Source organism: Chiloscyllium plagiosum, unplaced genomic scaffold (assembly GCF_037043375.1).
Source record: "Chiloscyllium plagiosum isolate Xiang-an unplaced genomic scaffold, Cpla_swu_hap1 HiC_scaffold_6, whole genome shotgun sequence".
In the NCBI taxonomy this organism is placed as follows: Eukaryota; Metazoa; Chordata; class Chondrichthyes; order Orectolobiformes; family Hemiscylliidae; genus Chiloscyllium; species Chiloscyllium plagiosum.
Window position 1 is genome coordinate 130,512,402 of NW_028270144.1, and position 71,656 is coordinate 130,584,057.

Here is a 71,656-nt window from a genome sequence, read left to right on the forward strand (position 1 = left end):
AGTGCCCACTCCCTCAGCACTGACCCTCCGACAGTGCTGCCCTCCCTCAGCACTGACCCTCCGACAGTGCCCACTCCCTCAGCACTGAACCTCTGACAGTGTGGCACTCCCTCAGCACTGACCCTCCGACAGTGCGGCACTCCCTCAGTACTGACCCTCTGACAGTGTGGCATTCCCTCAGTACTGACTCTCTAACAGTGCAGCACTCCCTCCGTACTGACCCTCTGACAGTGCGGCGCTCCCTCAGCACTGACCCTCTGACAGTGCTGCCCTCCCTCAACACTGACCCTCCGACAGTGCGGCACTCCCACAGCACTGACCCTCTGACAGTGCGGCACTCCCTCAGCACTGACCCTCCGACAGTGCGGCACTCCCACAGCACTGACCCTCTGACAGTGCGGCACTCCCACAGCACTGACCCTCCGACAGTGCGGTGCTCCCTCAGCACTGACCCTCCGACAGTGCGGCCCTCCCTCAGCACTGACCATCCGACAGTGCGGCACTCCCACAGCACTGACCCTCCGACAGTGCGGTGCTCCCTCAGCACTGACCCTCTGACAGTGCGGCACTCCCACAGCACTGACCCTCCGACAGTGCGGTGCTCCCTCAGCACTGACCCTCCGACAGTGCGGCCCTCCCTCAGCACTGACCATCCGACAGTGCGGCGCTCCCTCAGCACTGCAGTGAGTTCTGTTTTCTGGGGTGTGCCTTGGTCTGTGTGAGCTGGGGAGAGGGATTCTGTGAATGTTGCTCAGCTAGTGTTGGTGTTTGCTGTGAGAGTGTTATGTTCCCTAACAGTGTAGGAGACGTGGGAACAAACCTCAGACAGACACAGGCACTGGACAATTACAGAGAGTCTGGCTCTTTTATTCCAGCATGGTTACAATTGGCATCTACCCATCTCAGTCCAGGCATTGGTTGCTGCTGTGTTCACGGTTTAATACTGCAAACGCCCCTCCTCCTGGTATCTCGGCCTCTCAGGGTTTATGCTGTTCAGTGACCCTGCTCACTCCGAGTGACTGAGCCTCCCAACGCAGACCCACCCTCTGTGAGCACTGCACTCGGGAATCCCAATGAGAGTAAAGCTCCCTCTACACTGTCCCCATCAAACACTCCCAGGACAGGAACAGCGACAGCATGGGGTTAGATACAGAGTAAGGCTTCTCTACCCTGTCCCCCCATCAAACACTCCCAGGACAGGAACAGCGACAGCATGGGGTTAGATACAGAGTAAGGCTTCTCTACCCTGTCCCCCCATCAAACACTCCCAGGACAGGGACAGCATGGGGTTAGATACAGAGTAAGGCTTCCTCTACACTGACCCCCCATCAAACACTCCCTGGACAGGGACAGTACGGGGTTAGATACAGAGTAAAGCTCCCTCTACACTGTCCCCATCAAACACTCCCAGGACATGGATGGTGCAGAGTTTGATGTAGATTAGAGCTCGCTCTACACTACCTTGTTTACTGAGCGTTTGTAAATTTAATTCCAGATGAGAGAGGATTTGGACCTGAGTTGACAATGTCTCAAACCCATTTCATGAATCACAGATGAGATACCCATTGCCTCCTCCTGGCCCCGACTGGAATAACAGGTCTCAGAAATCAAGGGCTGGTATCTTTCTCATTGTTTAACCCAACACCCTTCACATTAAGTCAACAGGGCAGAAACAGGCCATTCATCCCATCTCCTCTCTGCTGGTGATTCTGCTCCTCACCAGCCTCCTCATCCTCCCCCCATCTCCAAATCCTGAGAGCCCTTTCTCCATCATGTGTCTATACAACTTCCCTGTAAATCATTCCGAGAGCTTCCCTATGGGAATAAGCCCACATTCGGTCCACTCTCTGGGTGGGGAATTTGCTCCTGAATTTTGGTTGGATTTCTTTGTGACAGTCTTACATTGAGGGGCCCTGGTACTGGTCTCTCACCAGCAGAAACATTTCTCCACATCGACCTGATCAAAGCCTTCCATCGTTTTAAAGATCCATTGGGTCGCCCTTAGACTTCTCACTTCCAGGGGCAAGAGGGCAGACTGTTTGATGATTGGGAAAACCTCATGTTGTGCCAGGATCTGTATAAAATCATCACTGAAGACTGATCACAAAACATCTCTTTCCTCTCGATAGAGTCACAGAGTCATAGAGATGTACAGCACAGAAACAGACCCTTCGGTCCAACCTGTCCATGCTGACCAGATATCCCACCCCAATCTAGTCCCACCTGCCAGCACCCGGCCCATATCCCTCCAAACCCTTCCTATTCATATACCCATCCAAATGCCTCTTAAATGTTGTAATTGTACCAGCCTCCACCACTTCCCCTGGCAGCTCATTCCCCACACGTACCACCCTCTGTATGAATATGTTGTCCCTTAGGTCTCTTTTTTATATCTTTCCCCCTCACCCTAACCCTATGCCCTCTAGTTCTGGACTCCCCCACCCCAGGGATAATATAGAGGCCACATCAATACAATAGCAAGTGGGTTCAAATCTGACACAACTCCCATCGTTTTGAACTCCACCCTGTAGAGGAATGCTTTGGTCTTAGCAATCTGGGTCACAAATTGTACAGAGTGGTGTAACCTATATCATCCCCGTTTACTGTACTGGCCCAATCACATGTCCTTCCTCAGTGACTCTGTGGCTCCTTCATCCACCTTCCGTATCCATCTGACCCTTGTGCCTGTCGACAGTGACATCCACCCTCAGATTTCGGTTTTGTAACCAGCTTTTTCTAATATTTGTCCCAAATTGAAATGGCCAGGCCTCAGTCACAAGAACAAAGATATTAAAACATATTACAACCTGACATCAATCCTTTCTAATAAGTCAATAGCGAAAGTAAACTAGCTGTAAAAAATAGAGACTAAACCAGGAAGCAGGCTGGAGAAACTCAGCAGGTCTGGCAGTGATGGTGAAGAGAGACACAGAGTTAACATTTCGAGTCAATGAATGTCCCTCAGAACTTAGAAAAGTTGGACATGGAATGGGTTTGGATCAATGACAAAAGGACAAATGCCGGGGGGGCGGGGATTTGGCGGTGAGGTGCTGTATGCCCGGTCTTTCACCAACTTTCACTGATCTTCAATACCACTTATCCCAGGCATGTTGTTCTGAAATGATTACATCAGTAATTATTCCTGAGTCAATGCGAAATGTGAACTCAGCTTGCCGTCTCCCCCCGGATTCTGTCAGACCTGCTGAGTTTCTTCAGAATGATCTGTTTTTGTTTCAGATTTCCAATATCCACAGTATCCGGCATCCGCAGCATCCAGTATCCCCAGTATCCGCAGTATCTGGTATCCGCAGTATCCGGTATCCGCAGTATCCGATATCCGCAGTATCTGGAATCTGCAGTATCCGGTATCCGCAGTATCCGGTATCCGCAGTATCCGGTATCCGCAGTATCCGATATCCGCAGTATCCGGTATCCGCAGTATCCGATATCCGCAGTATCTGGAATCTGCAGTATCCGGTATCCGCATATCCGGTATCCGCAGTATCCAATATCCGCAGTATCCGGTATCTGCAGTATCCGGTATCCGCAGTATCCGGTATCCGCAGTACTCTGATTGTTAATAAAAACCCGAGTGAGTGAGCGAGAGAGCATCGAAGACAGTTTGCTTTGTTTGTGACAGAGAGAATAGCGATGAGTTGAGCGGTGGTACAGTGAGACTGCGCTGAGGCAGAGAGCATGCAAAACGTCTGACCAATCCAGGAGGAGCATGGACTTCCTGATCCCAAGTCTTTTTGTAAAAAGTGAGGATGTCTCACTCTTTCTCCTGAGCTGCCGTCTCAGAATCTCCTTCGCTCTTGCCTGTGGTTGAGGGCTGCTCGGGTTTCAGAGTGGTCTCTGTGGCAGTGCCATCTCCCGCTGCCTTACTGGGGTAAGGGGGGCATTGGTCAGCTTCATCCCCCACTTCGGCAGGTTTGCTGTTGGCTCCATCCTCCGAGTCCTGGTGGACTGTCACTTTAAAGGATGCCCTCGGGGAGCGGGATTCGTCATCCTGGTCGGTTTCCTGGAATCGGTTCCGGGCGCCCAGGATGTATTTGCCCAGGACGGCAGAGGCATCACCGGATTTGGTGGCGGTGGTTCCAGCAGCCCCCATGCTGTACCGCAGACGTTTAATCTCTGACTGCAAACGACCCACAAACTTCCCCAAATCGGTGATACGGTTCCCGAGGTCTGCGAGAGAAACACAGAGCGGTCAGTTACACACAGCCCGCACCCCGCACTCATTACACTGACACCACAATCATTGCCCCGCAACACAGCCCATAACAGGGGAAACAGGGCTGCCAAACCCTACACAGCAGGATCCCAAATGGCACAGTGGCCACACAATCTCCAATATGGTGATTGGCCTGAGGAGAGACATTGGCGCTTACACAAGAGAGAACGTTCCCTGATTTTCATCCAATCACAGCAGAAAGATATCAGCGCAGCACTCCCTCAGCACTGACCCTCCGACAGTGCAGCACTCCCTCAGCACTGACCCTCCGACAGTGCGGCACTCCCTCAGCACTGACCCTCCGACAGTGCGGCACTCCCTCAGCACTGACCCTCCGACAGTGCGGCACTCCCTCAGCACTGACCCTCCGACAGTGCAGCACTCCCTCAGCACTGACCCTCCGACAGTGCGGCACTCCCTCAGCACTGACCCTCCGACAATGCGGCACTCCCTCAGCACTGACCCTCCGACAGTGCGGCACTCCCTCAGCACTGACTCTCTGACAGTGCAGCACTCCCTCAGTACTGACCCTTCGACAGTGCAGCACTCCCTCAGCACTGACCCTCCGACAGTACGGCACTCCCTCAGCACTGACCCTCTGACAGTGTGGCACTCCCTCAGCACTGACCCTTCAACAGTGCAGCACTCCCTCAGCACTGACCCTCTGACAGTGCAGCACTCCCTCAGCACTGACCCTCTGACAGTGCAGCACTCCCTCAGCACTGACCCTCCGACAGAGCGGCACCCCCTCAGCACTGACCCTCCGACAGTGCAGCACTCCCTCAGCACTGACCCTTCGACAGTGCAGCACTCCCTCCGCACTGACCCTTCGACAGTCCAGCACTCACTCTGCACTGACCCTCCGACAGTACGGCACTCCCTCAGCACTGACCCTCCGACAGTGCAGCACTCCCTCAGCACTGACCCTCTGACAGTGCAGCACTCCCTCAGCACTGACCCTCCGACAGTACGGTGCTCCCTCAGCACTGACCCTCCGACAATGCGCCACTCCCTCAGCACTGACCCTCTGACAGTGCAGCACTCCCTCAGCACTGACCCTCTGACAGTGCAGCACTCCCTCAGCACTGACCCTCCGACAGTGCAGCACTCCCTCAGCACTGACCCTCTGACAGTGCAGCACTCCCTCAGCACTGACCCTCTGACAGTGCAGCACTCCCTCAGCACTGACCCTCTGACAGTGCGGCGCTCCCTCAGCACTGACCCTCCGACAGTGCAGCACTCCCTCAGCACTGACCCTCTGACAGTGCAGCACTCCCTCAGCACTGACCCTCTGACAGTGCAGCACTCCCTCAGCACTGACCCTCTGACAGTGCAGCACTCCCTCAGCACTGACCCTCCGACAGTACGGTGCTCCCTCAGCACTGACCCTCCGACAGTGCAGCACTCCCTCAGCACTGACCCTCTGACAGTGCAGCACTCCCTCAGCACTGACCCTCCGACAGTACGGTGCTACCTCAGCACTGACCCTCCGACAATGCGCCACTCCCTCAGCACTGACCCTCTGACAGTGCAGCACTCCCTCAGCACTGACCCTCCGACAATGCGCCACTCCCTCAGCACTGACCCTCTGACAGTGCAGCACTCCCTCAGCACTGACCCTCTGACAGTGCAGCACTCCCTCAGCACTGACCCTCCGACAGTGCAGCACTCCCTCAGCACTGACCCTCTGACAGTGCAGCACTCCCTCAGCACTGACCCTCTGACAGTGCAGCACTCCCTCAGCACTGACCCTCTGACAGTGCGGCGCTCCCTCAGCACTGACCCTCCGACAGTGCAGCACTCCCTCAGCACTGACCCTCTGACAGTGCAGCACTCCCTCAGCACTGACCCTCTGACAGTGCAGCACTCCCTCAGCACTGACCCTCTGACAGTGCAGCACTCCCTCAGCACTGACCCTCCGACAGTACGGTGCTCCCTCAGCACTGACCCTCCGACAGTGCAGCACTCCCTCAGTACTGACCCTCTGACAGTGCAGCACTCCCTCAGCACTGACCCTCCGACAGTACGGTGCTCCCTCAGCACTGACCCTCCGACAATGCGCCACTCCCTCAGCACTGACCCTCTGACAGTGCAGAACTCCCTCAGCACTAACCCTCCGACAGTGCGGCACTCCCTCAGCACTGACCCTCTGACAGTGCAGCACTCCCTCAGCACTGACCCTCCGACAGTGCAGCGCTCCCACAGTATAAATGAATGAGATAATTTCTTGCTATGCTATTTGAGAGTTGTGGGGATGGATACTGTTGAATATTTTTAAGTCAGAAGGAGAGGGATTCTCGACTGACAGGAAGGTCAAAGGTTATCAGGCATGGGCAGGAAGTGATGAAGTGTTTCATGATGGTGCAGGCCCGAGGGGTCAAAATATATTTTATTTTTACTCACAGGATGAGGGCGTCTCTGCCCAGGCCTACATTTTTTGCCCATCCCTAACTGCCTGGAGGGCAATAAGGGTAAACCAGATTGCTGTGGGACTGGAGTCACATGTAGGCCCGGCTGGGTGAGGATGGTGGACCTCCTTCCCATGAGGACATTCCTGAACCAGATGGAGTTTTTGAGAATTGACAATGGTTTCATGGTCATCATCAGTCTCTTAATTTCAGATTCTTATTGAACGGAAACTTGCCGATCTGGCCTGGAAGGATTTGAATCCGGGTGTCTGGGATGTAAGGCTGGAGTTCTGGACTAGTCAACCAGAGTTAACCCCATCTGCCGGGCCTGCTCCCGGTCTGAATTTGGAATTTAGTGTGAGAAGCAGGTCAAGGGGACTGTTCCATTTCAATGCCAAAGCTAACTCCACCTGAGAGATGGTCATTTCCCTCCCTCAGACTCCTGCACTCACCCTTCCGCTGTTTCTCTGCAAATTCCTGTCGCGATGTTTCGATGTACCGCTGGACCAGGGTCTGAATCACCTGTAATCGATAGGAGGCTCGACTCCCAGACTGACAGCCGTCACCACTCACGGCTGAGTTAGCCTGACACAGAAAAATAATTAATCAGACTGAGAAATCTCTTTTAACACTACTCCAGGGAGAGTCAATGTGTGTGGGACTGTACCCCAGTGACAGTCAATGTGTGTGTGTGTGGGACTCTACCCCAGTGAGGGTCAGTGTGTGTGGGACTGTATAGGGCTGTATAAGCCCTGAAGAAGGGCTTATGCCCGAAACGTCGATTCTCCTGTTCCCTGGATGCTGCCTGACCTGCTGCGCTTTTCCAGCAACACATTTTCAGCTGTGGGACTGTATACCCCAGTGAGGGTCAGTGTGTGTGGGAGCTGTACCCCAGTGACAGTCAATGTGTGCGTGTGTGTGTGTGTGTGGGACTGTACCCCAGTGAGGGTCAGTGTGTGTGGGAGCTGTACCCCAGTGACAGTCAATGTGTGTGTGTGTGTGTGTGTGGGGGGGACTGTACCCCAGTGAGAGTCAGTGTGTATGTGTGTGTGGGAGCTGTACCCCAGTGAGAGTCAGTGTGTGTAGGACTGTACCCCAGTGACAGTCAATGTGTGTGTGTGTGTGTGTGTGTGGGACTGTACGCCAGTGAGAGTCAGCGTGTGTGTGTGGGACTGTATACCCCAGTGAGAGTCAGCGTGTGTGTGTGACTGTACCCCAGTGACTGTGTGTGTGTGTGTGACTGTACCCCAGTGAGGGTCAGTGTGTGTGTGTGGGACTGTACCCCAGTGAGGGTCAGTGTGTGTGTGTGTGGGACTGTACCCCAGTGAGGGTCAGTGTGTGTGTGTGGGACTGTACCCCAGTGAGGGTCAGTGTGTGTTTGTGAGGGACTGTACCCCAGTGAGGGTCAGTGTGTGTGTGTGTGGGGGGGACTGTACCCCAGTGAGGGTCAGTGTGTGTGTGTGTGGGACTGTACCCCAGTGAGGGTCAGTGTGTGTGTGTGTGTGTGTGTGTGGGACTGTACCCCAGTGAGGGTCAGTGTGTGTGTGAGAGACTCTACCCCAGTGAGGGTCAGTGTGTGTGTGAGAGACTCTACCCCAGTGAGGGTTAGTGTGTTTGTGTGGGACTGTACGCCAGTGAGGGTCAGTGTGTGTGTGTGTGTGTGTGTGTGTGAGACTGTAACCCAGTGAGGGTCAGTGTGTGTGTGTGTGTGTGTGTGTGTGGGACTGTACCCCAGTGAGGGTCAGTGTGTTTGTGTGGGACTGTACGCCAATGAGGGTCAGTGTGTGTGTGAGACTGTACCCCAGTGAGGGTCAGTGTGTGTGTGTGTGAGACTGTACCCCAGTGAGGGTCAGTGTGTGTGTGTGTGTGTGTGTGTGTGAGAGACTGTACCCCAGTGAGGGTCGGTGTGTGTGTGTGTGTGAGAGAGAGACTGTACCCCAGTGAGGGTCAGTGTGTGTGTGTGTGTGTGAGAGAGACTGTACCCCAGTGAGGGTCAGTGTGTGTGTGTGTATGTGTGTGTGTGTGAGAGACTGTACCCCAGTGAGGGTCAGTGTGTTTGTGTGTGTGTGTGTGAGAGACTGTACCCCAGTGAGGGTCAGTGTGTGTGTGTGTGTGTGAGAGAGACTGTACCCCAGTGAGGGTCAGTGTGTGTGTGTGTGTGTGTGAGAGAGAGACTGTACCCCAGTGAGGGTCAGTGTGTGTGTGTGTGTGTGAGAGAGACTGTACCCCAGTGAGGGTCAGTGTGTGTGTGTGTGTGTGTGAGAGAGACTGTACCCCAGTGAGGGTCAGTGTATGTGTGTGTGTGAGAGACTACCCCAGTGAGGGTCAGTGTGTGTGTGTGAGAGACTGTACCCCAGTGAGGGTCTGTGTGTGTGTGTGTGTGTGTGAGAGAGACTGTACCCCAGTGAGGGTCAGTGTGTGTGGAATAGGAAGTCCGAGTGGATGGATTGGCTCAGTCACTTACAATTGATGTCGGTAGCGGAGGGTAATCATTTTTCTTCGAGCTCACACAGCACAGTTTCCGGAAAAACCACCTGGAACATAAAGAAAGCCAGGTTCAACGTCACATGGTGAAAGCCCCTGGAAAGGCCAGGAGCAGTGAACATGCCTGTGGGAGTGGAGTCCACACTCCTCAGGGCTGTTCCGATTTATTGGGTACATAGGCTGGGGGAAATAGCGCTGGAACATGTACAGGTTCAGGTTGAATGTCCCTGTCTGACTGTGTTGCTGTGGTCGTGTCAGAGGGAGGGAGAACCACAGATATCACATCTTGGTTTAAAACTGAGCCAGGTTCAGGGCTGACACAAACATCAGGAAACACACGGAGAAATGAAACTCTGGCACTAATGTTACAGTCGCTTCATAAAACAGAGACCGTACAAAGACAGCACAGACTTGTTGAGGGAAAACCACATTTATCAAAAGTTAAAAATCACACAACACCAGGTTATAGTCCAACAGGTTTATTTGGAAGCACTAGCTATCGGAGCGACGCTCCTTCATCAGTATATTCCACAACCACCTGATGAAGGAGCGTCGCTCCGAAAGCTAGTGCTTCCAATTAAACCTGTTGGACTATAACCTGGTGTTGTGTGATTTTTAACTTTGTCCACCCCAGTCCCACACTGGCTCCTATAAATCACATTTATCAAACATGCTTGAGATTTTAATGAGAGTTTGTGAGAAAAGGGGGTGTTGTTGGATCGGACATGGGCTTGCAGGAGGGAATCGATGATGTGCTGACCAACAGACCTGCGGGGAATGTTGGAGGTTCGGAATTACAAGGGACAGGAACGATCTGGACACAGAATTGGCAGAGTGACAGGAGACAGAGAGGGATGGTCATTGATGAGAGCTGGGGGTAGGGGCTGGGGTCAGGGTCTGGGGCTGGGGGATGTTTATATTGATGAGTTACATTGGAGTGAGCAAGGTACAGTTTCAATATTTGCTAATGACACACTTTGGAGGTTTTGTGAATCCCATAATTGTAACCCCCACTCCCCCAGACCCTGACCCCACCCCCACCCCTGACCCCAGCCCCACCCCCACCCCCCAGACCCTGACCCCACCCCCACCCCCGACCGAGCCCCAGCCCCAGCCCTAGACCCTGACCCCACCCCCACCCCCCAGCCCCACCCAGAGACCCTGACCCCACCCCCCAGCCCCCAGCCCCACCCCCAGACCCTGACCCCACCCCCACCTCACAGCCGCAGACCCTGACCCCACCCCCCACCCCCCAGACCCTGGCCCCAGCACCACCCCCAGCCCCTGACCACACACCCACCCCCCAGCCACAGATCCTGACCCCAGGCCCACCCCCAGCCCCAGACCCTGACCCCAGCCCCACCCCACCCCCCAGCCTCAGACTCTGACCCCAACCCCATCCCCACCCCCCAGCCCCAGCCCCTGACCCCAGCCCCAGCCCCAGACCCTGACCCCAGCCCCACACCCACCCCCCCAGCCCCAGATTCTACCCCCAGCCCCAGACCCTGACCCCAGCCGCAACGTCACCCACCAGCCCCACCCCCACCCCCCAGCCCCAGCCCCAGCCCCAGACCCTGACCCCACCCCACCCCACCCCCCAGCCCCAGGCCTTGACTCCAGCCCCACCCCCACCCCCAGCCCCAGACCCTGACCCTAGCCCCACCCCAACCCCTCAGCTCCAGCCCCAAGGATGTACAGTCCCTCCTGTGAAGCAGTTTGAGGGGTCTGATTGTTACAGGCGCTACAGCAATGTAACCCATTCCACTGGACGTGAAGCAGACTCCAGGGGAAGACTTACCTGATCATGTAGAAGAATGATTTGGGAGTTGGGATGATGTTGAATGGAACGGGAAGAGTGAGACCTTCCCGGAAATAACAAAGGTACAGTTTGGATCTGGCAAACTTCCACTCGACATCCGCATCGTCCTGGAAACGGGAGAGACATGGGATGGAGAGAAATTCAATATCAAGCATCTCATTGTCCAGGATCATCCAAATTAATACTCTTTTAGAAACAGGAAAATACCATGAGACATCGAGACCACACCTCCCTCATCACTCTCCCCCCATCAAACACTCCCAGGACAGGGACAGGGACAGCACGGGGTAGGATATAGAGTAAAGCTCCCTCATCACTCTCCCCCCATCAAACACTCCCAGGACAGGGACAGGGACAGCACGGGGTAGGATACAGAGTAAAGCTCCCTCATCACTCTCCCCCCATCAAACACTCCCAGGACAGGGACAGGGACAGCACGGGGTAGGATACAGAGTAAAGCTCCCTCATCACTCTCCCCCCATCAAACACTCCCAGGACAGGGACAGGGACAGCATGGGGTAGGATACAGAGTAAAGCTCCCTCTACACTGTCCCCCCATCAAACACCCCCAGGACAGGGACAGGGACAGCACGGGGTTAGATACAGAGTAATGCTCCCTCATCACTCTCCCCCCATCAAACACTCCCAGGACAGGGACAGGGACAGCACGGGGTAGGATACAGAGTAAAGCTCCCTCATCACTCTCCCCCCATCAAACACTCCCAGGGACAGGGACAGGGACAGCACGGGGTAGGATATAGAGTAAAGCTCCCTCTACACTGTCCCCATCAAACACTCCCAGGACAGGGACAGCACGGGGTTAGATACAGAGTAAAGCTCCCTCATCACTCTCCCCCCATCAAACACTCCTGGGACAAGGACAGCACGTGGTAGGATACAGAGTAAAGCTCCCTCATCACTCTCCCCCCATCAAACACTCCCAGGACAGGGACAGCACGGGGTAGGATACAGAGTAAAGCTCCCTCATCACTCTCCCCCCATCAAACACTCCCAGGACAGGGACAGGGACAGCACGGGGTAGGATACAGAGTAAAGCTCCCTCATCACTCTTCCCCCATCAAACACTCCCAGGACAGGGACAGCACGGGGTAGGATACAGAGTAAAGCTCTCTCTACACTGTCCCCCCATCAAACACTCCCAGGGACAGGGACAGCACGGGGTTAGATACAGAGTAAAGCTCCCTCATCACTCTCCCCCCATCAAACACTCCCAGGACAGGGACAGCACGGGTTAGATACAGAGTAAAGCTCCCTCTACACTGTCCCCATCAAACACTCCCAGGACAGGGACAGCACGGGGTAGGATATAGAGTAAAGCTCCCTCATCACACTCCCCCCATCAAACACTCCCAGGACAGGGACAGGGACAGCACGGGGTAGGATATAGAGTAAAGCTCCCTCATCACTCTCCCCCCATCAAACACTCCCAGGACAGGGACAGCATGGGGTAGGATACAGAGTAAAGCTCCCTCTACACTGTCCCCATCAAACACTCCCAGGACAGCGACAGCATGGGGTTAGATACAGAGTAAAGCTCCCTCTACACTGTCCCCCATCAAACACTCCCAGGACAGGGACAGCACAGGGTTAGATACAGAGTAAAGCTCCCTCATCACTCTCCCCCCATCAAACACTCCCAGGACAGGGACAGCACGGGGTAGGATACAGAGTAAAGCTCCCTCATCACTCTCCCCCCATCAAACACTCCCAGGACAGGGACAGCACGGGGTAGGATACAGAGTAAAGCTCCCTCATCACTCTCCCCCCAATCAAACACTCCCAGGGACAGGGACAGCACGGGGTAGGATACAGAGTAAAGCTCCCTCATCACTCTCCCCCCATCAAACACTCCCAGGACAGGGACAGCACGGGGTAGGATACAGAGTAAAGCTCCCTCATCACTCTCCCCCCATCAAACACTCCCAGGACAGGGACAGCACGGGGTTAGATACAGAGTAAAGCTTCCTCATCACTCTCCCCCCATCAAACACTCCCAGGACAGGGACAGCACGGGGTTAGATACAGAGTAAAGCTCCCTCATCACTCTCCCCCCATCAAACACTCCCAGGACAGGGACAGCACGGGGTTAGATACAGAGTAAAGCTCCCTCTACACTGTCCCCATCAAACACTCCCAGGACAGGGACAGCACGGGGTAGGATATAGAGTAAAGCTCCCTCATCACTCTCCCCCCATCAAACACTCCCAGGACAGGGACAGCACGGGGTTAGATACAGAGTAAAGCTCCCTCTACACTGTCCCCATCAAACACTCCCAGGACAGCGACAGCACGAGGTTGGATACAGAGTAAAGCTCCCTCTACACTGTCCCACATCAAACACTCCCAGGACAGAGACAGCACGGGGTTAGATACAGAGTAAAGCTCCCTCTACACTGTCCCCATCAAACACTCCAAGGACAGAGACAGCACGGGGTTAGATACAGAGTAAAGCTCCCTCTACACTGTCCCCATCAAACACTCCCAGGACAGGGACAGCATGGGGTAGGATACAGAGTAAAGCTCCCTCTACACTGTCCCCATCAAACACTCCCAGGACAGGGACAGCACGGGGTTGGATACAGAGTAAAGCTCCCTCTATACTGTCCCACATCAAACATTCCCAGGACAAGGGCAGTACAGGGTTAGATGCAGGGTAAAGCTTCCTCTACACTGTCCCCCGTCATCAAACATTCTCAGGACAGGGACAGCATGGGGTAGGATACAGAGTAAAGCTCCCTCTACACTGTCCCCCCCCATCAAACACTCCCAGGACAGGGACAGCACGGGGTTAGATACAGAGTAAAGCTCCCTCTACACTGTCCCCATCAAACACTCCCAGGACAGGGACAGCATGGGGTAGGATACAGAGTAAAGCTCCCTCTACACTGTCCCCATCAAACACTCCCAGGACAGGGACAGCATGGGGTAGGATACAGAGTAAAGCTCCCTCTACACTGTCCCCATCAAACACTCCCAGGACAGCGACAGCACGGGGTTGGATACAGAGTAAAGCTCCCTCTACACTGTCCCACATCAAACACTCCCAGGACAGAGACAGCACGGGGTTAGATACAGAGTAAAGCTCCCTCTACACTGTCCCCATCAAACACTCCCAGCATGGGGTCAGATGCAGAGTAAATCTGCACAGACACTGCCTTTGCTGTTTGAGTTCATGCATCTCTGGACATGGGGGTGCGTCTAGGAAAAATAAACAAAGAGTGAAATTCACAGCTAACACTGGAGGAACCTGTGTGGGAGACCTCTCAGCACAGGACAGATAAGTGCATAGATTTTAACATGTAACCTTGCTGTAAGTCTACAGTAGTGAGTGGAGTGGATTCTTTCTTGACTATATGTTTTCTTGAAACCTGTCTCTTGATTAAATTTTAAAAATATAAACCGTAAGTACTAAGTTAGCATGGAGCAATGTTTTATAGAGCAATAAGACAGTGCTGTTTTCTGGGTCAGTAGATTGTGAAGGAGTAAAGATGGCTTTTAGTGCAGTGATATGCTCTTCCTGTTGGATATGGGGATTTAGGGACAGTTTCCATGTTACTGATGATTGTGTCTGCAGGAAGTGTCTTTGGTTGCAAATCCTATCATTTTGCATGGATCGGTTGGAGCGACAGAGGCAGTAAGTAATTTACAAGAACGGGGGGTGTAACTGATGGCAGTTATAGGAAGGGAGAAAAGTTGCAGATACAGTTAGGTAGATGGGTTAACTCCAGAAAAGGTAGGAGAGCTAGTCAGGTAGTGCAGGTCTCTTCTGTGGCTATCCCCATTTCAAACAAGTATGCTGTTTTGGAAAATATAGGGGGTGATGGACTCTCAGGGGAATGTAGCACGAACAGCCAAGTTTCTGGTATCGAGACTGGCTCTAATGCAATAAGGGGTATGTCGGGTTCCAAGTGATTGAGTGTGATAGGAAACTCTCTAGTCAGAGGCACGGACAGACATTTCTGTGGCCAGCAGCAAAAAAGCAGAATGGTGTGTCGCTTCCCTGGTGCCAGGATCAAGGATGTCTCAGAGAGGGTGCAGAATGTTCTCACGGGGGAGAGAGGCCCGCAGGAGGTCATTGTCCACATTGGAACCGACGACATTGGAAGGGAAAAGGTTGAGACTCTGAAGGGGGATTACAGAGTTAGGCAGAAATTTAAAAAAGAGGTCCTCGAGGGTAGTAATATCTGGATTGCTCCCAGTGCTACGAGCTAGTGAGGGCAGGAATAGGAGGATGGAGCAGATGAATGCATGGCTGAGGAGCTGGTGTATGGGAGAAGGATTCACATTTTTGGATCATTGGAATCTCTTTTGGGGTAGAAGTGACCTCTACAAGGAGGACGGATTGCACCTACATTGGAAGGGGACTAATATACTGGCAGGGAGATTTGCTAGAACTGCTCGGGAGGATTTAAACTGGTAAGGTGGGGGGGGGCGTGGTGTGGGAGCCAGGGAGATAGTGAGAAAAGAGATCAATCTGAGACTGGTACAGCTGAGAACAGAAGTGAGTCAGTCAGGGCAGGCAGGGACAAGGTAGGACTAATAAATTAAACTGCATTTATTTCAATGCAAGGGGCCTAACAGGGAAGGCAGATGAACTCAGGGCATGGTCAGGAACATGGGACTGGGATATCATAGCAATTACAGAAACATGGCTCAGGGATGGGCAGGACTGGCAGCTTAATGTTCCAGGATACAAATGCTACAGGAAGGATAGAAAGAGAGGCAAGAGAGGAGGGGGGGGGGGGGGGGGGGGGAGTGGCATTTTTGATAAGGGATAGCATTACAGCTGTGCTGAGGGAGGATATTCCCGGAAATACATTCAGGGAAGTTATTTGGGTGGAACTGAGAAATAAGAAAGGGATTGTATTATAGACCCCCCTAATAGTCAGAGGGAAATTGAGAAACAAATTTGTGAGGAGATCTCAGCTATCTGTAAGAATAATAGGGTGGTTATGGTAGGGGATTTTAACTTTCCAAACATAGATTGGGACTGCAATATGTTAAGGGTTTAGATGGAGAGGAATTTGTTAAGTGTGTACAAGAAAATTTTCTGATTCGGTATGTGGATGTACCTACTAGAGAAGGTGCAAAACTTGACCTACTCTTGGGAAATAAGGCAGGGCAGGTGACTGAGGTGTCAGTGGGGGAGCACTTTGGGACCAGCGTCCATAATTCTATTTGTTTTAAAATAATGATGGAAAAGGATAGACCAGATCTAAAAGTTGAAGTTCTAAATTGGAGAAAGGCTAATTTTGACGGTATTAGGCAAGAACTTTCGAAAGCTGATTGGGGGCAGATGTTCGCAGGTAAAGGGACGGCTGGAAAATGGGAAGCCTTCAGAAATGAGATAACGAGAGTCCAGAGAAAGTATATTCCTGTCAGGGTGAAAGGGAAGGCTGGTAGGTATGGGGAATGCTGGATGACTAAAGAAATTGAGGGTTTGGTTAAGAAAAAGAAGGAAGCATATGTCAGGTATAGACAGGATAGATCGAGTGAATCCTTAGGAAGTAGGAGCATACTTAAGAGGGAAATCAATCTCCAAAGATGGGAGGCACTTCCAGTCTCATGGTTGGGTCGGATAGCGCTTATTAAGATGAATATTCTCCCTCGTTTGCTATACCCTATACGGATGCTCCCCCTGATTTTCAATAAACAAACACTCAGGAGACTGAATGGTTGGTTCAGCTCCTTTATCTGGCACTGTAAACGGCCCCTCATTAAATTAGCCAAACTGCAGTTGCTTCACAGATTGGGGGAAGTAGACCTTCTGGACTTTAAAAATTACCTTCCGGACAATTAAACTCACTTTTGACCTACGTAAGTGATTGGGTTTGTGGGGACCCTCTTTCAATATGGCTAGATATCGAAGCTTCTGAGGCAAGGTGCCCCCTTACCAGTTTGCTGTTTTTGGACAAGGTGAGGACAGTTAGGGAATATTGCCATAACCCAATAGTCATCAATACTGTTAAAGCATGGAGGGCAATTCGGCAGAGGGAAGGTAATATTGGTAAAACATCTTTGTTTACACCTTTAGTGGGTATGCTGAGTTTTCAACCAGGTATGACAGATTCAGGATTTAAACGTTGGGCAGCTAGAGGTATATCTTGCATGGGTGATTTATTTGAGGGAGATGTAATGATGTCCATCGATCAGTTAGTACGGAAGTACGAGTTACCTAATAGAGACCTCTTTCGTTTTTTTTAAGTTAGAGATTTTATTCAAAAAAAGACCACATTTTTGACTGATCCCTACAAATCTGACATAAAAAGAGGGGTACTAAGGGCTAAGAGTACTCTCTGTCAGTACTCTATATCACCAGTTGGGAGGTGCCACCTCAGATGAGTCTGATCGACTCTGCAGAGTGTGGCAGAGAGAGCTGGGTATTGAAGTTTCTTCCGAGGCATGAGAGGATATTTGGGAGAATGTAAGGAAGATATCAATTTGCAGTAGGACCCATGCTTTACAGTTGAAGATTCTCCACAGGGTCCACTTAGCCCCAGACCGTTTGTCAGAATATAAACCAGGGGTATCTTCAGCATGCCCCAAGTGCAAGGTCTGTACGGGTACTCTTACCCATTGTCTTTGGTCTTGTGACAGGCTTCAAACATATTGGAGCGCTGTGGCGGGTGCAATGGAGAGGATTTTAGGTGTAGGGGTGGAGAAGGACCCTATTTCGCTCCTTTTGGGCCTACCCATTGTATTTCCTGCAGACTCGCATAAGGAAAAACTTTTCAATATTCTTACATTCTGTGCAAGGAAGAATATCTTGCTAGGTTGGATATCAGAAAACCCCCCAGGCCTGTCGGGTTGGCGGAAGATTGTTATGGAGCATATTCCCCTGGATTTTCTCACAAATATGGTACACCACAAAACTGAGAATTTTTACAAGACATGGCAACCCTTTTTGAAATACCTGGACACAGATTTATCTGCCACACTAACAAGGGCTTTTATATAGCCGTAACGATTGTGTTTCATGAGTCCAATATCCAGGGAGGAGGAACTCTGAATGTATGAGTGTTTTGTTTGGCTGGACTGAGTTATTACTCTTTATCTGTTTGTTGTTAGGTATTTATTTAGTTAGTTAAATAGCTAGTTTAGATTTTTTTTTTAATTTTATACTTCACTATATATGTTTATACATTCGTACAGGAGGGTGGGTTGGGGATTTTTTTTTATTATTTGGGTTTAGTTTTGTACTATTTTTGTACTGTTTTGAATTGCATTGTTTTGTATTTGTTGTAATATTTAAAAATCTATTTTTTCTTAATAAAAATATATTATGAAAAGAAGAGGAAAATCAAGAGGGCAAAAAGGGTACATGAGATAGCTTTGGCAAATAGAATTAAGGAGAATCCAAAGGGTTTTTACAAATACATTAAGGACAAAAAGGTAACGAGGGAGAGAATAGGGTCCCTCAAAGATCAGCAAGGCGGCCTTTGTGTGGAGCCGCAGAAGATGGGGGAGATACTAAATGAGTATTTTGCATCAGTATTTACTGTGGATAAGGAAAAGCACAGCAGGTCAGATAGCATCCAAGGAGCATAAGCCCTTGCCCGAAACGTCAATTTTCCTGCTCCTCGGATGCTGCCTGACCTGCTGTGCTTTTCCAGCACCACACTCTCAACTCTGATCTCCGGCATCGGCAGTCCTCATTTTCTCCTAACTGTGGAAAAGGATATGGAAGATATAGACTGTAGGGAAATAGATGGTGACATCTTGCAAAATGTCCATATTACAGAGGAGGAAGTGCTGGATGTCTTGAAACACATAAAACTGAATAAATCCCCAGGACCTGACCAGGTGTACCCTAGAGCTCTTTGGGAAGCTAGAGAAGTGATTGCTGGGCCTCTTGCTGAGATATTTGTATCATCGATAGTCACAGGTGAGGTGCCAGAAGACTGGAAGTTGGCTAACGTGGTACCACTGTTTAAGAAGGGTGGTAAGGGCAAGCCAGGGAATTATAGACCAGTGAGCCTGACCTCGGTGGTGGGCAAGTTGTTGGAGGGAATCCTGAGATGCACATGTATTTGGAAAGTCAAGGAATGATTAGGGATAGTCAACATGGCTTTGTGTATGGGAAATCATGTCTCAAGAACTTGATTAAGTGGTGGCACGTGGCTCAGTGATTAGCACTGCTGCCTTACAGCGCCAGGGACCTGGGTTCAATTCCAGCCTCGGGCGACTGTCTGTGTGGAGTTTGCACATTCTCCCCGTGTCTGAGTGGGTTTCCTCCCACATTCCAAAGATGTGCAGGTTAGGTGAATTGGCCATGCTAATTTGCCCATAGTGTTCAGAGATGTGTAGGTTAGGTGCATTAGTCAGGGGTAAATATAGGGTAGGGGAATGGGTCTGGGTGGGTTACTGTTTGGAGGGTCGGTGTTGACTTGTTAGGCCAGAGGGCCTGTTTCCACACTTAGGGATTCTAATTCTAAAGAGTTTTTTGAAGAAGTAACAAAGAGGATTGATGAGGGCAGAGCGGTGGACGTGATCCATATGGACTTTAGTAAGGTGTTCAACAAGGTTCCCCATAGGAGACTGGTTAGCAAGGTTAGATCTCACGGAATACAGGGAAAGCAGGACTTATACACTTAATGGTAAGGTCCTGGTGGGTGTTGCTGAACAAAGAGACCTTAGAGTGCAGGTTCATAGCTCCTTGAAAGTGGAATCGCAGGTAGATAGGATAGTGAAGGCGGCATTTGGTATGCTTTCCTTTATTAGTCAGAGTATTGAGTACAGGAGTTGGGAGGTCATGTTGCAGCTGTATAGGACATTGGTTAGGCCACTGTTGGAATATTGTGTGTAATTCTGGTCTCCTTCCTATTGGAAAGATGTTGTGAAACTTGAAAGGGTTAAGAAAGGATTTACAAGGGTGTTGCCAGGGTTGGATGATCTGAGCTGTAGGGAGAGGCTGAACAGGCTGGGGCTGTTTTCCCTGGAGCGTCGGAGGCTGAGGGGTGACTTTATAGAGGTTTATAAAATCATGAGGGGCACGGATAGGGTAAATAGACAAAGTCTTTTGCCTGGGGTGGGGAGGTATAAACAATGACTGCAGATGCTGGAAACCAGATTCTGGATCAGTGGTGCTGGAAGAGCACAGCAGTTCAGGCAGCATCCAAGGAGCTTTGAAATCGACGTTTCGGGCAAAAGCCCTTCATCAGGAATAAAGGCAGTGAGCCTGAAGCATGGAGAGATAAGCTAGGGGAGGGTGGGGGTGGGGAGAAAGTAGCATAGAGTACAATAGGTGAGTGGGGGAGGGAATGAAGGTGATAGGTCAGGGAGGAGAGGGTGGAGTGGATAGGTGGAAAAGGAGATAGACAGGTAGGACAAGTCCAGACAAGTCATGGGGACAGTGCTGAGCTGGAAGTTTGGAACTAGGGTGAGGTGGGGGAAGGGGAAATGAGGAAACTGTTGAAGTCCACATTGATGCCCTGGGGTTGAAGTGTTAGAACATAGAACATAGAACATAGAAGAATACAGCGCAGTACAGGCCCTTGGGCCCTCGATGTTGCGCCGATCCAAGCCCACCTAAACTACACTAACCCACTATCCTCCATATACCTATCCAATGCCCTCTTAAATGCCCATAAAGAGGGAGAGTCCACCACTGTTACTGGCAGGGCATTCCATGAACTAACGACTCGCTGAGTGAAGAACCTACCCCTAACATCAGTCCTATATCTACCCCCCCTTAATTTAAAGCTATGCCCCCTTGTAATACCCGACTCAATACGCGGGAAAAGGTTCATACTGTCGACCCTATCTAACCCCCTAATCATCTTGTACACCTCAATCAAGTCACCCCTAAACCTTCTTTTCTCTAGTGAAAACAGCCCCAAGTGCCTCAGTCTTTCCTCATACGATTTTCCTTCCATACCAGGCAACATCCTGGTAAACCTCCTCTGCACCCCTTCCAATGCCTCCACATCCTTCCTATAGTATGGCGACCAAAACTGCACACAATATTCCAGATGCGGCCGTACCAGAGTCTTATACAACTGCATCATGACCTCAGGACTCCGGAACTCAATTCCTCTACCAATAAAAGCCAGTACGCCATATGCCTTCCTCACCGCACTATTTACCTGGGTGGCAACTTTCAGAGATCTGTGTACATGGACACCAAGATCCCTCTGCTCATCCACACTACCAAGTATCCGACCATTAGCCCAGTACCCCATCTTTTTGTTATTCTTCCCAAAGTGAATCACCTCGCACTTAGCTACATTGAATTCCATCTGCCACCTTTCTGCCCAGCTCTGCAGCTTCTCTATATCCTGCTGTAACCTGCCACATCCTTCCTCACTGTCAACAACTCCTCCGACTTTCGTATCATCCGCAAACTTGCTCACCCAACCTTCTAACCCCTCTTCCAGGTCATTTATAAAAATGACAAACAGCAATGGTCCCAAAACAGATCCTTGCGGAACACCGCTAGTGACGGCACTCCATGAAGAAACTTTGCCATCAACTACTACCCTCTGTCTTCTTCCATCCAGCCAATTCCTAATCCAAACCTCCAACTCACCCTCAATGCCATATCTCCGTATTTTCTGCAGTAGCCTACCATGGGGAACCTTATCAAACGCCTTACTAAAATCCATATATACCACATCTACCGCTTTCCCCTCATCAACCTCCTTCGTCACCTTTTCAAAGTGTTCCGAGGCAGAAGATGAGGCGTTCTTCCTCCAGGCATCTGGTGGTGAGGGAGCGGCAGTGAAGGAGGCCCAGGACCTCCATGTCCTCGACAAATCCAGAACTAGAGGGCATATGTTTAGGGCGAGAGGGGAAAGATATAAAAGAGACCTAAGGGGTAACTTTTTCACGCAGAGGGTGGTGCGTGTGGGGAATGAGCTGCCAGAGGAAGTGGTGGAGGCTGGTATAATTGCAACCTTTAAGAGGCATTTGGATGGGTATATGACTAGGAAGGGTTTGGAGGGATAGGGGCCGGGTGCTGGCAGGTGGGACTAGATTGGGTTGGGATATCTGGTCGGCATGGACGGGTTGGACCGAAGGGTCTGTTTCCATGCTGTACATCTCTATGACAGCACAGGGTCGGATACAGAGTAAAGCTCCCTCTACACTCTCCCATCAAACACTCCCAGGACAGGGACAGCACGGGGTTAGATACAGGTTCTCTGCGTCCTGCTGTTCTGTCTTGCTGTGGGTGGTCAGTCTCACCTCGATCTTCTGAAAGGAGTTTGTGATCATAGCGACTAACATGTTGAGCAGCACTATGACCATGATGATGGTGAAAATCCCATACAGAATTCGTCCAACAAACTCTGCTACCACAAACTCCGTAAGATCAACTGAAGTTGGCTCCTCCATCCCGAACATGGTCCAGAAGAGGAACTGCAGTGTCCCATTAAAACTGCAACAGGGAAAGAGAAAGAAAGATCTGGTCACAGGAAACAGACTCCGCAGCGAGCCCCAACTCCATCAGACTCGAACCTCACTCAGTGACACCACCAGCCTTGCCCTAAGAACTGAACACTGCTACCTGGGCCTGAAAACCAGACTGGGACTCGCTCCCAACAACTGTCCATTCAAAGCAAGTGTGTGAGTTTGTATGTGTGTGTGTGTCTCTGTGGGTGTCTGTGTGTGTGTGTCTGTGTGTGTGTCTGTCTCTGTGTGTATCTGTGTGTGTGTGTATCTGTGTGTGTGTATCTGTGTGTGTGTCTGTCTGTGTGTGTGTGTCTGTGTGTGTATCTGTGTGGGTGTCTGTCTGTGGGTCTGTGTGTGTGTGTCTGTCTGTGTGTGTATCTGTGTGGGTGTCTGTGTGTGTGTGCGCGTCTATGAGAATGTTTTCATGTGAGGTGGGTGTATAAGAGGTTAAAGTGTTAATGTGCAGAGTTTATTTAATTTAGTTTAATTGTAAAACTGTTTCCATGGTTGTTCTCCCAATCAGGACATTTGAGGCATTTTCTGTAATCCTTTTCAAATCTTTAACGTTTGCGCATGTTCTAAGAATTAGCATTGCCTTGATTTCCTGCAAGCTCGCCCAGGGAGGTGTAACATTGATTATGTTTAAGAGTCAGCGTGGTCTAACATTTCCTGGTCTAACTGCTCTGATTGGGTAAATACCCTGTTAGTATTGAGTGAGCCAGGCACCTTGTACTGGGAGTGGCCCAGACAGGACAGGAGCTGGGGCTGTGGGAGAGGGGAAAGGAGCTGTTCACTTTCTCAGCTGATTAACCTCAATGTCCAGTCCTGAGGCTGGGAGTTACACTCCTCCCTCTCCCCCCCGCTCAACAAACACCACCCCCTCCCCCAGCCCCGCTCAACAAATACCCCACCCTCTGCTCAACAAATACCCCACCCCCTCCCCCAGCCCCTGCTCAACAAACACCCCACCCCCTCCCCCAGCCCCTTCTCAACAAACACCCCACCCCCTCCCCCAGCCCCTTCTCAACAAACACCCCACCCCCTCCCCCAGCCCCTTCTCAACAAACAGCCCACCCCCTCCCCCAGCCCCTTCTCAACAAATACCCCACCCCCACCCCCAGCCCCTACTCAACAAACACCCCACCCCCTCCCCCAGCCCCTGCTCAACAAACACCCCACCCCCTCCCCCAGCCCCTACTCAACAAACACTCTACCCCCTCCCCCAGCCCCTTCTCAACAAACACCCCACCCCCTCCCCCAGCCCCTCCTCAGTTATAAACAATGGTAACTGGAATTGAAACATTAAATCTGTTTCTCTCTCTCTGAGCACTGCCAGACCTGCTGAGTTTCTGTTTTGTTCCTTAGCTACAATCTTCATATCATCAGAAATCAGGTTCAGCTTGTTTGGTGAGACTATCCTGTACATTGTTTTTATAAAACCTTATGTTCTGTTGAGAATGTGACTTGGAAGATGTTCTGGGATTTACATATTAATGAACCGAAACCTGCAATTCATTCTAAAAGATGAAAGACTGAACAGTAATCTTGGCTTGTTCAATATATCCTATCGGTTGTATGACACAATGATCTTCTGCTATAAATTCTGTGTCCTATGATCCTCCCCCAATAGCTTGTGGCGCTCTGAAACCTAGTGATTCCAACTAGACCTGTTGGACTATAACCTGGTGATGTGTGATTTTTAACTCTTCGAGGAGAAAGTGAGGTCTGCAGATGCTGGAGATCAAAGTTGAAACTTTATTGCTGGAACAGCACAGCAGGTCAGGCAGCATCCAGGAAACAGGAGATTCGACGTTTCGGGCACAGGGGCCTGTGCCCGAAACGTCGAATCTCCTGTTCCCTGGATGCTGCCTGACCTGCTGTGCTGTTCCAGCAATAAAGTTTCAACACTGATTTTTAACTCTGTCCACCCCAGTCCAACACCGGCTTCTCCACATCCTCTGTACTGAATCCATCCTGACTGAAACACACACCAATTACAGAGTACATCAAATTACACAGTACAGGACAAAACCCAAGGATGGTACTTCCATGACAAGCTCCTCCTTCTCCCCCCTATATCTCACCCCTGACCATATCCTGGGACTTCTTTCCCCATCTTTTATTTACCCAGCTACCTTTTGTGTTATTGACACAATTTGCTGCACACTCCCCATGAGAGTGAGTCCCACATATCCCCCCCCCCCCTCCCTGTGGGAGTGAGTCCCCATTCCCCCCCCACTCCCTGTGGGACTGAGTCCCACATATTCCCCTCCCGCTCCATGTGGGAGTGAGTCCCCATTCCCCCCCCACTCCCTGTGGGAGTGAGTCCCACATTCCCCCCCCCCTCTCCCTGTGAGAGTGAGTCCCCATTCCCCCCTCAATCCCTGTGGGAGTGAATCCCACATGCTGGCTCCTCCCCCGCCCACCAGTGTAGGAATTTCTCCTGAATTCCTGATCGGATTTATCGGGGACTGAGTCCTGGGCTCTGCTACAGATTGAATCATCCGCATCTACTCCTGTTTCAGAAATGTCCCAGAAACATGGCTCGGAAGAGTCAGGTGGTCGTTTTTAACAGGCACAGACTCGATGGGCCAAAGGGTCTCTTCCAGTGGTGACGCTATCTGTGACTGTGACGATCAGATTTCAGTTATGAAGACACAGCAGCTCTCCATCTAGATCTCATGGTAATGGTGTGTCTAAGCTCACTCCAGGTAGGAACGGTAGACCTGTGCCTGTACTCTCACAGCGATTGGTCGGAATTTACAGAAACGTAATAGTTTATCAATTCCATCCCAATCCCAATGCGCCCCCAGTGTTGGATTTGGTGTTTTAAAACATCTCTGATAAAAGTTTGAATGATTTGTATATTGACCTCTTCCTCAGATCTCTGTCTCATTTTGACAATTGTAAGGATGACATGACCGTTCACCATATTGGCCACTACCGTGGGCCTATATCTGGGTTGGCTAAATTATCGACCACTCCCCCTCCTCCAGTACCAAAAATCACAACTTAGCTACAAATAGGGTCAAACGAGTTCCAGGGAGTTTCCTAGATTTCCAGAGAAGGTTCCAGTAAGATTCTATAGAAGGTTCTAGAGACAGTTCTAGCGAGATGAGTATGAGAATTTTGGAGAAGGTGCTAGAGAGAGGTCAAGGAAAGGTTCCAGAAAAACTTCTAGAGAGTGGTCTTGAGAGAAATCCAGAGGAGAATCTAGAGAGAATGTTCCAGAGCAGATTGTAGTGAGGGCTATAGAGAGGGGTCTAGAGAAGGTTCCAGAGACAGTTGCCGTACTTTCCAAGTCGTTCCAGATCGATGTAATGGACGTAGATGTTGTTGATTCCACAGAGGAAGGCAGTCAGGATGATCATCAGTAAAAACATAAACCTGCAAAGAGAAAGATTTCATCATTCCCATTCAGAGAGAGAGGTAAACCACGTCCCACAGTCAGGGAACCAATATCCACACTCACTTCGGAGACAATATAGGCAGGTCGGGATAGAGAGATACAGGGAGACGGGGTGGGGATTGAGGGACACGAGGGGGAGAGAGGGTGGGGATTGAGAGACACAAGGGAGAGAGAGGGTGGGGATTGAGGGACATAAGGGGGAGAGAGAGGGTGGGGATCGAGGGACACGAGGGGGAGAGAGGGTGGGGATCGAGGGACGCGAGGGGGAGAGAGGGTGGGGATCGAGAGACACAAGGGGGAGAGAGGGTGGGGATTGAGGGACATAAGGGGGAGAGAGAGGGTGGGGATCGAGGGACACGAGGGGGAGAGAGGGTGGGGATCGAGGGACGCGAGGGGGAGAGAGGGTGGGGATCGAGGGCTGCGGGGAGAGAGAGAGGGTGGGGATTAAGGGACACGGGGAGAGAGAGGGTGGGGATTGAGGGACGGGGGAGAGAGAAGGTGGGGATCGAGGGACACAAGGAGGAGAGAAGGTGGGGATTGAGGGACACAAGGGGGAGAGAGGGTAGGGATCGAGGGACGCAGGGAGAGAGGGTGGGGATTGAGGGAGACAAGGGGGAGAGAGGGTGGGGATCGAGGGACACAAGGGGGAGAGAGGGTGGGGATTGAGGGACACAAGGGGGAGAGAAGGTGGGGATTGAGGGACGGGGGAGAGAGAGAGGGTGGGGATTAAGGGACACGGGGAGAGAGAGGGTGGGGATTGAGGGACGGGGGAGAGAGAAGGTGGGGATCGAGGGACACAAGGGGGAGAGAGGGTGGGGATTGAGGGACACGGGGAGAGAGAGGGTGGGGATTGAGGGACACGGGGAGAGAGAGGGTGGGGATTGAGGGACGGGGGAGAGAGAAGGTGGGGATTGAGGGACACAAGGGGGAGAGAGGGTGGGGATTGAGGGACATAAGGGGGAGAGAGAGGGTGGGGATTGAGGGACACGAGGGGGAGAGAGGGTGGGGATCGAGGGACAGGAGGGGGAGAGAGGGTGGGGATTGAGGGACATAAGGGGGAGAGAGAGAGGGTGGGGATCGAGGGACACGAGGGGGAGAGAGGGTGGGGATCGAGGGACGGGAGGGGGAGAGAGGGTGGGGATCGAGGGATGCGGGGAGAGAGGGTGGGGATTGAGGGACACAAGGAGGAGAGGGTGGGAATCGAGGGACGCGAGGGGGAGAGAGGGTGGGGATCGAGAGACACAAGGGGGAGAGAGGGTGGGGATTGAGGGACACAAGGGGGAGAGAGGGTGGGGATTGAGGGACACAAGGGGGAGAGAGGGTAGGGATCGAGGGACGCGGGGAGAGAGGGTGGGGATCAAGGGACACAAGGGGGAGAGAGGGTGGGGATTGAGGGACACGGGGAGAGAGAGGGTGGGGATTGAGGGACACGGGGAGAGAGAGGGTGGGGATTGAGGGACGGGGAGAGAGAAGGTGGGGATTGAGGGACACAAGGGGGAGAGAGGGTGGGGATTGAGGGACAGGGGGAGAGAGAGAGAGGGTGGGGATTGAGGGACACGGGGAGAGAGAGGGTGGGGATTGAGGGATGGGGAGAGAGAAGGTGGGGATCGAGGGACATGAGAGCGAGAGGGTGGGGATTGAGGGTCACATGGAGAGAGACAGTGGGGATTAAGGGACACAAGGGGAGAGAGAGGTTGGGGATCGAAGGACACGTGGAGAGAGAGGGTGGGGATCGAGAGACGTGAGGAGAGAGAGGTTGGGGATTGAGGGATACAAGGCAGGCTGTGTAGATGGGATTTGAAGGATATGAGGAGGAGGCAGGTCAGTTGTCGATAGTGGTTTGCATGTCCTATCCCCCCAGTTTTACCCTTACTCTCTCTGTTGGGGACAGAGTGTGAGCCTGTGTCAGTAAATCCCACACTGAGATCAGCAAAGTGAGCGGGTGACGAGGCTAAGAGATTTTCTACATCCCATCTCCTTTGACTCTGCGCTCTGTCAGTTAGTGGTTACTGCCCCAATACAGGAACAAGCCTCAATCCTGGAACGTTCCAAACCTCATCATGTCGTCAATCATCCTGCCGATGGAAATCTGGAGTGTTCCGAGGGTCTCGTGAGCTGGTAAGATGGATGTCAGTCTGGCTAAGCTCAGCATACTGGTGATTGCAAACAGTACCTCAGCTATCATCTGGGGGTCCTCCTGTCTCCATTCATGACGGTCTGCAACAAGGCCATCGGTTAGACACCACCCAGACACCACAGACAAGCAAACCTTTGCACACTCTATAACTGAATTGAATTAAATTGAATTTATTGTCACGTGTACCGAGGCGCAGTGAAAAGCTTTGTCTTGTGAGCAATACAGACAGATTACAGAGTTAAGTCGCATAGATAATAAATAATAGGTAAACAGCGGCAAAGTAATTTTAAAAACAATGCTATTAAGTTTAAAGAGTGTAGAACGATTGCAGGAAATAGGAAACTTAGATCTGCACGCAGGAGCCCACAAGGAGTCGACCATATCCGACACTGGGAGGTCATGTTGCGGCAGTACAGGACATTGGTCAGGCCACTGTTGGAATATTGTGTGCAATTCTGGTCTCCTTCCTATCGGAAAGATGTTGTGAAACTTGAAAGGGTTCAGAAAAGATTTACAAGGATGTTGCCAGGGTTGGAGGATCTGAGCTACAGGGAGAAGCTGAACAGGCTGGGGCTGTTTTCCCTGGAGCGTCAGAGGCTGAGGAGTGACCTTATAGAGGTTTACAAAATTATGAGGGGCATGGATAGGGTAAAAAGAAAGTCTTTTCCCTGGGGTCGGGGAGTCCAGAACTAGAGGGCATGGATTTAGGGTGAGAGGGGAAAGATATAAAAGAGACCTAAGGGGCAACTTTTTCACGCAGAGGGTGGTACGTGTATGGAATGAGCTGCCAGAGGAAGTGGTGGAGGCTGGTACAATTGCAACATTTAAGAGGCATTTGGATGGGTATATGTATAGGAAGGGTTTGGAGGGATATGGGCCGGGTGCTGGCAGGTGGGACTAGATTGGGTTGCGATATCTGGTCGGCATGGACGGGTTGGACCGAAGGGTCTGTTTCCGTGCTGTACATCTCTGTGACTCTATGACTAAGTTGCTGGAAAATCTCAGCAGGCTTGGCAGCATCTGTGAAAAGAAATCAACTCAGTTCTGAGGCCGGGTAACCGGACCCGAAACGTTAACTCTGATTTCTCTCCACAGATGCTGCCAGACCTGCTGAGCTTTTCCAGCAACTTCTGGTTTTGTTTCTGATTTCCAGCATCCGCAGTTATTTTGGTTTTTATTTAGGTTCTTGATCAGTTGGGAAATCATGGATTACGGGGAACATGGATGTGAGGAATGTGGGATCAGCCAGGACCCTATCAAATGGTGGAGTAGACTCAAGGGACTGAATGGCCTGTTCCTATCTCTATGGTCTTAGAAATGTTCAGCAGGGACAGAGTGTGCAGGAGGTGATATTCATCTCCCCCACAGAATAGGATTGGTGCAGCTTGGGTTCTCTATTCCTGAGATCTAGCTATCAGAATGTGAGAGGAAAGAAATCTGGGGATGCTGGAAATCTGAAAAAGTGCACCGACACTGGAGGACCTTGGGAGAGCGAGAAACTGTCAGCATTTCACTGACACCAGAACAACTCTCGTCACAACAACTCAGTCTCAATCCAATGATAGGGCTCAAACTATCAGATCGTGAGGCAAACAACTGTCAGGAAGTTAGGAGGAAGAAAATCTGCCGGCTCGTGTTATGATGTTGTTGGGATGTGGTGGGGGAGTTGCCCCCTGTGTTTGCGATGTTGTTACCAGACCGAGCTGGGCCGTTGAGGAGGGTCAGTAACAATGAGGGATGGTGTGTGACACTCACCAGCATCTGTAAAGTAGAAACAGTAGTAAGACGCACTGTCCGCCAAACAGTAGAGCTGCCCGCTGAGGTAAACCACAATGCGGAGGGCGAAGGATGCCAGGTACATGCTGAGAATAACGATATCCAGGAAGTTCCACCAGTCCAGCAGGTAGCTGCGTAAGCCCTCAATCCACACCTCCTTACACTCATACCAAAAAAATCCTGTCAACAGGGGAACACACTGGTTAGTGATTGTCCCTTCGCAAAGCTCTCAGACACCCGCCCTCGGCCTCTGTCCCTTCACAAAGCTCTCAGACACCCACCCTCGGCCTCTGTCCCTTCACAAAGCTCTCAGACACCCGCCCTCGGGCTCTGTCCCTTCACAAAGCTCTCAGACACCCGCCCTCGGCCTCTGTCCCTTTACAAAGCTCTCAGACACCCGCCCTCGGCCTCTGTCCCTTCACAAAGCTCTCAGACACCCGCCCTCGGCCTCTGTCCCTTCACAAAGCTCTCAGACACCCGCCCTCGGCCTCTGTCCCTTCACAAAGCTCTCAGACACCCGCCCTCGGCCTCTGTCCCTTCACAAAGCTCTCAGACACCCGCCCTCGGCCTCTGTCCCTTCACAAAGCTCTCAGACACCCGCCCTCGGCCTCTGTCCCTTCACAAAGCTCTCAGACACCCGCCCTCGGCCTCTGTCCCTTCACAAAGCTCTCAGACACCCGCCCTTGGCCTCTGTCCCTTCACAAAGCTCTCAGACACCCGCCCTCGGCCTCTGTCCCTTCACAAAGCTCTCAGACACCCGCCCTCGGCCTCTGTCCCTTCACAAAGCTCTCAGACACCCGCCCTCGGCCTCTGTCCCTTTACAAAGCTCTCAGACACCCGCCCTCGGGCTCTGTCCCTTTACAAAGCTCTCAGACACCCGCCCTCGGCCTCTGTCCCTTCACAAAGCTCTCAGACACCCGCCCTCGGCCTCTGTCCCTTTACAAAGCTCTCAGACACCCGCCCTCGGGCTCTGTCCCTTCACAAAGCTCTCAGACACCCGCCCTCGGCCTCTGTCCCTTCACAAAGCTCTCAGACACCCGCCCTCGGCCTCTGTCCCTTCACAAAGCTCTCAGACACCCGCCCTCGGGCTCTGTCCCTTCACAAAGCTCTCAGACACCCGCCCTCGGCCTCTGTCCCTTCACAAAGCTCTCAGACACCCGCCCTCGGGCTCTGTCCCTTCACAAAGCTCTCAGACACCCGCCCTCGGCCTCTGTCCCTTCACAAAGCTCTCAGACACCCGCCCTCGGACTCTGTCCCTTTACAAAGCTCTCAGACACCCGCCCTCGGCCTCTGTCCCTTCACAAAGCTCTCAGACACCCGCATTCGGCCTCTGTCCCTTCACAAAGCTCTCAGACACCCGCCCTCGGCCTCTGTCCCTTTACAAAGCTCTCAGACACCCGCCCTCGGGCTCTGTCCCTTTACAAAGCTCTCAGACACCCGCCCTCGGGCTCTGTCCCTTCACAAAGCTCTCAGACACCCACCCTCGGCCTCTGTCCCTTCACAAAGCTCTCAGACACCCACCCTCAGGCTCTGTCCCTTCACAAAGCTCTCAGACACCCGCCCTCGGGCTCTGTCCCTTTACAAAGCTCTCAGACACCCGCCCTCGGGCTCTGTCCCTTCACAAAGCTCTCAGACACCCACCCTCGGCCTCTGTCCCTTCACAAAGCTCTCAGACACCCACCCTCGGGCTCTGTCCCTTCACAAAGCTCTCAGACACCCGCCCTCGGCCTGTTGAATTCACATCTCCAGAAAGTGGGATGTGAATGATTCTCTGGGAGGGCCCAGGAGAAACTGGGCTTGTCCTCCATAGACCAGGGGAAGGTGAAGAGGAGATTCAAAAGGGACATTTAAAATGACTTGGGGTTTGGATCGGGGAAACAGGAGGGAGTATTCCCTGTGGGCAGAGGGTCAGCCACCAGTGGGGTTACAGATCACAGAGAATCAACGAAAGGGGATCCTGGGAGCTGGAACCCAGAGCTTTCAAAGGGGACATGGCTTGGTCCGATTGCAACTTTGACATGAGAATCAGACAGATACTTGAGGGAGTGGGAAGGAGCAAGGGAGCACCAGTTACTGAAGAGCTCTTCCACAGAGCCAGAACACCGTGTGGGCGGCACGGTGGCACAGTGGTTAGTACTGCTGCCTCACAGCGCCAGAGACCCGGGTTCAATTCCCACCTCAGGCGACTGACTGTGTGGAGTTTGCACGTTCTCCCTGTTTCTGCGTGGGTTTCCTCCGGGTGCTCCGGTTTCCTCCCACAGTCCAAAGATGTGCAGATCAGGTGAATTGGCCATGCTAAATTGCCCGTAGTGTTAGGTATGGATGGGTTGCGCTTCGGCGGGGCAGTGTGGACTTGTTGGGCCGAAGGGCCTGTTTCCACACTGTAAGTAATCTAATCTAATCTAATCTAATGTAAGTAATCTAATCTAAACAAAGATGACAGGCTGAATAATCTCCTCATACCGAGAAAGACCATCTGGTTATTATCACATTGTCGGCTGTGTGCTGGGATCTTGCTGTGCACAGCCTGACACTTTTCCTGCACTGAAGACAGGTCAAAAGGTACTTCATTGCCAGTGCAGGGCGCTGGGATTGTGAAAGGTGCTACAGGAATGCAAGTCTGTCCTTTTCCCTGTCTCCTAGATTTCCCCAATCAATACAATATCGGACAGACAGACGGACAGACAGAGAGTGCTGGCTTTCCCCACCAATAGCACGTCAGTCTAGGAGTGAAGATGCCTCGCTGCAGCTACAAAGAAACATCAAACATTGGGACAGCAGAAGAAGGCCACTCGGCCCTTCAAACCTGCTCTGCTATTCAATATCATCATGGCTGACCCTCGAACTCTGTCCCCTAATCTCCCAAAGTATGTATTTAATTCATAGAATCCCGACAGTGTGGAAGCAGGCCGTTCGGCCCATACTGACCCTCCGAATAGCATCCCAGCATTTCCCACGGCCAATCTACCTAACATAGAGAGAGCTCAACCTTGGGAGAAACCCACGCAGACACGGGGAGAATGTGCTAACTCCACACAGACAGTCGCCCGAGGCTGGGATCGAACCTGGGACCCTGGCGCTGTGAGGCAGCAGTGCTAACCACTGCAGCCACTACCTTCTCCTGGTTCCCCCATTACAATTTCCCCATTCCTGACTGTTCCTACGCTGTTGTACCGTGCTTTGGTGAGACCGCACTGTGTGAAGATCTGCTCGTTCTCTCCAAGGATGGAGAGACTTGCCGCAGAGCGAGGTTCACCAGACGGGTTGTTGGGACGGTGGGTGTGGGACTGAGGAGCCTGGCACTCTCTGCTCTTGGGGTTTTGAAGAATGAGGAATGATCTCATTGAAAGCTACAAAACCCTGAAAGGGCCAGCCCGTGTGGGGTTAGCGAAGACATGGGGCGTCCACACCAGGGGACACACTCTCAAATGAAAAGTCAGCCAGTTAGGGCCGAGATGGGGAGAAACATTTTCACTCAGAATCTTAAGAATTCTCTCCACAGAATGAGCGCGAACTCAGTCAGTGAGTCTGTCCAAGGCAGAAACTGAGAGATTTCTCGATATTAAGGATGTCAAGAGGGGTGTGTGGATAGGACGGGGACATGAGGTTGAGGTAGATGAACAGCCATGAGCTAGGATGGCAGATGGTGATGGACTGAATGGCCTGCATCTGCTCAATGTTGACAATCTGTTTTGTTCTGATTTGAGGCTTCTCAGCCCCCCCCACCCGCCTGGACACGACAGTCGCCTGCGAGAGAGCAACCACATTGTAACTCACCCACCACCCAAACCATATGGAGGGAGTTAACGTAGATTGGCTGGTTCCTGGACGACGACACATCCCGGAATTGCTGAGCGATGATTGACTCCACCAGGAGCAGGACCAGGAACCAGATGTAGGACGATGAGTGAAGGAGGAACTTGATAACAGGGGTACGCACAATCTGTCCGAGCTGCAACACAAGCAGTGGAGGGAAAGGTCAATCGAAAGGCCGAGGGAGGAGGGCAGGAAAGGAGCAGTCCCACAGGAAGCTTCATCAGTCTCTCAGCAATGACAAGCAAAGAGATCCAGACCTATTCCTAACTTCACATCATCAATCCATGTGCCTCTGTAAAGATGTAGAAGCACCGCACTGTCAGAGAGTCAGTGCTGAGGGAGTGCCGCACTGTCGGAGGGTCAGTGCTGAGGGAGTGGGCACTGTCGGAGGGTCAGTGCTGAGGGAGTGGGCACTGTCGGAGGGTCAGTGCTGAGGGAGTGCCACACTGTCAGAGGGTCAGTGCTGAGGGAGTGGGCACCGTCGGAGGGTCAGTGCTGAGGGAGTGCCGCACTGTCGGAGGGTCAGTGCTGAGGGAGTGGGCACTGTCGGAGGGTCAGTGCTGAGGGAGTGGGCACTGTCGGAGGGTCAGTGCTGAGGGAGTGGGCACTGTCGGAGGGTCAGTGCTGAGGGAGTGGGCACTGTCGGAGGGTCAGTGCTGAGGGAGTGCCACACTGTCAGAGGGTCAGTGCTGAGGGAGTGGGCACCGTCGGAGGGTCAGTGCTGAGGGAGTGCCGCACTGTCAGAGGGTCAGTGCTGAGGGAGTGGGCACTGTCAGAGGGTCAGTGCTGAGGGAGTGGGCACTGTCGGAGGGTCAGTGCTGAGGGAGTGGGCACTGTCGGAGGGTCAGTGCTGAGGGAGTGGGCACTGTCGGAGGGTCAGTGCTGAGGGAGTGCCGCACTGTCAGAGGGTCAGTGCTGAGGGAGTGGGCACTGTCGGAGGGTCAGTGCTGAGGGAGTGCCGCACTGTCGGAGGGTCAGTGCTGAGGGAGTGGGCACTGTCGGAGGGTCAGTGCTGAGGGAGTGCCACACTGTCAGAGGGTCAGTGCTGAGGGAGTGGGCACTGTCGGAGGGTCAGTGCTGAGGGAGTGCCGCACTGTCGGAGGGTCAGTGCTGAGGGAGCGCCGCACTGTCGGAGGGTCAGTGGTGAGGGAGTGCCGCACTGTCGGAGGGTCAGTGCAGAGGGAGTGCCGCACTGTCGGATGGTCAGTGCTGAGGGAGTGCCGCACTGTCGGAGGGTCAGTGCTGAGGGAGTGCCGCACTGTCGGATGGTCAGTGCTGACGGAGTGCTGCACTGTCGGAAGGTCAGTGCTGAGGGGATGCCGCACTGTCGGAGGGTCAGTGCTGAGGGAGCAACGCACTGTCGGAGGGTCAGTGCTGAGGGAGTGCCGCACTGTCGGAGGGTCAGTACTGAGGGAGTGCCACACTGTCAGAGGGTCAGTGCTGAGGGAGTGCCGCACTGTCGGAGGGTCAGTGCTGAGGGAGTGCCACACTGTCGGCGGGTCAGTGCTGAGGGAGTGCTGCACTGTCGGCGGGTCAGTGATGAGGGAGTGCCACACTGTCGGAGGGTCAGTGCTGAGGGAGTGTTGCGCTGTCGGAGGGTCAGTGCTGAGGGAGTGGGCACTGTCGGAGGGTCAGTGCTGAGGGAGTGCCGCACTGTCGGAGGGTCAGTGCTGAGGGAGTGGGCACTGTCGGAGGGTCAGTGCTGAGGGAGTGTCGCACTGTCAGAGGGTCAGTGCTGAGGGAGTGCCGCACTGTCGGAGGGTCAGTGCTGATTGAGCAATACATTTCTCATTTCCCCACAATGTCTAACATTCCCTGGCCCCCAGTGTTGATCCCCGGGTGTCTGCGAACCGTTACCTTAGATTTTGGGGCAATCCAGTAGAACATCGATAACAAGGGCATGGTGAGGAACATTCCAAATGAGACAAACACTAATGAGATGGTCTTGCTGCCTCTCCACCAGGTCAGCTTCCCACACCAGATCGAGGTGAGCACCTGCTGACAGATTGGGTGAGCCACAAACTGGAAGAGAAGCACAATACAGAGTGAGAGGGTGAGGAGCGGGCTGTCACAAAGACAGTGTTCAGGAGCAGCCAGCCATTGTCTGTCCTGGGAAACTGTCCATCCCTTGTCCACCCAATAGGACCTTCTGGGAGGGGTCAATCCTGAAGCTGCAGGGGTGATGGTTTGGTTCAGTGATTGGTCATCAGAATGGTCAGGGAAGGACAGCGAGTCTCAATGGGAACTAGATATTGGTGTCTCAGAGAAATGTTTTACAATGTCACAGTGAAATTGTGAAACTTCAGTAACAGACATAATGCATTCTGAGTGACGGGGGAAATGGAATGATCTGATCTGTTACCATGGCACAACGTGATTACGATTGGGAAATAACGTTCCAGGTGGTTGGCTTTATAAAGAGGTAACCAAATCGGGAAATCTGGATGCTGGTAGGGAATGGTATATAGAGCATTGACAGAAAAAAACAGGTCGATGTTGGTGAGAATTAGGTTGTGTGGGGCTGAGAAAGAGCACGGGCTATCGGTGAGAGTTGGGTTTATAGATCCCAAACAGTGGTTGTATTGTTGGGGAACTTTAAGCAAATGAAACATGGATAAAAGGGTTATTATTGGAGACTTTAATCTTCATAGGTTTAGGGTGAGAGGGGAAAGATTTCAAAAGGACCTGAGGGGTAACTTTTTCACACAGAGGGTGGTGCGTGTATGGAATGAGCTGCCAGAGGAAGTGGTGGAGGCTGGTACAATTGCAACATTTAAGAGGCATCTGGATGGGTATATGAATAGCAAGGGTTTGGAGGGATATGGGCCGGGTGCTGGCAAATGGGGATATCTGGTGGGTGTGGACAAGTTGGATTGAAGGGTTTGTTTCTGTGAAGTAAGGCTTCATGTCTCTATATATTATGGAGGAAATGTTCACAAACTTTAGACAACGTAGTTTTCTCAATTAAACTAGTAAACAAAACATTCTAGAATTTGACAGAACAAAATAGTGACCAGGTTATTTTGGATCTTGTATTTTGCAATGAAAAGGGTTGATTCACGTTATAATAAAGCAGTCACTAGGAAAGAGTTACCATAATATAATTGAATTCTCTGTTGAGTTTGACAGTGATTCAATTCAGTCCAAAACAAGGGGTTGAATGTACACAAAGTTAGCTCTGTATACACATGGAAAGTGAGTTGCCAACAATAAATTGAAAACCCATGAAAAAAGGCAGGATGATAGATCAGCAATCGCTCATTTAAAGAATTAATACATTAATTAATACATTAATACATTAATTGCAACAAATACACATTCCTTTTCGGCAGTAAACTCCATCACGGTGACCCAGGGGTGGGTTTTAAAGTCAGTCTTTAATCGGAGGAAGAAGGTGTTAGTGTTATTATAAGGTAAAAACAGGGTAAAAACAATGACTGCAGATGCTGGAAACCAGATTCTGGATTAGTGGTGCTGGAAGAGCACAGCAGTTCAGGCAGCATCCAAGGAGCAGCAAAATCGACGTTTTGGGCAAAAACCCTTCATCAGGAATCAGGAATAAAGTGTTACTATAAGGTATAATGGGAAGGAGGTGTGGGAAGATTATAGAATGCAGCAAACAAGGAAGAAGAAATGGATAAAAGAGAGAGAGTGAATACAAGAGAAGGTGATTGAGAGGCACAAGAACGGAACGTTTTATTTGCTTGTAAATAGGAAGCGATTAATGAGAGTAAATGTAAGCCTTTGAGGAGGCAGAGACAGGTGACATTTTACTAAGGAAGGAAATGGTGCACAACGATAATCATTCCTCACAGTTGACAGTGGGGAACTAAGGCTGGATGAATGTGCATGAAAAGAAAATGGTATAAATCAGAAACAAAAACAGAAATTACTGGAAAATCTCAGCAGGTCTGGCAGCATTTATGGAGAGAAATCAATGTCTGGTCGAGTGACCCTGCCTCAGAACTGGAGAATGGTCACTGGACTCGGAACGTTAACTCTGACTTCTCTCCACAGATACTCCCAGACCTGCTGAGCTTTTCCAACAACTTCTGTATTTGTTTCTGATTTCCAACATCTGCAGATCTTTTGCTATTTATTTGGTATAAATGAGGAACTGGTGTTGGAGAAATTAATGGGATGAAGTAACAACATATCCCCTGGCCCTGACAATCTGCTGCCTTGGCTTTTAAAAGGGTTGGATACAGCGATAGAGAGAATGAGGGAGACCTGCCAGTAGTGACCAATCTGGTTTGGGTCCTAAAGGACATTGCTGCTAGACTGGGTCTGCGGCAGGTGGGGAGGGAACCAACAAGAGGGAGAAAGATACCTGACCCCATCCTTACCAATCGTACTCCTGCACAGTCTGTGACCCCATGGCCTGGCATATCCCCCATTCAACCATTACCATCAAGCCAGGGGATCAACCCGGGTTCAATGTTGGGAGAGCCCAACTCATCAGTGCATTTGATCAAACATTTACAATAATCTTCAGTCAGAAATGCCAAGTGGATGATCCATCTCAGCCTCCTCCAGTGGTCCCCAGCATCACAGACACCAGCATCCTCCAGTGGTCCCCAGCATCACAGACACCAGCCCCCTCCAGTGGTCCCCAGCATCACAGACACCAGCCCCCTCCAGTGACCCCCAGCATCACAGACACCAGTCCCCTCCAATGGTCCCCAGCATCACAGACACCAGCCTCCTCCAGTGGTCCCCAGCATCACAGACACCAGCCCCCTCCAGTGGTCCCCAGCATCACAGACACCAGCCCCCTCCAGTGGTCCCCAGCATCACAGACACCAGCCCCCTCCAGTGACCCCCAGCATCACAGACACCAGTCCCCTCCAGTGGTCCCCAGCATCACAGACACCAGCCTCCTCCAGTGGTCCCCAGCATCACAGACACCAGCCTCCTCCAGTGGTCCCCAGCATCACAGACACCAGCCTCCTCCAGTGGTCCCCAGCATCACAGACACCAGCCTCCTCCAGTGGTCCCCAGCATCACAGACACCAGCCCCCTCCAGTGGTCCCCAGCATCACAGACACCAGCCCCCTCCAGTGGTCCCCAGCATCACAGACACCAGCCTCCTCCAGTGGTCCCCAGCATCACAGACATCAGCCCCCTCCAGTGGTCCCCAGCATCACAGACACCAGCCTCCTCCAGTGGTCCCCAGCATCACAGACACCAGCCTCCTCCAGTGGTCCCCAGCATCACAGACACCAGCCTCCTCCAGTGGTCCCCAGCATCACAGACACCAGCCTCCTCCAGTGGTCCCCAGCATCACAGACACCAGCCTCCTCCAGTGGTCCCCAGCATCACAGACACCAGCCCCCTCCAGTGACCCCCAGCATCACAGACACCAGCCTCCTCCAGTGGTCCCCAGCATCACAGACACCAGCCTCCTCCAGTGGTCCCCAGCATCACAGACACCAGCCCCCTCCAGTGGTCCCCAGCATCACAGACACCAGCCTCCTCCAGTGGTCCCCAGCATCACAGACACCAGCCTCCTCCAGTGGTCCCCAGCATCACAGACACCAGCCCCCTCCAGTGACCCCCAGCATCACAGACACCAGCCTCCTCCAGTGGTCCCCAGCATCACAGACACCAGCCTCCTCCAGTGGTCCCCAGCATCACAGACACCAGCCTCCTCCAGTGGTCCCCAGCATCACAGACACCAGCCCCCTCCAGTGACCCCCAGCATCACAGGCACCAGCCTCCTCCAGTGGTCCCCAGCATCACAGACACCAGCCTCCTCCAGTGGTCCCCAGGATCACAGACACCAGCCCCCTCCAGTGGTCCCCAGCATCACAGACACCAGCCCCCTCCAGTGGTCCCCAGCATCACAGACACCAGCCTCCTCCAGTGGTCCCCAGCATCACAGACACCAGCCTCCTCCAGTGGTCCCCAGCATCACAGACACCAGCATCCTCCAGTGGTCCCCAGCATCACAGACACCAGCCCCCTCCAGTGGTCCCCAGCATCACAGACACCAGCCCCCTCCAGTGGTCCCCAGCATCACAGACACCAGCCTCCTCCAGTGGTCCCCAGCATCACAGACACCAGCCCCCTCCAGTGGTCCCCAGCATCACAGACACCAGCCCCCTCCAGTGGTCCCCAGCATCACAGACACCAGCCCCCTCCAGTGGTCCCCAGCATCACAGACACCAGCCTCCTCCAGTGGTCCCCAGCATCACAGACACCAGCCCCCTCCAGTGGTCCCCAGCATCACAGACACCAGCCCCCTCCAGTGGTCCCCAGCATCACAGACACCAGCCCCCTCCAGTGGTCCCCAGCATCACAGACACCAGTCTTTGGTAAATTCAATTCACTCCACGTGATATCAAGAAATGGTTGGAGACACTGGATACTGCAAAGGCTATGGGCCCTGATAACATTCCTGCAATAGGACTGAAGACCTGTGTTCCAGAGCTAGCCACTTGCAACTGTAGTGCTGGAAAAGCACAGCAGGTCAGGCAACATCTGAGGAGCAGGAGAATCGATGTTTCAGGCATAAGCCATTCATCAGCCCAGCTTGAACGCTACCTGACCTGCTGTGCTTTTCCAGCATCACACTCTCGACTCTGATCTCCAACATCTGCAGCCCTCACTTTCTCCAGGAACTTGCCTAGCCAAGCTGTCCCAGTACAGGTACAACACTGGCATCCACCCGACAATGTGGAAAATTATCCAGGTATGTCCTGTATATAAATAGCGGGACAAATCCAACCCATTACCACCCCATCAGTCTCCTCACGATCATGAGTAAAGTGATGGAAGGTGCCACCAACAGGGCTATCCAGCAGCACCTGCTCAGCAATAACCTGCTTAGTGACGCCCAGTTTGGATTCCCCCAGGACCACTCAGCTCCTGACCTCATTACAGCCTTGGGTCAAACATGGACAAAAGAGCTGAATTCCAGAGGGGAGGGGAGGGGAGAGGGACAGCCCTTGACATCAAGGCTACATTCAACCGGGGCATTGAGTCATAGAAGAAGGGCCTGTGCCCGAAACGTCGAATCTCCTGTTCCCTGGATGCTGCCTGACCTGCTGTGCTGTTCCAGCAATAAAGTTTCAACTTTGATCTCCAGCATCTGCAGACCTCACTTTCTCCTCCATTGAGTCATAGAGATGTGCAGCACAGAAACAGACCCTTCGGTCCAACCCGTCCATGCCGACTAGATTTCCCAACCCAATCTAGTCCCACCTGCCAGCACCCGGCCCATATCCCTCCAAACCCTTCCTATTCATATACCCATCCAAATGCCTTTTAAATGTTGTAATTGTACCAGCCTCCACCACTTCCTCTGGCAGCTCATTCCCCACACGTACCACCCTCTGCGGGAAAACATTGCCCCTTAGGTCTCTTTTATATCTTTCCCCTCTCACCCTAAACCTATGCCCCTAGTTCTGGACTCCCCAACCCCAGGGAAAAGACTTTGTCAGAGGAAGTGGTGGAGGCTGGTACAATTGCAACATTTAAAAGGCATCCGGATGGGTTTATGAATAGGAAGGGTTTGGAGGGATATGGGCCGGGTGCTGGCAAATGGTTAGGGATATCTGGTCAGCATGGACGGGTTGGGCCGAAGGGTCTGTTTCTGTGCTGTGCTTCTCTGTGAATCTTTGATTCTATCAACTTACCCACCAACAAAGTGAGATTAATCAGCCTATAATTGGTTGGCATTCCCTTTGCACCCTTTTGAAACAACAGAACCACATTTACATTCCTCCCGTATTTTCCCTGTGTCTACCATCCTATCTCTGCTACACATAATCTTATAGACCTCCATCAGGTCCCCCCTCAATCCTCTTTACTCCAGGAATAACAACTGCAGCTTATCCAATCCTTCCTAACAGCTCCGACCACATCTTCTGTACCATCTCTCATTCAATCACATCCCTCCTATAATGTACTGACCAGAACTGACACAGTACCTGGGTTGTGGCCTGAGCAGTGTTTTAGACAGTTCCAGCATAAACACCTTTCATCATGAGACAGCCCTTCTGAAATATTGCAGGTGTTAGATCTAATAAACCTCAGAACTCAGCCAAGGCATTTATTCATGGAACTTTAGAATCCCGACAGTGTGGAAACAGGCCATTCTGCCCATTGAGTCCACACCAAACCCTCTGAAGAGCATCCCACACCGACTCACCCCCTATCCCTGTAGCCCTGCATTTCCCAAGGGTAGCCCACCTGGCCTGCACATCCCTGGACACTCTGGGCAATTTCCCACAGCCAGTCTGCCCTGACCTGCACAGGTTTGGACTGTGGGAGGAAACCCATGCAGACACGGGGAGAATGTGCACACTCCACGCAGACACGGGGAGTATGTGCACACTCCACGCAGACACGGGGAGAATGTGCACACTCCACACAGACACGGGGAGTATGTGCACACTCCACACAGACACGGGGAGTATGTGCACACTCCCACGCAGACACGGGGAGTATGTGCACACTCCACGCAGACACGGGGAGAATGTGCACACTCCACGCAGACACGGGGAGAATGTGCACACTCCACACAGACACGGGGAGAATGTGCACACTCCACGCAGACACGGGGAGTATGTGCACACTCCCACGCAGACACGGGGAGTATGTGCACACTCCACGCAGACACGGGGAGAATGTGCACACTCCACACAGACACGGGGAGTATGTGCACACTCCCACGCAGACACGGGGAGTATGTGCACACTCCACGCAGACACGGGGAGAATGTGCACACTCCACGCAGACACGGGGAGAATGTGCACACTCCACACAGACACGGGGAGTATGTGCACACTCCACACAGACACGGGGAGTATGTGCACACTCCACGCAGACACGGGGAGTATGTGCACACTCCCACGCAGACACGGGGAGAATGTGCACACTCCACGCAGACACGGGGAGTATGTGCACACTCCACGCAGACAAGGGGAGAATGTGCACACTCCACACAGACGCGGGGAGAATGTGCACACTCCACACAGACAAGGGGAGAATGTGCACACTCCACGCAGACACGGGGAGTATGTGCACACTCCACGCAGACACGGGGAGAATGTGCACACTCCACGCAGACAGTCGCCCGATGGTGCCTAGCGCCGTGAGGTGACCGTGCTGAGCACTGAGCTGCCCCAATCCTTCCATCAGCCAAGTGACTGACTCTGTGCACAGTAGTCCAGGTGCAGGGACCTGGGCATCCGTATACATGAATTAAAGGACATTAAGCTGCAAGTACAGCACCTCCTCAGGAAGCTAGCGTGAGTTTGAAAGGATGTGGAGTGCGGTGGGTTTCTTTGTAATTGCACAGGGTATTGGTGGGACCATAACTGGGAACTTTGTGGGAGGAGAGACTTGCTCGAGATGGGCTGAAATGAGGCTGGTTCCAAGGGATTATCTAATGACGAGAAACTGAGATGAGGAAATGATCCCATGGTACAAATAAAATAGTGAAGGGGCTGGACAGGATGGATACTGAGAGGCTGTCCTTCCTGATGGGATATTTGGAACATTGGGAATAGTTTCAGGATAAGGGGCTGAGCAGTTTGGATTGGGATGGGGGTGAAATGTTGTGAGTCTTTGGAAATCTCCACCAGAGGGCAGCAGAGGCTCAGCCGGCGAGCACTGTCAAAGCTGATGCTGAGAGGTGTACCTGGGGGGGGGGGGGAGGGGTTACCCAGGGGGTTTACCCAGGGGGTTTACCCAGGGGGTGTACCCAGCGGTGTACCCGGGTGGGTTTACCCAGGGGTTTCCCAGGGGGTTTACCCAGGGGTGAACACAGCGGTGTACCCGGGGTGGGGGTGGGGTGTTACCCAGGAGGTGTACCCGGGGGTGTACCCGGGGGGGTTTACCCAGGGGGTTTACCCAGGGGGTGTACCTGGGGGTGTACCCGGGGGGGGGGGGGGGGGGTTACCCAGGGGTTTACCCAGGGGGTGTACCTGGGGGGGGTTTACCCATGGGGTGTATCCAGGGGTATTCCCAGGGGGGTTTACCCAGGGGGTGTACCCGGTGGGTTTACCCAGGGGGTGTACCCGGGAGGGGTTTACCCAGGGGATGTACCCAGAGGGGTTTACCCAGGTGGTGTACCCGGTGGGTTTACCCAAGGGGTGTACCCGGGGGTGGTTACCCAGGGGATGTACCCGGGGGTTTACCCAATGGGTGTACCCAGGGGTTTACCCGGGGGAGGGGTTACCCAAGGGGTGTACCCGGGGGTGTACCTGGGGGGTGTACCTGGGGTGTACCCGGGGCGGTTTACCCAGTGGGTTTACCTGGGGGTGTACCCGGGGGTTACCCGGGGGGTTACCCAGGGGGTGTACCCGGGGGGGTTTACCCAGGCGGTTACCCAGGGGGTGTACCCAGGTGTGTACCCAGTGGGGGTTACCCAGGGTGTGTACCCGGGGGTTTACCCAGGGGGTGTATCCAGGGGCGTACCCGGGGGTTTGCCCAGGGGGTGTATCTGGGGGGGGTGTACCCGGGGGGTTTAACCAAGGGGTGTACCCAGGGGGTGTACCCGGGGGGTGTACCCAGGGGTGTACCCAGGGGTTTACTCAGGGGGTTTACCCGGGGAATTCATGGAGACGGGGAAAACAGGGAAGGGTGTATCTGAGCCACAGTAACACTCACTCTCTTCTGGTTATAGTTGACAGCAAGGCGCAGCCTGCCCAGGTTGGGAATCCCTTCTTCGAAGGCCTGGTTATCTGCATCTTCTGTCGTCTCCTCACCACAGTCATTGAGCACAGCGTTTACTTCACTCTGATTCCGGCACATTCCGAGCAATTCCACAGCCATGTCCTCACAGAGTTCCTCCAGGCTCAGGTATTCCGGCTGGAAAAGAGGGAGATTATTTGAGATTGTTTGTTCATGAGAAGTGGCTGTCTCTTTGTAAGACCAGCAATTGTTCCTCCTCCTGATCTGTGTCTGGGGCTGAGGCCTGTCTATGTTCGAGAGTAATTAATCACTCACCCACATTGCTGTGGGTCTGGAGTCACACGTAGGCCAGACCAGGTAAGGATGGCAGATTTCCTTCCCTAAAGGGAACCTGATAGGGATTTCCTGACAATCAGTAACAGCTTCATGGTCAGTGTTAAAATCATAATTCCAGATTTTCATTGAATTCAAATTCTCCCATTGACCATAAACATGACCTGGGTCTCTGGTCCAGGACTTTACCTCCACTGAGAGACACTGAAACACCAAGGATTCAATGATGAGGTGGAGATGACAACGGAATGATAATAATGAGGGGGACATTCAGAGATTTCAATGATTGAAAAATATTACGAGTTCCATCTCAACTGAGAGAATCTGTCACTCACTGCAGCCACATCTAAACTGGTGACAAATCCCCATTCCCTGTCCCGCTCCGTGATCCTGGGAAATAGTCTCCTCAAATGAGAATCTAACCTTGGTTTTTAAACCCCGAGGTGGTCTCAGCCCATTCCTCTCCTGAATCACCCAAATTATAGGGCCCTCCCCGAATTTTGCTCCCATCACCGACCCTGTTTTGTATCAACCACCATAAACCACCGCCTTCCACAGTCCCACACTCAGATGTCTCATCATCTCTTCCTTTAAGATGTTCCTCAGACTGACTTCTTGATCCACACATTTGTTCACCTGACCCAATATCTCAGGAAGTGAATTATGGTCGAATTATGGTTCATAATAAATTCCAGTGAGGGTACCGCACTGTTAAAGGATCAGTGCTGAGGGAGTGCCGCACTGTCGGAGGGTCAGTGCTGAGGGGCTGGGCTCTGTCGGAGAGTCAATGCTGAGGGAGTGCCGCACTGTCGGAGGGTCAGTGCTGAGGGAGTGCCGCACTGTCGGAGGGTCAGTGCTGAGGGAGTGCCGCACTGTCGGAGGGTCAGTGCTGAGGGAGTGCCGCACTGTCGGAGGGGCAGTGCTGAGGGAGGGCCGCACTGTCGGAGGGTCAGTGCTGAGGGAGTGCTGCACTGTCGAAGGGTCAGTGCTGAGGGAGTGACGCACTGTCGAAGGGTCAGTGCTGAGGGAGTGCCACACTGTCGAAGGGTCAGTGCTGAGGGAGTGACGCACTGTCGAAGGGTCAGTGCTGAGGGAGTGACGCACTGTCGGAGGGTCAGTGCTGAGGAAGTGCCGCACTGTCGGAGGGGCAGTGCTGAGGGAGTGCCGCACTGTCGGAGGGTCAGTGCTGAGGGAGAGTTGCACTGTTGGAGGGGCAGTGCTGAGGGAGTGACGCACTGTCGGAGGGTCAGTGCTGAGGGAGTGCTGCACTGTCGAAGGGTCAGTGCTGAGGGAGTGACGCACTGTCGAAGGGTCAGTGCTGAGGGAGTGCCACACTGTCGAAGGGTCAGTGCTGAGGGAGTGACGCACTGTCGAAGGGTCAGTGCTGAGGGAGTGACGCACTGTCGGAGGGTCAGTGCTGAGGGAGTGCTGCACTGTCGAAGGGTCAGTGCTGAGGGAGTGACGCACTGTCGGAGGGTCAGTGCTGAGGGAGTGCCGCACTGTCGGAGGGTCAGTGCTGAGGGAGTGCCACACTGTCGAAGGGTCAGTGCTGAGGGAGTGACGCACTGTCGAAGGGTCAATGCTGAGGGAGTGACGCACTGTCGGAGGGTCAGTGCTGAGGAAGTGCTGCACTGTCGAAGGGTCAGTGCTGAGGGAGTGACGCACTGTCGGAGGGTCAGTGCTGAGGAAGTGCTGCACTGTCGAAGGGTCAGTGCTGAGGGAGTGATGCACTGTCGGAGGGTCAGTGCTGCGGGAGTGCCGCACTGTCGTAGGGTCAGTGCTGAGGGAGCAACGCACTGTCGGAGGGTCAGTGCTGAGGGAGTGCCGCACTGTCGGAGGGTCAGTGCTGAGGGAGTGCCGCACTGTCGGAGGGTCAGTGCTGAGGGAGTGCCGCACTGTCGGAGGGTCAGTGCTGAGGGAGTGCCGCACTGTCGGAGGGTCAGTGCTGAGGGAGTGCCGCACTGTCGGAGGGTCAGTGCTGAGGGAGCAACGCACTGTCGGAGGGTCAGTGCTGAGGGAGTGCCGCACTATCGGGGGGTCAGTGTTGAGGGAGTGCTGCACCGTCGGAGGATCAGTGCTGAGGGAGTGTTGCACTGTTGGAGGGTCAGTGCTGAGGGAGTGCCGCACTGTCGGAGGGTCAGTGCTGAGGGAGTGCCACACTGTCGAAGGGTCAGTGCTGAGGGAGTGCCGCACTGTCGAAGGGTCAGTGCTGAGGGAGTGCCACACTGTCGAAGGGTCAGTGCTGAGGGAGTGCCGCATTGTCGGAGGGTCAGTGCTGAGGGAGTGCCGCACTGTCGGAGGGTCAGTGCTGAGGGAGTGTCGCACTGTCGGAGGGTCAGTGCTGAGGGAGTGTTGCACTGTCGGAGGGTCAGTGCTGAGGGAGTGTCGCACTGTCAGAGGGTCAGTGGTGAGGGAGTGTTGCACTGTCGGAGGATCAGTGCTGAGGGAGTGTCGCACTGTCGGAGGGTCAGTGCTGAGGGAGCGCCGCACTGTCGGAGAGTCAGTGCTGAGGGAGTGGCACACTGTCGGAGGGTCAGTGCTGAGGGAGTGCCACACTGTCAAAGGGTCAGTGCTGAGGGAGTGCCGCACTGTCGGAGGGTCAGTGCTGAGGGAGTGTCGCACTGTCGGAGGGTCAGTGCTGAGGGAGTGCCACACTGTCGGAGGGTCAGTGCTGAGGGAGCGCCGCACTGTCGGAGGGTCAGTTCTGAAGGAGCGCCGCACTGTCGGAGGGTCAGTGCTGAGGGAGTGCCGCACTGTCAGAGGGTCAGTGCTGAGGGAGTGCCGCACTGTCGGAGGGTCAGTGCTGAGGGAGCGCCGCACTGTCGGAGGGTCAGTGCTGAGGGAGCGCCGCACTGTCAGAGTTATAGTTGGTCCCCAAAGTCCTACAGTTGCTGAAGGCAGCAATACCGACCCACCCCTCCCCCACCTCAATTTGAGTCACCCAGAAACATGTCACTGTCTGGTCCACCCTGTCAAGCTCAGTTGGATTGAACGTGGAGTCACCAACCTTAAACTCAGGCTCCTTCTTAGACAGCTGCTTGAGTTCCCTGCTCAGCTTGAAGGCACTCAACATGGCGTCTTCGTTGGCAATGGACAGGTATGGCCGGCTGGCTAGCCCTTTGTAGGTGTTAATGCGAGACAACGAGAACTTGAGCATATCATACTGCCGGGCGTTGAGACACTCTGGGCAGGAGCAGGAGATCTTGTGGGGGTTAGGAATGACATGGCCTTTCTTCATCAGCAGATCCACAATCTCAAACAAGTTCTTCTGGCAAGCCAGGGTCAACGGTGTGACTCCTGGCGCAAATCGCGAGCTGTCAATGGAGTGGTCGAACAAGGCCAGGGAGAAGGACATGATGTCCACCTTGTTGTGACTGACTCCTTTCTGCTGGTCCAGCCGCTCCAGCAGGAGTTTGACCACGTTGATGAGATTCATGTCCACAGCCACTAGCAGGGCCTCATGGATTTGCCGGAAGTCGAACTTGACCAGTCGCAGGAGGTTGACGATAATTTCCTCGTTGCCCATGCGGATGGCCAGATTGAGAGCCTCTCTCCAGGATCGGTCTTCCGAGTCATCGAGCTGCCTCAGGAGCCCATCGCTCGTCTGCAGCAACTTGTACAGTTTGGCCAAGTTCCCATCATAGATGGCTCCAATCAGACTGGATGGGAATTTCATCTTCTTCCCCGCAATCTCCTTCCAGTTGTCCTCCTGAAAACAGAGCATGGGGCAGGAGGGGGTCAGAGGACACAACTTCAAGAGAGTCAAACACTACCCCACCCAACAACTTCCACCCCCACCCCTATCAGCTATCATCACCGAAGGGTCAAAGACTCTTTCCCTCTCTCACTGGCTTGGATTTCCTCTGTGTTTGTGGGCAGTGTAGAGTGAATGGTTTCCTGGAGCAGGTTTAACTGTGATGGCTTAATCTCTGGGAGCTTAAGGAGGAGAAATTGGGATTTGACTGTTGTGTTGATGAACACAGAAGGACAGGATTAGGATCAGGAGCAGAACCTTTATCAACCCCCAGGGACATAGGGGGGGTGGGGGGGTGGGGTGCAGGGGAGAGCTCGTAAATATAACTATTGAGTAAAATGAGCATCAGCAAATGTCAAGCTGTTCAGTTAGCAAGTGCAGAACCCCCATCATCCCCTTGTCAGGCACCTCCCAGTGTACTAACCCTGATCTACTACCTGTGTGCTAACACACAACAGTTCCCATTATACATCAAACTCATACTTATTATTTGTTCATTGACCGAGGACATCATGGACTGAATCAACATTTATTGCCCGTCCCTAGTTGCCCCTTGAGAAGGTGGGGGTGAGCTGCCTTCTTGAACCGCTGCAGTCCATGTGCTGTGGGTTGACCCACAATGCCCTTCGGGAGGGAATTCCAGGATTTTGACCCAGTGACAGTGAGGGAACGGCGATATATTTCCAAGTCGTGATGGGGAGTGGTTTGGAGGGGAACCTGCAGTGGGTGGTGTTCCCATGTACCTGCTGCCCCTGTCCTTCTCGATGGAAGTGGTCATGTTTGGAAGGAACTGCCTGAGGATCTTTGGTGAATTTCTGCAGTGCATCTTGTAGATGGTACACATTGCTGCTACTGAGCGATGGTGCTGGAGGGTGTGGATGCTTGTGGATGTGGTGCCATTCAAACGGCTGCTTTGTCCTGGATGGTGTTGAGCTTCTTGAGTGTAGTTGGAGCTGCCCCCACCCAGGGGCAAGTGGGGAGTATTCCATCACATTCCTGACTTGTGCCTTGTAGATGGTGGACAGGCTTTGGGGAGTCAGGAGGTGAGTTACACATTGCAGGATACCCAGCCTCTGACCTGCTCTTGTAGCTGCTGTAGGCAAAAGTGAGGACTGCAGATGCTGGAAACCAGAGTCTAGATCAGAGTGTGGTGCTGGAAAAGCACAGCAGGTCAGGCAGTATCCGAGGAGCAGGAAAATCGATGTTTTGGGCAAAAGCCTTCCTGATGAAGGGCTCCTGCCGAAATGTTGATTTTCCTGCTCCTCGGATGCTGCCTGACCTGCTGTGTTTTTCCAGCACCACTCTGATCTAGACTCTTGTTGCTCCTGCGTTCACTGGTGAGTCCAGTTGAGTTTCTGGTTAATGATAACCCCCCAGAGGTTGATAGTGGAGGATTTAGTGATGGGAACACCACTGAATGTCAAGGGGTATGGATTAGATTGTCTCTTAGTGGTAATGCTCATTGCCTGGCATTTGTGTGGTGTGAATGTAATTTGCCACTTGTCAGCCCAAGCCTGGATATTGTCCAGATCTTTTTGCATTTGAACATTAACCTGCTTCAGTACCTGAGGGGTGATGAATGGTGCTGAACATTGTGTGTAATCATCGGTGACCATCCCCACTCCTGACCTTCTGATGGAGGGAAGGTCATTGATGAAGCAGCTGAAGATGGTTGGGCCCAGGACACTATCCTGAGGAACTCCTGCAGAGATGCCCTGGAGCTGAGATGACTGACCTCCAACAACCACAGCCATCTTCCTATGTGTCAGCTATGACCCCAACCAGCGGGGAGTTTGCCCCCGATACCCACTGATTCCTGTTTAGCCAGGGCTCCTTGATGCCACACTCTGTCAAATACAGCCCTGATGTCAAGGGCAACTAGGGACAGACAATAAAATACTGGCCAGACAGCAACGCCCAATCCTAAGAGTGAATAAAAAAGAGGAGAACAATTCCAAAATCTGTCCAATCTCCTTTTATGACAAACTCTCCAGCCCAGGCAGCACCCTCTGCCCCCTCCTGAGGTAAATCTCCCTCTGCCCCCTCCCGAGATAAATCTCCCTCTGCCCCCTCCCGAGTGCTACCACATCTCTTCTATAATGTGGATTCCAGAACTGCACACAATATTCTCACTGTAACCTGACTGATGTTTTACACTGTTCCAACATCACCTCCTGGCTCTTCAACTCTGTGTCTCGGCTACTAAAACCAACGAGACCAAATACCTTCTCAACCCTTGTATCAACCTGTCCTGATACCTCCAGGGACCAGGGTACATACACACCACAGTCGCTCTGATCCTCTGTGCTTCCCAGGGTCCTCCCATTCATCGTGTATACCCCCGCCTTGTTTATCCTGTCCAAGGGCATCTCCTCACATTTATCACATGTATAAAAAATTAGTGGGAAGGAAAAGTTCCACCTGATGTTGCCCGGTCCCAAAAAGATCAGGAATCTGGGATTCTTCTCTACTCTTCATCCGGGCACCCCTTAGAGTTCACCCCCTTGACCAAGCTTTGCAGGGGTCTGTGTTGGGACCAGAGCGATTCACATTATACATTAACAGTCTGGACGGAGGAACTGAGGGCACTGTTGCTCAGTTTACAGATGACACAAGGGTAGGTGGAGGGACAGATAGTGGTGAGGAAGTGGGGAGGCTACTGAAGGACTGGGACAGGCTGGGAGAGTGGGAAAGGAAGTGGCAGATGGAATACAATGTGGGAAAGTGTGAGGTTATGCCCTTTGGTAGGAAGAATAGAGGCGCAGACTATTTTCTAAACACTGAAAGGCTTCAGAAATCCAAAGCACAAAGGGACTTGGGAGTCCCAGTTCAGGATTCTCTGAAGGTGAACATGCAGGTTTAGGTGGCAGTTCGGAGGGCAGATGCAATGTAAGCATTCATTTCAAGAGGGCTGGAATACAAGAGCAGAGCTGTACTGCTGAGGCTGTATAAGGCTCTGGTCAGACCACATTCAGAATCTTGTGAACAGTTTTGGGCCCCGTATCTAAGGAAGGATGTGCTGGTCTTGGAGGGGGGGCCAGAGGAAGTTTACAGGAATGATCCCAGGGATGAAGGGATTGTCATTGAAGACTCTGTATGTAATGAAGTTTAGTAGGATAAGGGGGGGATCTAGCCAAAACTTCCAGAATACTGCGAGGCCTGGATAGAGAGGACGTGGAGAAGATGTTTCCACCAGGAGGAGCAGAAAATGTGTTGCTGGAAAAGCGCAGCAGGTCAGGCAGCATCCAGGGAACAGGAGAATCGACGTTTCGGGCATTAGCCCTTCTTCAGGAATGTGGAAAGTTTGTCCAGTAGGCTAAGATAAAAGGTAGGGAGGAGGGACTTGGAGGAGGGGCGTCGGAAATGTGATAGGTGGAAAGAGGTCAAGGTGAGGGTGATAGGTCAGACTGGGGTGGGGGCGGAGAGGTCGGGAAGAAGATTGCAGGTTAGGAAGGCGGTACTGAATTCGATGGATTAGACTGAGACAGGGTGGGGGGAGGGGAAATGAGGAAACTGGTGAAATCCGAGTTCATCCCTTGTGGTTGGAGGGTTCCTAGGCGGAAGATGAGGCGCTCTTCCTCCAACCGTCGTTTCGCTGTGGTCTGGCGATGGAGGAGTCCAAAGACCTGCATATCCTTGGTGGAGTGGGAGGGGGAATTGAAATGTTGAGCTACAGGGTGGTTGGGTTGGTTGGTCCGGGTGTCCCAGAGGTGTTCTCTGAAATGCTCCGCAAGTAGCCGGCCTGTCTCCCCAATATAGAGGAGGCCACATCGGGTGCAGAGGATGCAATAGATGATGTGTGTGGAGGTGCAGGTGAATCTGTGGCGGATATGGAAGTTTCCTTTGGGGCCTTGGAGGGAGGTGAGGGGGGAGGTGTGGGCGCAAGTCTTGCACCTCCTGCGGTTGCAAGGGAAGGTGCCGGGAGTGGAGGTTGGGTTGGTGGGGGGTGTGGACCTGACGAGGGAGTCACGGAAGGAGTGGTCTTTACGGAATGCTGATAGGGGAGGGGAGGGAAATATATCCTTGGTGCTGGGGTCTGTTTGGAGGTGGCGGAAATGACGGCGGATGATGCGCTGTACATGGAGGTTAGTGGGGTGGTAGGTGAGAACCAGTGGGGTTCTGTCCTGGTGGCGGTTGGAGGGGCGGGGCTCAAGGACGGAGGAGCAGGAAGTGGAAGAGATGCGGTGGAGGGCATCGTCGACCACGTCGGGGGGGAAATTGCGGTCCTTGAAGAAGGAGGCCATCTGGGTTGTACGGTTTTGGAACTGGTCCTCCTGGGAGCAGATGCGGCGGAGACGAAGGAATTGGGAGAATGGGATGGTGTTTTTACAGGGGGCAGGATGGGATAGATCCCGTCCGGTCCTGGGGATTTGTCCACCTTAGTAACCTCTAGCCTACCCAACACATCTTCCCTACTTGTGCCAATGTGATCCAGACTAATCAAACTGTTATCTCTAATCTCAACACTCATCATGTCCCTCTCCTCAGTGAACACTGATGCAGAGTGATCATTCAGAATCTCACCCATTCTCTCAGGTTCGACACACGGCCTTCCTTCATCATCCTTTAGTGGACCAATCCTTTCTCTAATTACCCGCTTGCTTCTTATATAAGAATAAAATGCTTTGGGATTCTCCTTAATTCTGCTTGCTAAAGCTATTTCATGACCCCTTTTAGCCCGCTTGATCCTTGTTTAAGACTTGTCCTACTCTTCCGCTATTCCTCTAGATATTGGGTTCCTGATTAGTTGGGATCAGGGGTTACATGTCAGCCATGATTGAATGGTGGAGCAGACTTGATGGGCTGAATGGCCTAATTTCTGCTTCAGTATCGAATGGTCTTATGCAGCTCCGTGTCATATTCTGTTTGATAATTGCTCCCATGAGGCGCTTTATGAATGCAGCTTGCTGTTGTTTTTCAGCCTTCCCACAGGGTCTAGCAGGGACTGGGAGAGTTTAGAACCCTTGATATTCAGCAGGCAGTGGGAACCAGCACTTCCTGCTCTGTACAGAGCCCAGTCCCTCTCCCTGTGGACACTGTCAGTGTGAGAGCCAGGGATTTGGGAGGGAGGGGGCAGTTTATTTAGAGATAAGTCGCTGAATGAAAGCTGGGTACAATAAGAGGCAGTCTGTAATCAGGGAGTGGCCACAGGAAGCTTGAGATGCCCTTCTCTCTGAAATCTGAATCATAGAATCCCTACCGTGTGGAAACAGGCCCTTCGGCCCAACAAGTCCATACCGACCCTTCGGAGAATAACCCACCCAGACCCATTCCCCATTACTTCACATTTACCCCTGACTAATGCACCTCGCCTACACATCCCTGAACACTATGGGCAATTTAGCATGGTCAATTCACCTATTCACCTAACCTGGACAGGTATGGACTATGGGAAGGACCCACACAGACACAGGGAGAATGTGCAAACTCCACACAGTCAGTCGCCCGAGGCTGGGATTGAACCTGGGTCCCTGATGCTGTGAGGCAGCAGTGCTAACCACTGAGCCATTGGACCACCCTAAATGGAAGAGCAGGGAATGTAGTTATCCAGAGGATGTAGTCGGTGTGAATTTGGATAGAAATTTGTCTCTGTGTTGATAACCAATTTACTGACCCACTGAGTGGAAAGGCTTAGGTGTTTACTGACAGTGCCAGGAGTTAGCAGAGGGACAGGGGGTGACCGCATTGTACCCCAGTGCAGCAGCTATATTACCAGGAGAGTCCTGTATCCCCCACTCTGTGTTAGATATCACATTAACTCAAAATAAAACATGGTTCCCCTCACATTTCTCGCACTGTACTTTCAGGCCATTCAGCATCCCGTCAGTTCCCTGCTGGCCTTTTGAAAGAGCTATCTGGGATTCCCACTGCTCTGTTCCATAACCCCAAAAACTTCTCAACCTCTTTTCCCAGTTCCCTTTTGGAAAGTTCCTGATGAATCTGCTCCCAGGTGCCCTTCAGGTAGCGTGTTCCAGAACACAACATCTCGCTGTGGGATAACCAGTCAGCTCACCCCCACACAACCACCTAATCCAACCCAACCCCTGACTCCCCTCAATCTGTCTTCCTCTGGTGCCTGCCCCTCCTGCCCCTGGGAACACTAACTCCTGAATTACTCCATTGTGACCCCTTCCACATCTGCATTAAACTCCCTTTGCTCTGTTCTGAGGAGAGTAATCTCAGCGTCTCTAAACTCTGCTTTAAGAAGCTGATCAATGACATTGATAATTATTAAATAATTAAATAACAATTAATTTTAGCCAAAGCTGCCCGGTCTGAATTGCTCTTACTCACCGTTAAATGCTCCATGGTTGAAGCTGTTTTGTTCTGGTGTCTCTTCCAGTCAGTTTAATCCTGTCCGATACTGCACCTCTGGGTGACACTGACTACCCCGTCACACACACAGACACACACACAGACACAGACACACACAGACACAGACGGTGTCGCCTGTGTGGTCCCTGGTCAGAAAACCAGGGGCTGAGTGTCCATGCTGATGTGTTAGTTGTCTCTGTCTCCCTCACCCACCGCTCTGATGCCTGTGTTACATCGTCAGCATCATCTATGGGAGTTGTTCCCTGCCTGGCTGCTGCTGCTGGAACCTGTTGTCACGTTAACTACCCAGAGACTTCCCTCTTGCTCTGTAATTGGTGCTTGTACCTGCCCAATTCCCCACAGGGCACATTAATCCAGCCTTGGAAAATTCCAGAAGGATTCAGTAACGAGAAGTGATCCACTCATTAAAATCAGCACAAGAGTGTTCACAATTAAATCCAAAAGTGTTTTTCTGAGGCCTGTTTCTGACAGATCCTCTCAATCACTCACCAACTCCCAACTGTCCCCTCCTTTCTCTGTCTCCTGCTCTCTGTCCCTCTTCCTGTCTTCTTTACCTGTCTCTCTCTCTCTCTCTGGTGTACACCCCTAGCTGTATGATTATCTGAGCTCATTGCTCACTCTACACCTTTGTCATCCAAGATCAAGATCTTTCTGTTTTTCTCTCTTGTTTTCCTCTCTTTCTCTCAGTATGTCTCACGTTTTCTTCCTTCCTCCCTCTCTCTCTCTCTCTCTCTGCCTTTCTCTCTCTCTCTCTCTTTGGTACCTTGCTCTGTGATTGCTTTTCACTCTCCTAGTCTGACCTCAGTGGCAGGGAGTGATGGGTCCAGCCACTAATCACTGTCCAAATGAAGCCAATTTGGCAGAGGGAGATAGAGAGAATGGGAGAATTACTGAGCGAGTGAGAGAGAGAGAGAGAGAGGATATTCATTCCCAGAAAGAATGGGGGAAAAGAGAGCACCACAACTCCTGAGAGTTTATTCTCTCTTTCTCTTGCCCTCTCTCTGTCTGTATTGGTGGCTGTGGCTCTTTACAATTTCCCCCTTGTGTCTCTGACCCCTCAGTATTTGTTCTGATGATGAATGCTCCTTCTGCAGCCAGTTACCCGACGTGTCAACCTGACAAATGACGTGATGCTTGGACCTTTCCAACCCCCAGGGGCTCAACTCTCCCTTGGAGATTGGAACATATAAACATGTTTTTTAATCAAATATTATTTACAGCAGCTATGTTGTGACTTTCAGAAGTGGAATAACAGGGTGTGATACATTCCGTTAGATGTGAGCTGGGGCAGGGGGACTGGGGGGGACTGCAGTGAGGTGCCCAGGATAGATGTTAGGACTAAGGTGTTAAATAAATGGACATTGAGGTGGTTCCTGCAGAGTCTCATTCCCATCTCTCTCTCCCAATCTGCCTCATGCTGAGGATTTTTAAAATTCAATCATAGGATGTGGGAGTTGCTGGATGGGTCAGTATTTATTACCCGCCTCTAGTTGCCCCTTGAGAAGTGGGGATGAGCTGCCTTCTTGACCCACTGTGGTCCATGTGCTGTGGGTTGACCCACAATGCCCTGAGGGAGGGAATTCCAACAATATTGAAGGAGCAGCGATATATTTCCAAGTCAGGATGGTGTGTGGCTTGGAGGGGAACTTGCGGGGGGTGGTGTTCCCATGTACCTGCTCCCCCTGTCCTTCTAGATGGAAATGGCCATGGGTTTGGAAGATACTGCCTGAGAATCTTGAGCATTGGTGGTGGAGGGAGTGGGTGTTTGTGGATGTGGTGCTAATTAAGTGGGTTACTTTGTCCTGGATGGTATTGAGCTTCTTGAGTGTTGTTGGAGCTGCTCCCACCCAGGGCAAGAGGGGAGTATTCCATCCCACTCCTGACCTGTGCTTTGTAGGTGGTGAACAGGCTTTGGGGAGTCAGGAGGGGAGTTACTCACTGCAGGATTCCTCGCCTCTGACCTGCTCTGATGGTCATGGTATCAATGCAGCTAGTTCTGGTCAACAGGATGTTGATGGGCAGGGGGGGGGGGGGGGGATTCAGAGATGGTGATGATGCCATTTACTGTTAAAGGGCAGTGGTTAGATTCTCTCTTATTGGTGTTGGTCATTGCCTGGCAATTGTGTGGGGTGAATGTTACTAATCACCTGTCAGCCCAAACCTGGATATTGTCCAGATCTTGTTACATTTGGACATGGACTGCTTCAGTATCTGAGGAGTCAGCAATGGTCCAACCATCAGTTAGCAGCTGTACTCCTGACCCTCTGATGGAGGGAAGGTCATTGATGAAGCAGCTGAAGATGGTTGGGCCCAGGACACTACCCTGAGGAACTCCTGCAGAAATGTCCTGGAGCTGAGGTGACTGACCTCCAACAACCACAACCATCTCCTTAATGTGTCAGGTATGACTCTAACCAGCGGAGAGTTTGCCCCCTGATACCTATTGATTCCAGTGTTGCCAGGGCTCCTTGATGCCACACTCAGTTGAATGTAGCCTTGATGTCAAGGGCTGTCCCTCTCCCCTCCCCTCCCCTCTAGAATTCAGTTCTTTTGTCCATGTTTGACCCAAGGCTGGAATGAGGTCAGGAGCTGAGTGGTCCTGGGGGAATCCAAACTGGGCGTCACTGAGCAGGTTATTGCTGAGCAGGTGCTGCTGGATAGCCCTGTTGGTGGCACCTTCCATCACTTTACTCATGATCGTGAGGAGACTGATGGGGTGGTAATGGGTTGGATTTGTCCTGCTATTTATATACAGGACATACCTGGATAATTTTCCACATTTCAGGTAGATGCCAGTGTTGTACCTGTACTGGGACAGCTTGGCTAGGGGAGCGGCAGGTTCTGGAGCACAAGTCTTCAGTCCTATTGCTGGAATAGGGCCCGTAAGCTTTGCAGTATCCAGTGACTCAGCTGTTTCTTGATATCACGTGGAGTGAATTGAATTGGCTGGAGACTGGTGTCTGTGATGCTGGGGACCACTGGAGGGGACTGGTGTCTGTGATGCTGGGGACCACTGGAGGGGGCTGGTGTCTGTGATGCTGGGGACCACTGGAGGGGGCTGGTGTCTGTGATGCTGGGGACCACTGGAGGAGGCTGGTGCCTGTGATGCTGGGGACCACTGGAGGAGGCTGGTGTCTGTGATGCTGGGGACCACTGGAGGAGGCTGGTGTCTGTGATGCTGGGGACCACTGGAGGAGGCTGGTGTCTGTGATGCTGGGGACCACTGGAGGGGGCTGGTGTCTGTGATGCTGGGGACCACTGGAGGGGGCTGGTGTCTGTGATGCTGGGGACCACTGGAGGAGGCTGGTGTCTGTGATGCTGGGGACCACTGGAGGAGGCTGGTGTCTGTGATGCTGGGGGTCACTGGAGGGGGCTGGTGCCTGTGATGCTGGGGACCACTGGAGGGGGCTGGTGTCTGTGATGCTGGGGACCACTGGAGGAGGCTGGTGTCTGTGATGCTGGGGGTCACTGGAGGGGGCTGGTGCCTGTGATGCTGGGGACCACTGGAGGGGGCTGGTGTCTGTGATGCTGGGGACCACTGGAGGGGGCTGGTGTCTGTGATGCTGGGGACCACTGGAGGGGGCTGGTGTCTGTGATGCTGGGGACCACTGGAGGAGGCTGGTGTCTGTGATGCTGGGGGTCACTGGAGGGGGCTGGTGTCTGTGATGCTGGGGACCACTGGAGGGGGCTGGTGTCTGTGATGCTGGGGACCACTGGAGGAGGCTGGTGTCTGTGATGCTGGGGACCATTGGAGGAGGCTGGTGTCTGTGATGCTGGGGACCACTGGAGGAGGCTGGTGTCTGTGATGCTGGGGACCACTGGGGGAGGCTGGTGTCTGTGATGCTGGGGACCACTGGAGGAGGCTGGTGTCTGTGATGCTGGGGACCACTGGAGGGGGCTGGTGTCTGTGATGCTGGGGACCACTGGAGGAGGCTGGTGTCTGTGATGCTGGGGACCACTGGAGGAGGCTGGTGTCTGTGATGCTGGGGACCACTGGAGGAGGCTGGTGTCTGTGATGCTGGGGACCACTGGAGGGGGCTGGTGTCTGTGATGCTGGGGACCACTGGAGGAGGCTGGTGTCTGTGATGCTGGGGACCACTGGAGGGGGCTGGTGTCTGTGATGCTGGGGACCACTGGAGGGGACTGGTGTCTGTGATGCTGGGGACCACTGGAGGAGGCTGGTGTCTGTGATGCTGGGGACCACTGGAGGAGGCTGGTGTCTGTGATGCTGGGGACCACTGGAGGGGGCTGGTGTCTGTGATGCTGGGGACCACTGGAGGAGGCTGGTGTCTGTGATGCTGGGGACCACTGGAGGGGGCTGGTGTCTGTGATGCTGGGGACCACTGGAGGAGGCTGGTGCCTGTGATGCTGGGGACCACTGGAGGAGGTTGGTGTCTGTGATGCTGGGGACCACTGGAGGAGGCTGGTGTCTGTGATGCTGGGGACCACTGGAGGGGGCTGGTGTCTGTGATGCTGGGGACCACTGGAGGGGACTGGTGTCTGTGATGCTGGGGACCACTGGAGGAGGCTGGTGTCTGTGATGCTGGGGACCACTGGAGGAGGCTGGTGTCTGTGATGCTGGGGACCACTGGAGGAGGCTGGTGTCTGTGATGCTGGGGACCACTGGAGGAGGCTGGTGTCTGTGATGCTGGGGACCACTGGAGGAGGCTGGTGTCTGTGATGCTGGGGACCACTGGAGGGGGCTGGTGCCTGTGATGCTGGGGACCACTGGAGGAGGCTGGTGTCTGTGATGCTGGGGACCACTGGAGGAGGCTGGTGTCTGTGATGCTGGGGACCACTGGAGGAGGCTGGTGTCTGTGATGCTGGGGACCACTGGAGGAGGTTGGTGTCTGTGATGCTGGGGACCACTGGAGGGGGCTGGTGTCTGTGATGCTGGGGACCACTGGAGGAGGTTGGTGTCTGTGATGCTGGGGACCACTGGAGGAGGCTGGTGCCTGTGATGCTGGGGACCACTGGAGGAGGTTGGTGTCTGTGATGCTGGGGACCACTGGAGGAGGCTGGTGCCTGTGATGCTGGGGACCACTGGAGGGGGCTGAGATGGATCATCCTTCAGTGAGGTGTTTAATCGTCCACCACCATTCATGGCTGGGGGGGGCGGGGGGACAGTGTCTCTGTGGGGGAGGGGCACAGTGCCTCAGTGGGGGAGGGGCACAGTGTCTCAGTAAGGGAGGGGATGGGCACAGTGCCTCAGTGGGGGAGGGGCACAGTGTCTCAGTGGGGGAGGGGATGGGCACAGTGTCTCAGTGGGGGAGGGGCACAGTGTCTCAGTAAGGGAGGGGATGGGCACAGTGCCTCAGTGGGGGAGGGGCACAGTGTCTCAGTGGGGGAGGGGATGGGCACAGTGTCTCAGTGGGGGAGGGGCACAGTGTCTCAGTAAGGGAGGGGATGGGCACAGTGCCTCAGTGGGGGAGGGGCACAGTGTCTCAGTGGGGGAGGGGCACAGTGTCTCAGTGGGGGAGGGGAGGGGTACTGTGTCTCAGTGGGGGAGGTACACAGTGTCTCTGTGGGGGGGGGGCATTGTATCTCAGTGGGGGAGGGGCACTGTGTCTCAGTGGGGGAGGGGCGCCATGTCTCAGTAGTGGAGGGGAGGGGCACAGTGTCTCAGTGGGGGAGGGGCACTGTGTCTCAGTGGGGGAGGGGCGCCATGTCTCAGTAGTGGAGGGGAGGGGCACAGTGTCTCAGTGGGGGAGGGGCACTGTGTCTCAGTGGGGGAGGGGCACAGTGTCTCAGTGGGGGAGGGTCTCAGTGTCTCCGTGGGGAAGGGGCACTGTGCCTCAGTGGGGAGGGGCACAGTGTATCAGTGGGGGAGGGTCTCAGTGTCTCCGTGGGGAAGGGGCACTGTGCCTCAGTGGGGAGGGGCACAGTGTATCAGTGGGGGCGGGGAGGGGCACTGTGTCTCAGTGGGGGAGGGGTACTGTGTCTCAGTGGGGGAGGGGCACTGTGTCTCAGGGGTTAGCCCCGCTGCCTCACTGCGCCAGGAACCCAGGTTTGATTCCAGTGAAGTAGCTCAGTGTGTTCAGGGATGTGCAGGCTCGGTGGGTTAACCCGGGGAAATGCAGGGTTACAGGGATGGGAGGGGTCTTTGTGGGATGCTGTATGGAGGGTCAGTGTACACCTGATGGGCCAAATGGCCTAGTTTCACATTGTAGGGATTCTGTGTGTTTGGGACAGTTTCCTGGAATAATCTGTTATGGATCTAACCAGGGATCAACCTATTTTAGATCCAGTCTTGTGTCATGAGGCAGGTTTATTAAATTTACACCAGAGTTAAGATCCCCAAGTAAACAGTGCTCAGTTTGAGGGGGAGAAACTTGGGATGGAAACAGCTGTGCTGAAATTAAATAAGAATCATTGTGGTAGGATGAAGGCTGGGCTGGCTGGAGTGGACTGGGAGGAGTTTAACCACAGATAATTGAGGAATAATGGCAGATGGTTTCAAAATTAGATCATGACTCAGAACAAAGATATATCCTAGTGAGGAACAGGATTGTTGAAAGGGGATAGTCAACCACGGTTCACCAGGGAGGCTAAGGATAGCATCAAGTTGGTAGAAAATGCATACAGTGTGGCAAAAGTTTCATTGAAGTCATGGGACTGGAAAAGGTTTAAAAACCAACAACGGATGACCAAACAATTATCAAGAGGGAGAAGATAAACTCTGAAGGTAAACTTGAGATGCACAGTAACAGCTTTATTTAAATAAAAAGGGAGAGAGCAGCCAAAGTGAACATAAGCCTTTTCCAAAACGAGACTGTGGAGATAATGATGAGGAAACCAGGAAATGGCAGAGAAGGTGAATAAATACTTTACATCAGTCTGCACTGCAGAAGACATTAACTACATTCACAAACTGCTAAATAAGCAAGGGGCAAAGAGAGGAGAGAAAATAAATACAATAACTATCATGATTGATGAAGTAACCATGGAGACGGTGGATGTATTGGTAATAATCTTCCACAATTCCTTAGGTTCTGGAGAGCCCCAGAGTATTGGAAACCTGCCCGGTGTAACACCTACAGTTACAATGAGAAGGAGACCAAAAGAAAACACAGAGAACTACAGGCTGGTTAGTATAACATCTGTCATTGGGAAAATGTTAGAATCTATCATAAAGTATGTCATAGCATTCAGAAACACGTAGAAATACATAATGTGATCAAGCAGGGTCAGTGTGATTTCATGAAGTGGACATCATGACTGAGAGAACATAGAACATGGAACAATCAAGTGTAGAACAGGCCATTCGGCCCTCGATGTTGTGCCGACCTGTGAATTAATCTATGCCCATCCCCCTCCACTATCCCACCACCATCCATTTTAAATTTTACTCGAATCCTTTGAGGAGGTAACAAGCAGGATACAGAAAGAGGAAGCAGTGGATGTAATAGATTTGGATTTTCAGAAGGTGGTTGATAAGGCACCATATGTAAGACCATTTAATAAGAGCCATGTTTGAGGTTAATTAGCATAAATAATTAACTAACAAATAGAAGTTAGAAGGATGGGATAGGGGGCCATTTTCAGGATGGCAACTTGTAATGACTGAGGTGCCACAGGGGTCAGTGCCGGGGCCACAGTTATTTACAATATATTAATGACTTGGATGAGGAATCTCTGAGTTTGTGGATGACACACAAACAGGTGGGAGGGTAAGGGGTGAGGATGACACACAGAGCCTGCAGAGGGATACAGACAGGGCGAAAGGAGTCGACAAAATGTTGGTTAGTGAAATATCATGTGGGAGAGCGTGAGGTCATGCACTTTGACAGGAAGAATAGAGGAGCTGAATATGATTTAAAAGCTTGCAGATAGCTATGGAACAGAGGGATTTGGGAATCTTTTTCCTTAAAACTCAAAAAGCTAGCATCTGAGTTCAGTGAGTAAAATGGAATATAAAGGGAATGTTGGTCATCATTTCAAAGGAGATGGAGTGTAAAAGTTGGGAGGTTTTGGGAAAGCTCTACAAGGCATTAGTTAGACCACAGCTGGAATACTGTAAATAGTTTTGGTCCCTTTATTGAAGGGTAGATGTACTAGCCTGAGAGAGAGACCAGAGAATGTTCACTTGGCTGATGCCAGGTATAGAGGGTCTGATTTATGAGGAGAGGGTGAGTAGATTGCTCCTGTACATGTTGGTGTTTAAAAGAATGAGAGATGACATGAATTAAACATCAAATTTCTTAGGGAGTCTGACAGAGTGAATGCAGAAAGGTTGTGTTTCTCTTGTGGGAGAGACTGAGGCCTAGGGCCAAAGTCCCAGAATAAGAGGACACATATTTAACATAGAGATGAGGAGGGACTCCCTCTCTCATATAGCAGTGAGTCTGTGGAATTCTTTATCACAGAGGGCTGTCAGGGCTAGGTCATTCAGTCTATTCGAGACTGAGAGAGACAGATTTAATCAGGAAGGGAATCAAAGATTATGGGGAAAATGTGGTCATTAGCTGGAACCTGTGTTGTACAAATGTTATTTGCCACATATCAGCACAAACCCACATTCTGTCCAGGTCTTGCCGAATATGGAACACTGTCAGAGACTACCTCTTTTTATTTGAACTTTGGACTGAAAACGGGGATAGCGGACACCTCTTAAAAACGGAGAAAGTGAAAAGAACTTGCAGCTTTTGAAAAAGAACAAGTGAAGCTTAACTGATTCTGATGGGACAACAGATTGATTGTGGTTGTTGGAGGTCAGGCATCTCAGCTCCAGGACATCTCTACAGGAGTCCCTCAGGGTAGTGTCCTGGGCCCAACCATCTTCAGCTGCTTCATCAATGACCTTCCCTCCATCCTAAGGTCAGGAGTGGGGATGTTCACTAATTAATACATAATGTTCAGCACCATTCACAACTCCTCAGATACTGAGGTAGTCCATGTTGTCACGACTGACAGATACAGTGCTCTGGAAATCAAACCTCTGTATTCCCAGAGTCTTTAATGAAACAACCAAAAATCTCAACTTGTCTCTGACAGACTGTTACTGAGGAGAAAAGCAAACTACTGTATAACAGGCACTTTCATTAACCATAACAAATAAATATTTATTGTAAAACTGTTAACTATAACAACAACAGTAAAAATTAGGATTTGTAATGTATGAAACTAAAACAGAACCCCATTTAAACCTCATGCAGATGCACATTCGCACACACAAAGAAAATAAAATACAAAACACAAATGTGAGGTGAGGAGAAAATATTGGTCAGAGGAATAGAGTTCAAAACAACAAACACTAGAGATGAGAACAGGCCAGGTAGCAATCATGGACAGACAGCAAGCTAATGTTTTGAGTCAAACTGTTATCTTACTCTCTCCCCGTGTATGCTGCCTGACTTACTGTGATCTCCAACACTCGTCGTTTTCAGTACAGATTCCAGCCTCTGCAGTAACTTGTACAGATGTAGAGTTCAGTGTCACCAGTCCAAATCACAAATCCAGCTGGGTTTGTTTCTTAACCTGGAATTGTTTGATGCTGTGTTATACGCTCAGCAATGATCAGTCTGTAATTCATTGGTTAGGGATCAGTGGTGCTGGAAGAGCACAGCAATTCAGGCAGCATCCGAGGACAGGCAAAATCGACGTTTCGGGCAAAAGCCCTTCATCAGGATGAAGGGCTTTTGCCCGAAACGTTGATTTTGCCTGTCCTCGGATGCTGCCTGAATTGCTGTGCTCTTCCAGCACCACTGATCCAGAATCTGGTTTCCAGCATCTGCAGTCATTGTTTTTACCTCATTCATTGGTTAGACCAAGCCTTTCTTGTTGCTTTCGGATTTTAGAATCATTTCTACCGGCATCTCTGAAGGTAGCTCTTCTGTTCTGTCAGCAGAAAATTAGAGACAGCAACTCGACAGGGAAGGGGGAGCAGAGACACACACACACAGACGGAGATTGATGGAGCCAATTTCTTTCGACCTCCCTGTTTCTGCTTGTTTCACAGCCCTCACAGAGTCTGTGTTAAACTGCAGCCTGACCAATCACAGGGTTTTTACTACACCGACTCAATCTTCCCAAACGGATGGAATCTCTCCAGCATCTGCATCATGTGGACATAGAACATAGAACATAGAACATAGAACATAGAAGAATACAGCGCAGTACAGGCCCTTCGGCCCTCGATGTTGCGCCGATCCAAGCCCACCTAACCTATACTAACCCACTATCCTCCATATGCCTATCCAATGCCCGCTTAAATACCCACAAAGAGGGAGAGTCCACCACTGCTACTGGCAGGGCATTCCATGAACTCACGACTCGCTGAGTAAAGAACCTACCCCTAACATCTGTCCTATACCTACCCCCCCTTAATTTAAAGCTATGCCCCCTTGTAATAGCTGACTCCATACGTGGAAAATGATTCTCACTGTCGACCCTATCTAAACCCCTAATCATCTTGTACACCTCTATCAAGTCACCCCTAAACCTTCTTTTCTCCAATGAAAACAACCCCAAGTGCCTCAGCCTTTCCTCATACGATCTTTCTACCATACCAGGCAACATCCTGGTAAACCACGGTGAGAAAGTTAGAAAAATTAGGCGAGATGTCTAGTCAGGGCTTTCTTGATGACAAGAGGGAAAAGTCCCAATTCCTAACGCACAGCAAGACCAGATATTCTCCAGCGAGTGGTGAGAGATCTACTTGCATGGATTATTGCTCGCTATCGCCCTCATTATTACCTCAACTCTCCTCATCAATGTGTAGGTTCCCATTCTCCCATCCACTGGATAGAAATGAGACATTGAGAATTCCCAACAGGAAAGGCACAGTGGCCACCTGGCAAAACCAGCTCACCTCTCGCTCCTCTGCACCTCCATCTTGGTCACACTGTGCCAATGTCTCAGGATACTGAGTCAGCAACTGGCTGCACCACACATCCATAGACATTGGCATCAGACATGTACCAGTCTCATTACATCATCATGGCATGTCTCCAATTAACTTACAATAAGCTGCTACCCTTCAGCAGCCAACGCTGCCGCGAGATACTTTGTGTATGGGCCAGGCACCCAGCTCATGGATTAGACCAGGCTGTGTCTCAGAGCTCCTCGTTTACTCTCTTAGAGCTGACTCCCTTCCTGTCTGCTGCCATGCTCTCAGCACCTTAGATTCAGAAGTAGTTTTCTGATCAGGAAAAGGATCATCTCAGCAAAGTCACCATTGACCTGCCTGCCCAGTCTCTCCCTATGCCTATAACAGACATGTTTTAGAGTCTGACTGTATCAGTGTGTACAGGGGGAGACTGTATCAGTGTGTACAGGGGGAGACTGTATCAGTGTGTACAGGGGGAGACTGTATCAGTGTGTACAGGGGGAGACTGTATCAGTGTGTACAGGGGGAGACTGTATCAGTGTGTAAGAGGGGGAGACTGTTTCAGGGTGTACAGGGGGAGACTGTATCAGTGTGTAAGAGGGGGAGACTGTATCAGTGTGTACAGTGGGAGACTGTATCAGTGTGTAAGAGGGGGAGACTGTATCAGTGTGTACAGGGGGAGACTGTATCAGTGTGTACAGGGGGAGACTGTATCAGTGTGTACAGGGGAAGACTGTATCAGTGTGTACAGGGGGAGACTGTATCAGTGTGTACAGGGGGAGACTGTATCAGTGTGTAAGAGGGGGAGACTGTTTCAGGGTGTACAGGGGGAGACTGTATCAGTGTGTAAGAGGGGGAGACTGTATCAGTGTGTACAGTGGGAGACTGTATCAGTGTGTAAGAGGGGGAGACTGTATCAGTGTGTACAGGGGGAGACTGTATCAGTTGTAAGAGGGGGAGACTGTATCAGTGTGTACAGGGGGAGACTGTATCAGTGTGTACGGGGGAGACTGTATCAGTGTGTACAGGGGGAGACGGAATCAGCGTGTACGGGGGAGACTATATCAGTGTGTAAGAGGGGGAGGCTGAATCAGTGTGTACAGGGGGAGACTGTACCAGTGTGTACAGGGGGAGACTGTATCAGGGTGTACAGGGGGAGACTATATCAGTGTGCAACAGGGGGAGACTGTATCAGGCTGTAAGAGGGGAAGACTGTATCAGTCTGTACAGGGGGAGACTGTATCAGTGTGTAAGAGGGGGAGACTGTATCAGGGTGTACAGGGGGAGACTGTATCAGTGTGTACAGGGAGAGACTGTATCAGTGTGTACAGGGGGAGACTGTATCAGTGTGTACAGGGGGAGACTGTATCAGTGTGTAAGAGGGGGAGACTGTATCAGGGTGTACAGGGGGAGACTGTATCAGTGTGTACAGGGAGAGACTGTATCAGTGTGTAAGAGGGGGAGACTGTATCAGGGTGTACAGGGGGAGACTGTATCAGTGTGTACAGGGGGAGACTGTATCAGTGTGTACAGGGAGAGACTGTATCAGTGTGTACGGGGGAGACTGTATCAGTGTGTACAGGGGGAGACGGAATCAGCGTGTACGGGGGAGACTATATCAGTGTGTAAGAGGGGGAGGCTGAATCAGTGTGTACAGGGGGAGACTGTACCAGTGTGTACAGGGGGAGACTGTATCAGGGTGTACAGGGGGAGACTATATCAGTGTGCAACAGGGGGAGACTGTATCAGGCTGTAAGAGGGGAAGACTGTATCAGTCTGTACAGGGGGAGACTGTATCAGTGTGTAAGAGGGGGAGACTGTATCAGGGTGTACAGGGGGAGACTGTATCAGTGTGTACAGGGAGAGACTGTATCAGTGTGTACAGGGGGAGACTGTATCAGTGTGTACAGGGGGAGACTGTATCAGTGTGTAAGAGGGGGAGACTGTATCAGGGTGTACAGGGGGAGACTGTATCAGTGTGTACAGGGAGAGACTGTATCAGTGTGTAAGAGGGGGAGACTGTATCAGGGTGTACAGGGGGAGACTGTATCAGTGTGTACAGGGGGAGACTGTATCAGTGTGTACAGGGAGAGACTGTATCAGTGTGTACGGGGGAGACTGTATCAGTGTGTACAGGGGGAGACGGAATCAGCGTGTACGGGGGAGACTATATCAGTGTGTAAGAGGGGGAGGCTGAATCAGTGTGTACAGGGGGAGACTGTACCAGTGTGTACAGGGGGAGACTGTATCAGGGTGTACAGGGGGAGACTATATCAGTGTGCAACAGGGGGAGACTGTATCAGGGTGTAAGAGGGGGAGACTGTATCAGTCTGTACAGGGGGAGACTGTATCAGTGTGTAAGAGGGGGAGACTGTATCAGGGTGTACAGGGGGAGACTGTATCAGTGTGTACAGGGAGAGACTGTATCAGTGTGTACAGGGGGAGACTGTATCAGTGTGTAAGAGGGGGAGACTGTATCAGTGTGTAAGAGGGGGAGACTGTATCAGTGTGTACAGGGGGAGACTGTATCAGTGTGTAAGAGGGGGAGACTGTATCAGGGTGTACAGGGGGAGACTGTATCAGTGTGTACAGGGAGAGACTGTATCAGTGTGTAAGAAGGGGAGACTGTATCAGGGTGTACAGGGGGAGACTGTATCAGTGTGTACAGGGGGAGACTGTATCAGTGTGTACAGGGAGAGACTGTATCAGTGTGTACAGGGAGAGACTGTATCAGGGTGTAAGAGGGAGAGACTGTATCAGTGTGTACAGGGAGAGACTGTATCAGTGTGTACAGGGGGAGACTGTATCAGTGTGTACAGGGAGAGACTGTATCAGTGTGTACAAGGGGGCGACTGTATCAGGGTGTACAGGGGGAGACTGTATCAGTGTGTACAGGGGGAGACTGTATCAGTGTGTAAGAGGGGGAGACTGTATCAGTGTGTAAGAGGGGGAGACTGTATCAGTGTGTACAGAGGGAGACTGTATCAGTGTGTAAGAGGGGGAGACTGTATCAGTGTGTAAGAGGGGGAGACTGTATCAGTGTGTACAGGGGGAGACTGTATCAGTGTGTAAGAGGGGGAGACTGTATCAGTGTGTAAGAGGGGGGACTGTATCAGTGTGTACAGGGGGAGACTGTATCAGTGTGTACAGGGGGAGACTGCATCAGTGTGTAAGAGGGGGAGACTGTATCAGTGTGTACAGGGGGAGACTGTATCAGTGTGTACAGGGGGAGACTGCATCAGTGTGTACAGGGGGAGATTGTATCAGCGTGTAAGAGGGGGAGACTGTATCAGTGTGTAAGAGGGGGAGACTGTATCAGGGTGTTCAGGGGGAGACTGTATCAGTGTGTAAGAGGGGGAGACTGTATCAGGGTGTTCAGGGGGAGACTGTATCAGTGTGTAAGAGGGGGAGACTGTATCAGGGTGTTCAGGAGGAGACTGTATCAGTGTGTAAGAGGGGTAGTCTGTATCAGTGTGTAAGAGGGGAAGACTGTATCAGGGTGTTCAGGGGGAGACTGTATCAGTGTGTACAGGGGGAGACTGTATCAGTGTGTACAGGGAGAGACTGTATCAGTGTGTAAGAGGGGGAGACTGTATCAGTGTGTACAGGGAGAGACTGTATCAGTGTGTACAGGGGGAGACTGTATCAGTGTGTACAGGGGGAGACTGTATCAGTGTGTACAGGGAGAGACTGTATCAGTGTGTACAGGGGGAGACTGTATCAGTGTGTACAGGGGGAGACTGTATCAGTGTGTACAGGGGGAGACTGTATCAGTGTGTACAGGGGGAGACTGTATCAATGTGTACAGGGAGAGACTGTATCAGTGTGTACAGGGGGAGACTGTATCAGTGTGTACGGGGGAGACTGTATCAGTGTGTACAGGGGGAGACGGAATCAGCGTGTACGGGGGAGACTATATCAGTGTGTAAGAGGGGGAGACTGTATCAGTGTGTACAGGGGGAGGCTGTACCAGTGTGTACAGGGGGAGACTGAATCAGTGTGTACAGGGGGAGGCTGTACCAGTGTGTCCAGGGGGAGACTGTATCAGGGTGTACAGGGGGAGACTATATCAGTGTGTACAGGGGGAGACTGTATCAGTGTGTAACAGGGGGAGACTGTATCAGGGTGTAAGAGGGGGAGACTGTATCAGTGTGTACAGGGGGAGACTGTATCAGTGTGTAAGAGGGGGAGACTGTATCAGGGTGTACAGGGGGAGACTGTATCAGTGTGTACAGGGAGAGACTGTATCAGTGTGTACAGGGGGAGACTGTATCAGTGTGTAAGAGGGGGAGACTGTATCAGTGTGTACAGGGGGAGACTGTATCAGTGTGTACAGGGGGAGACTGTATCAGTGTGTAAGAGGGGGAGACTGTATCAGGGTGTACAGGGGGAGACTGTATCAGTGTGTACAGGGAGAGACTGTATCAGTGTGTAAGAGGGGGAGACTGTACCAGGGTGTACAGGGGGAGACTGTATCAGTGTGTACAGGGGGAGACTGTATCAGTGTGTACAGGGAGAGACTGTATCAGTGTGTACAGGGAGAGACTGTATCAGGATGTAAGAGGGAGAGACTGTATCAGTGTGTACAGGGAGAGACTGTATCAGTGTGTACAGGGGGAGACTGTATCAGTGTGTACAGGGAGAGACTGTATCAGTGTGTACAAGGGGGCGACTGTATCAGGGTGTAAGAGGGAGAGACTGTATCAGTGTGTACAGGGAGAGACTGTATCAGTGTGTACAGGGGGAGACTGTATCAGTGTGTACAGGGAGAGACTGTATCAGCGTGTACAGGGGGAGACTGTATCAGTGTGTACAGGGGGAGACTGTACCAGTGTGTACAGGGGGAGACTGTATCAGGGTGTACAGGGGGAGACTATATCAGTGTGCAACAGGGGGAGACTGTATCAGGGTGTAAGAGGGGGAGACTGTATCAGTCTGTACAGGGGGAGACTGTATCAGTGTGTAAGAGGGGGAGACTGTATCAGGGTGTACAGGGGGAGACTGTATCAGTGTGTACACGGAGAGACTGTATCAGTGTGTACAGGGGGAGACTGTATCAGTGTGTAAGAGGGGGAGACTGTATCAGTGTGTACAGGGGGAGACTGTATCAGTGTGTACAGGGGGAGACTGTATCAGTGTGTAAGAGGGGGAGACTGTATCAGGGTGTACAGGGGGAGACTGTATCAGTGTGTACAGGGAGAGACTGTATCAGTGTGTAAGAGGGGGAGACTGTATCAGGGTGTACAGGGGGAGACTGTATCAGTGTGTACAGGGGGAGACTGTATCAGTGTGTACAGGGAGAGACTGTATCAGTGTGTACAGTGAGAGACTGTATCAGGGTGTAAGAGGGAGAGACTGTATCTGTGTGTACAGGGAGAGACTGTATCAGTGTGTACAGGGGGAGACTGTATCAGTGTGTACAGGGAGAGACTGTAACAGTGTGTACAAGGGGGCGACTGTATCAGGGTGTACAGGGGGAGACTGTATCAGTGTGTACAGGGGGAGACTGTATCAGTGTGTAAGAGGGGGAGGCTGTATCAGTGTGTAAGAGGGGGAGACTGTATCAGTGTGTACAGAGGGAGACTGTATCAGTGTGTAAGAGGGGAAGACTGTATCAGTGTGTAAGAGGGGGAGACTGTATCAATGTGTACAGGGGGAGACTGTATCAGTGTGTACAGGGGGAGACTGTATCAGTGTGTAAGAGGGGGAGACTGTATCAGTGTGTAAGAGGGGGGGACTGTATCAGTGTGTACAGGGGGAGACTGTATCAGCGTGTAAGAGGGGAGACTGTATCAGTGTGTACAGGGGGAGACTGTATCAGTGTGTTCAGGGGGAGACTGTATCAGTGTGTAAGAGGGGGAGACTGTATCAGTGTGTAAGGGGGGGAGACTGTATCAGTGTGTACAGGGGGAGACTGTATTAGTGTGTTCAGGGGGAGACTGTATCAGTGTGTAAGAGGGGGAGACTGTATCAGGGTGTTCAGGGGGAGACTGTATCAGTGTGTAAGAGGGGGAGACTGTATCAGGGTATTCAGGGGGAGACTGTATCAGTGTGTACAGGGGGAGACTGTATCAGTGTGTTCAGGGGGAGACTGTATCAGTGTGTTCAGGGGGAGACTGTATCAGTGTGTAAGAGGGGTAGACTGTATCAGGGTGTTCGGGGTAGACTGTATCAGTGTGTACAGGGGGAGACAGTATCAGTGTGTAAGAGGGGGAGACTGTATCAGTGTGTAAGAGGGGGAGACTGTATCAGTGTGTACAGGGGGA

General features: G+C 52.2%; 1 protein-coding gene across 1 annotated transcript; it reads right to left on the reverse strand.

Moving 5' to 3' along the window:
• Positions 1 to 1,664: 1,664 nt before the first annotated feature.
• Positions 1,665 to 54,711, reverse strand: trpc2b (transient receptor potential cation channel subfamily C member 2b). The gene is made up of 13 exons (XM_087988488.1): positions 54,521 to 54,711; positions 47,480 to 48,181; positions 44,116 to 44,316; positions 35,353 to 35,517; positions 33,457 to 33,631; positions 29,659 to 29,859; positions 27,821 to 27,983; positions 25,652 to 25,744; positions 22,151 to 22,343; positions 10,925 to 11,052; positions 9,107 to 9,176; positions 7,095 to 7,227; positions 1,665 to 4,188 (listed from the first exon to the last, which is right to left on the reverse strand). Exons 1-13 carry the CDS (start codon positions 54,533 to 54,535, stop codon positions 3,773 to 3,775), a joined length of 2,655 nt encoding a protein of 884 aa, XP_087844614.1. The 5' UTR covers positions 54,536 to 54,711; the 3' UTR covers positions 1,665 to 3,772.
• Positions 54,712 to 71,656: the final 16,945 nt, after the last annotated feature.

What these genes read in the sequence shown, in the direction of transcription:
- trpc2b (XM_087988488.1), bottom strand. An exon ending in GATCTGGAACGACTTGGAAA is followed by an intron (nt 22,344 to 25,651) that starts GTACGGCAACTG and finishes TCCCTGTTGCAG; the next exon opens with TTTTAATGGGACACTGCAGT. An exon ending in TGCAGAGAAACAGCGGAAGG is followed by an intron (nt 4,189 to 7,094) that starts GTGAGTGCAGGA and finishes TTTCTCTCGCAG; the next exon opens with ACCTCGGGAACCGTATCACC.